Source organism: Panthera tigris, chromosome X, assembly GCF_018350195.1.
Source record: "Panthera tigris isolate Pti1 chromosome X, P.tigris_Pti1_mat1.1, whole genome shotgun sequence".
Taxonomy (NCBI): Eukaryota; Metazoa; Chordata; class Mammalia; order Carnivora; family Felidae; genus Panthera; species Panthera tigris.
Window position 1 is genome coordinate 82,207,161 of NC_056677.1, and position 72,089 is coordinate 82,279,249.

At 38.2% G+C, this 72,089-nt stretch overlaps 1 pseudogene; it reads right to left on the reverse strand.

The window, feature by feature from the left end:
• Nucleotides 1-35,051: 35,051 nt before the first annotated feature.
• On the reverse strand, nt 35,052-35,581 carry LOC102964647 (annotated as a pseudogene).
• Nucleotides 35,582-72,089: the final 36,508 nt, after the last annotated feature.

The following is a 72,089-nucleotide window of genomic DNA, read 5'->3' on the forward strand; positions in this document are numbered from 1 at the left end:
ATTATAAAATTTAAAAATTAAATATTGAAAATATTTGCACTCTTATCAAATTGTCAAGTAGTTCTCAACCTTGTTTACACATAAGAGTCACTTAAGGAGACCAAAAAAAGTCACTCGCACCAGGCTCTACCCACAATAATTAAAGCAGAATTGGGGTCAGAACCAGGCAGCTACAGGTTTTAAACTCTTCATGTGATTGCAGTGTGCAACCAAGGTTGAAAACCACTATGTTAAAAAGCATCAGCTTTTATGCCTGCCAGAACCATACGAATGGCTGCCACCTCATTCTGCTGACTTTCTGCTCAGTGTTATTTTGGGTAACTAGTGATTCCATTAGCTTAGAGCAGGGATTGGCCATCGGCCTGTTTTTGTATGGCTTGCAAGCTAAGAACGGTATTTATGTATTTGGTTTTCAACCAATCAAAAGAAGAATAATATTTCCTGCCACATGAAAATTATTGGAAATTCACGTGCCTGTGTCCATACATAAAGTTTTATTGGAACACAGCCATGCTGTGTCTATGGCAGCTTTTGGTTAACAACAGCATATTTGAGTAGTTCTGTTAGAGGCTAAAAGACCTGCAAAGCCTCAAATATTTGTGAGCTGGCCCTTTCCAGGAAAAGTTTGTTGAGCTCTGGCTTAGAGCAAATGTCCTTAAAGCAAGTGCACAGTTACTCTGGTAAATGGCTGGAGGTCCCTTTGACTAAGCCCAGGAAGAATACTTACTGTAGTTACTTGTGACTTCATTGTAGGGTCTTTTTCCTCGGTAATCCATTTGCTCATGGTGTTCTGGCTCAGGTGTGGGAATTGATTAAGGGACCAGCATTTGCCATGAAGATGGCTCAAGTCACCAGATCTAGAGTTTTATTTATATTTTATGTTCTTATATTTTATTATAAATGTATATTTATTTATATTTCATTTACTTTTACATGGATCAAATGCAACTTTAGAGGATGCTCAGATATTTCAATATCCAAAGGATCTGTTGATCCATGAGCTACCTTCAAAGGTTGCTGTAGGTAAAACAACCATTTGTGTCAAATTGACGTGCACCTTGACCCAGGAGGCTGTTTCTCCTTGGCCTGTGACTCCAGGATCCCATCATCCCCACTGAAATGAGGGTAACCATGCTAAGGGTAGGACCTTCCCACTCACCTGTGGCCTGCACAAATCAGCACCTCAGAACGATTCAAAGATGAAGACGCCCTCCTCACCAATATGTTTCTCAATGCTGTGGGGGAGAGGCATGTCCTCCAAGTCCCTAAAAGCTGCTGCTAGGTCCGCCCTCATATTGATGTCAAAGGCATTTCATTTCAAGTGACCACAGGTGATAACTTTGGCAGCTGTTTCACCATCATGTGCCATGGAATACCAATATTTCATCTTCTAATGTCACTTGGATCCTTACTATCTTCAGACCCATCTAGATCAGATAATCTATCCCAGATCCGCATTTCTTTCAGGGCCCTTTGCTTGCAACCAATTTTGGTGTCAAGTACCCTATTAATCAAGGTTCTCATTTGTCCGTGCCAGAATTCATTCTAGTTATTTTATAAAAATGAGACATCTTTAATAAAATATATTACATAGCTTACAAAAACTCTGTGAGGGCCAGAAAAGCAGGCTTGGATGCTGCCCAGTCAGGGGAAACCCACTCATGCTACGGGACTGTTATAGCTGAAATACCACTGCTGCCCGTCTGCTAATTGACATGCATAGTAGAGACTGAATTCTAGGCACTCTTCTTTGGTTGCTTCACAAAAAACAGAGACCTCTCCCATTATACATAGCTGACCACGCCATTGAGCCATACATAGCTCCCGTGTCATTCACTTACACCTCCAAGTCTCAGAATGGTGCATATGCATGATACAGCTGATACCCCATTTAGAACCCTAGCTGTAATGGGCTCTTGTTAATGTGTATGTGTTGTCACACACACACACACACACACACACACACACACACATTTCCTTTCATGATTTTATCTTTCTAGTCTCTATAGAACAGGAAAGTGTATAAGAGTGTTTACAAGTGTTGGAATAGTTGCCAAGGGAGCCGATTCAGAATTTTTCAGAATGTTATAAATTTTGCTATTGCAAATGGTGTATTCAAAATGAAGATGGTATTTTCCATTTGTTACAGTTATTTTGTGTATATTAGTCTTACACCAACTAACTTATTAATCTCTATGATTTTAATTTTCTATAGCTTCTCTTGAATTTACATGAAGATAACCTCATTGTATTGGCAGCTTTATTTTCATTTGTACACATTTACTAATTTATGTATGTATGCATACACTTATGTATTTTGGCTTGCTGTACTACCTAAGAGATGCAGTGTGATGCTGAAGATAAGTGGTTGTATGAGTTATCTTTGTCTCCTGATTTTAAAGGGAGCACTTTTGGAGCGCCTGGGTGGTTCAGTCGGTTGAGCGTCCGACTTCAGCTCAGGTCACGATCTCATGGTCCGTGAGTTCGAGCCCCGCATCGGGCTCTGGGCTGATGGCTCAGAGCCTGGAGCCTGCTTCCGATTCTGTGTCTCCCTCTCTCTCTGCCCCTCCCCCATTCATGCTCTGTCTCTCTCTGTCTCAAAAATAAATAAAAACGTTAAAAAAAATTAAAGGGAGCGCTTTTAATGTTTCACTCTTATGATGTTTGTTTCTTCTTTAATACTTGTCAGTTTAAAGAACTGTCTTTCTATTTATGAATGGCTGAGAATTATTGTTACTGTTGTTGTTTAGTCTTGACCGGCTGCCTAGTTTTTTTGTATGCCTGTTTTACTGGATATTTTGTGATAATCACCCTTTCCTCCTTCCTTTATTCCACTAATATGCTAAATTAGATTATGGATCTCCTAATGCTAAACCACTGCTGCATGCTTGGCATTAGAGACAACTTTGTCATGCTGTATTACCTGTTTTAGCCATTGATGGAGTTAGTTTACTATTAATCTATTTATTCTCTTTGTGTTTATGTAACTGATTAAGATCGGCTAATAATTTTACCTTCTCATGTGTTCCTGGTCAAGAATACTTTTAATAATATTAAGATTTCCTATTTCTCCAGAATGGAAAGTGACAGTTTTTTCTGGGATTTGTCTAGTTAATCTAAATTTTAAATTTATCAGCATATCTTTTTTCATAATATTATCTTACCTTTTGAATCTTTGCTGTAACCGTAAGCATGACAACCTTTTCATTCCAAAAGTGGCATATCTGTGCTTTCTCTCTAATTTTCTTGGCCCATGTTGCCAGAAGTTTCTTTGTTATGTTATCTCTCTAAAGTGCTGACATCTAGCATTTTTGTTGATCTCTGTCATACCTGTTGTTATTTTCATTAATGTCTACTCTTATTTTTATTATTTTCCTTGACAATATGGGAAGATTATTTTTTATCAAGTAAGTGATCAGAGAACAGCCCTTTCATCGACCATCAGGTTTTATTTTTTAATTTTTATCCTTGAATATCATGGACATTCAAATATCCGATACATTCTTTTGTTTGAAAGAGACCTGTGGTTTATCAATGCTGGTCTTTTCAGGCACGGCTGTCATGTCTATTCAATCTTTCTGTTGGAGCATCAGACGAATGAGGAAGAGAGAATTGCAGCATTGAAGTAATGGCATCTCTGTTATAAGCATATATGAATTTCATTTAAAAGAATAGCATGCAATGTAGAAAAGAGTATGGAAAGAACGTCGACTTTGAAAACATACCTCTCTGAATTCAAATCCTGGCTCTGTCACTTATTGCCTATGTGATTTTATGCAAGTACTCAATCTCTCTGAGTTTCAGTTCCATCATGCAGTAGTCAGTGGTGTTGTTTGCCAAGTGTTTCCCTTTCTGCCCTGTTCCAGGAACCTGGTAGAACTGCACTTCTTGTTTGACCCCCTTCGTTTGGGCGAGGCTGTGTATGTGATTAGCTCTGGCTAATGGGCTGGGAATAACATGCGTTATTTCTGAGCCAGAATGTATGGTTGTTGGTTTGAAACCATCCAGGGCCAACTTCCCCTCAGGCACAGTGACTGACAACTTTCTAGATGGTGGTTGCTCTGTCAGTTTTCATGTCCAAGTCATTCCAATAAGAATCGCTCAGACTCCCAACGTCCACCAGCCTGTGGTGGATGTGCACCTGCCGTGGACATCTAGCAGGAGTGAGGAATAAGCCATTGATATGGGAATTGTCTATTACCATGGCATACCCCCAGCCTCTCCTGACTCACATATCTCATGTGTAAATTAAAATTACACCCACTCAGGATTTTTCCAAGGGATAAATGAGCTAACTTATATGACAAGGTTATTACAGTGCGTGACATATAATAGGGACTCAAAACATGGCAGCTAATAATTATTACTAATTACAAAACTATCCTTTGAAAAATGTGGCATGTTAGTATAAAATTAGAGATATTTGTGTCTGCTGATCCTAACAGCTAAGTTGTATATGGCTTTCTGGAGTGGGGGTTGGGGGCACTATATTTGTTGCTATAGATAAGACTTCCTAATGATTTGTACTTATGTACTTACTTATTTTTTTTCTTTTGCCACCACCCTGTCAGCAACATGCTTAGAAATGGGTTATTTCTGAAGAATGAAAAAGTTAAAAGATTTAAGCAGGAGAGAGACTGGCCATTGAGATAAGATAAAATGAATTAAAAAACAATAAGTAATTTCTTAGTGGGAAGAAGAATAGGTTACAATTATTATGAATGTATATTGCAATGCTCTTAGTAAACAAAGGCACAAGGTTTCCAAGTGGTATAAGATTTGGCTTGGAAAGGGTAATATTTTATGAAGAGCACAAGTACCTCAGATGCTCTGTGGAAAAATGTTCCATCCCCATATAAGTTGGGGAAACTATCCCCCCCTTTGAGATTCCTATTTTATATCAACATATTATCTACAAAAATGTCCTACAGAATGGAAATTCACTTACCATACAGTCCCACACTGTATGGCCCACACTTCTCTAAAGTAGGGTGCATTTTTGTTGTTGTTGCTGTTTCGTGGCCATAGTGTTTTGCAGAACAAACTTGGAGGTGTTGAAATGGGAGGAAAATAAAGTAGATTATTTAAGCTATGTGTAAACTATCACGAGTGACAATATCCTTGAACCAGGTGTCAAAAAGTATTCAAATTCTCCATAAATGTAAGCACAATCTTGCTATTTGCTCCACTTTACTCATTCAATATCACTTTCACGATATACCAGATATTAGTAACACCTATTATTTCACCAGATGTTTTCTTAAATCAACTCACTATTATTTTCCAAGGGAGGGGAAGAAGGGAGTTTTCAACAAGGATTCTCAGAAGCAATGGTTAGAAAGTTGGGAGGAGGGGGCGAGGACCAGAAATGAATTGTCTCTGCCATGAATTGAACTACTTTAAGCCACTTACAGATCCTACACACGAAAATTGTCACCCCTCTCCCAGATATACTTTGTAAAGCTACTGAACTTCAAACTAAATATAAGAAGTAAAGTCTGAATCTTTACATTGTGGCTACTTTGACACTTTTCTGAAATAACACATTCTTGGAAATAAATTCTCTCTCTCTCCTTCTTTCTCTCTCTTTCCCATCTTATCTTCTTCCCTCTTTCTCCTCCTTCCCCCTCCTCCCCTCCCCATCTCACTCTAGTTCTGCTTTGCTACTACCCTGAGCACATGATTAGAATGTTTGCTGGGAAAATATATCAAAGGAATAATGAGGATCTTACAAAATCAGAGGCAGAAATCAAGGTGAGACTTGGAGTCGTCTAGACATATTGACATCTAGGAGGTCTCTGTTGTCTTCAAGAACAACGTGGTCAGAGGAGGGCAGAAGAGGCCATCACACTGCACAGACAGTGAACATGGCAGGCTGATAAGTAGGGGTAGGGCTTTAGTGTGAGGGTGGGGAAGGGGAGGTCCCACACGGCTTCCAGAGCCCTGCTGCTGAGAAATGACAGACAAGTCCATGAACCTTTGCCGCCCCCTCCCCACCACCCCACTCTTCCATTCTCCTCCTCCACTTCACTCTCTACAGGCAACAGCTCCCATGAGTCCAGGATCAGGTCTCACACACCCACAGGCTTCTCTGCCAGGAGCACAAAAGTTAAGCCACATTCAGAAGTTCTCCCCCAACCTACACCCAACCCTCTGTCATTTGGCCAGACCTTGATTTGAGAGTGCTTGGCTGCCCCCTCTCCCACCAGTTCTTTGAATAAGTTTCTAGTACCCACTGGCACTCCTCCTGCCCAAGTACCACCCACTGTGGCAGGTTATAAAAGTTAATGGAAAGGCTGGGATATGAGCCAGAGTCTCATCTGAGCCAGGGTGCAGACCACAGTTTTGAAGGTCTTCTGAACCTATCAGGCTGACTCTTCACAAGGCTAAGCCAAGCAACAGTTCAGGAGACTCTGCACACACTTAAAGAGCAGACCTTTGTACATGACCTTAGGGGGGGGCACATGACCCCAGAGACCTCCTGATCCACCACAGAGTTCAAGAGCCCTCAATTTTCACATGACCAAGAGAACTGGGCCTCACATGATCATATCCTGGAGCATGACCATAGGATCCACATAGCCAGCAGTGATAAGGTAGCTGCACTGCTCACATGACTACAAGAGCTTTGTCTGCCACATGTGGTAGGAGCCACACTGTTGCCTATACATGGATCTATAGAGTTTAATAACCCACAATCTTCACATGACAGAGACGGCTGAGCTGGGCATGTACCGTGGGGGGCGGGGGAGGGAGGGGTATATGACCATAGCATCCACATGACCCAAAGCAACTGGTCACCTATATGACATCAAGGGCTGAAGCTTTCACATGCTGGTAACCAGTAAGGGTTACATGAGAGAAGGGTGACAGGCAGGGTTTAGGAGTCTATGATGCTCTAGTGACTTGAAGAACTGGATCTACCACACGGCCATAGTGGCAACAAAGACCACATGACCTTTGGGTTTAAAAGCCCATGGTGCTGACATGACAGGTATGGCTGGGCCTGCCACATAACTATTGTCCACACGATGGCAGCATCCACATGACTGGCAGCTTTAGGAACCCACAGTGCTCCAGTGCCTGGGAGGGCCTCAATAGGGTTCACCTGACAGTAACGTTCATCTGATCTGCATGTTTCAGGAGAATATTGTCTTCAGGAGACCTGGAGATCTGAGATTGTCCACATTGCTGGTCTTCTCTGTGATGCGGGTGCCTCCAGGTGACCTCCCACAGCACAGAAGCTTGGGCTTTACCTACTCCCATCCTTCTTTAATGTGTTAATTTTATGTGCTTTTTCCCAATACCACATGAAATTTAATACATAGCAAATTAATACTTAACAATAAAATAAAGCCTCCCCCAAACCATAATTGTGGGCATAATGTAGAAACTACTGTAAGAACCCAAGCAGTAGGTACATGTAAGCATTTGTGACTTTAATTTCATGCAGGTCTAAAGGAAGTTAATTATAAGGATTCTAATGAGTTTTAGTCGTTCATTTGGGGAGTGGAGGAAAGGTGTATAGCGATTACTATGGGCCATGCACTTTAAAGGGATAACTCATTTAAGAGAGGTAACTCTACAGAGTAGGTACTATTATAGAACTTTACAGATGAGGAAGGTGAAGTTCAGAGGTATATAAATCACTTGTCTAAGAGGTCACAGATACTGTAGGTGGCAAACCAAGTGTTACCCACAGGAAGTCTGGCTCCAGATTCTGTGTTCTGGTCACCCACCAGGTTCCTCAACAGAAAGTAATATTAGTTCAGCCTTACTAATTGCAAAATATGGAAAACCAGTGGCAGCTACTGAAAAGTTGAGATCATGGGAGATCTCTTTGAAATGCCATTTAAATAACTTCAAGTACTATCAGTAATTAAACCCAGCCAAAGTTGAGTCTACGTAATGACCTCTAATTAAGGTTTATGTATAGATACAAACCTATCTCTAATGTGTGTGTGTGTAAGAGTACTATATAAAATGCTTGATGTTAGTTAAAAACGTTTCCTTCATTTATTTTCTTTTTAATTTCTTTTAACGTTTATTTATTTTTGAGACAGAGAGAGACAGAGCATGAACGGGGGAGGGTCAGAGAGAGGGAGACACAGAATCCGAAACAGGCTCCAGGCTCCAAGCTGTCAGCACAGAGCCCGACGTGGGGCTGGAACTCACGGGCTGCGAAATCATGACCTGAGCCAAAGTCGGCCGCCTAACCGACTGAGCCACCCAGACACCCCTTTTTCATTTATTTATTTTTTTGTTTTTTTTTCCTTCATTTAAATAAGCACTGAAAAGGGAACTATCGCAAAGTTTTAAACATCATACCTGTCCCCTGACCTGAATTACAGCAGTTACACATGAGGGGAATCTGAATTCATTAGATTTCATTGTACTTATATTCTGTCTGTGCTTCCCCAGGAAAGATAAAGAAGGAAAATATATACTATTGGGGTTTTTTTGTTTGTTTTTTCACTGCAATTCCACAAATACCTCTTTGTTGATTTGTGTGGGAAACCGCAGCTTTGTCTGTATGTCCCAAATAAATTTGATGTGATCTTTCTTGTTTCCGGCTTAGGCAAACAATGCTATCCATGTGTTGGGATTATTTTGCTAGGCCCCTGCAATGTGGCATGGCTACATAAATATATTAAAGAAAAGGCAACGGACCAAATTGTCCACAGTGGTTAAAGTTGAGGAATTTAGTAAAGACAAGACAGTGTGTTTGTGGTTCTCCCTTCTCCCTAGGTTGTCATAATGTTGGGAGGAAAACTAGTAAGAGAAGGTAGTGTTTGTGAACTCATAAACATGTAACTTGAAAATATCTAATCAGAAGAGAAAAAAAAGAAAGAAAAAAGAATGAAAAAGAGTGAAGAAAGCCTATGGGGAATTTTTTTGAACCATTAAATGGACCCACATATGCCTGATGGGAGACCAAGAAGAAGAGAGAAAAGGGGGAAAAATGGAAAATCTTACCTATAGAAATAATGTTTGAAAGCTTTCCAAATCCTTGAGGGATATGAACATACAAGTTTGCAAAGCTCAAGAGTCTCTAAACAGTATCATCCCGTGGAAGAGTACACCAAGACACGTTATAATAAAAATATCAAAAGGCAAGATGAGGAGAAAATTTTGAAAACAGAAAAGCCACTGATGACATACAAGGGAACAGCATAAGGCAACAGCAGATTTCTCAGAAGAAATCTTGCAGGCCAGGAGAGAGCAGGATAATATATTCAAAGTGCTGGGGAAAATACCTGACAACAAGAATACTCAATTCAGAAAAGCTGTCCTTCATAAATGAAAGATATATAAAGACCTTCTCAGACAAAGAAAAGTTGCGAGAGTTATTCACCACTAGACCTTCCTTAAAAGAAATGCTAATGGCGGTTCTTCAAGTTGAAACAAAAAGACACTAGGTAAGAACATGAAAACATACCAAAGTATAAAACTTACATGTGAAAGTAAGAATAGAGTCAGACTTGGAACACTCAACACTATAATGATGGAGGGAAAGCACTTTTACCTTTAGTATACAAGACAAAAGTATTAAATATAGGTACAGTTGTAATAATTTGTTAATGGACACACACTATAAAGAGATGTAAACTGTGACATCAATAAGGTAAGTAGGAAGTAAGCTTAGTGTTTTTGTATACAATCAAGGATAAGTTATCAGCTTAAAATAGATGTTATATCTATAAGATATTTTATATAAGCATTTTGGTAACCACAAAACAAAAATCTATAGGAGATATGCAAAAGATAAAGAGAAAGGAATCAAAGCATAGCACTATAAAAAATCATCAAATCACAAAAGAAGATGACAAGAAAAGAAGAAAGAAACGAACTACAAAACAAAAAAAATGGGAATAGTAATTCTTTACCTATCAAGAATAATTTTACATATAAATGGATTATTTCTCCACCAAAAGACATAGAGTGGCTGAAAGGATTTTAAAAGGAACTAAATATATGCTGCCCACAAAAACTCACTTTAGCTCAAAGGACACATACAGGCTGAAAATCAAGGCACAGAAAAAGATATTTCATGCAAATGGTAACCAAAAGAAAGTCAGGGTGGCTGTTCTTATATCGTACAAAGGAGACTTTCATTCAAAAAGTGTTACAAGCCTCAAAGAAGTTATTAGATAATGATAAACAGGCCAATTCACCAAGAGGATATAGCAATTATGTTTTTGTATATGTATATGTTGTGAAAGGGTTAATGATTACCACAATCAAGCTAATTAGCATGTTTAGCACCTCACACAGTTACCTTTCTTTTTGTGATAGGACATTTAGATCTGCTCTTTTAACAAATTTCAAAAAACAGTAGAGCATTATGAACTATAGTTACTATGTTGTACATTAGATCTCCAGAGCTTATTCATCCTGGGTAACTGAAACTTTGTATCCTTTGACCAACATATTCCAATTTTCCCCCATCCCCCAGCCCTCTGTAAACACCGTTCTACCCATGCTTCTATGAGTTCAACTTTACCTAAATTGTTTTAGATTTCACATGTAGATGATATCATATAGTATTCATCTTTGTGTGTCTGGGTTATTTCACTTAGCATAGTGTCCTCCATGTTCATTCCTGTTGTCACAAATGATAACATTTCCTACTTTTTAAAGGTTGAGCAATATTCCAGTGTGTGTGTGTGTGTGTGTGTGTGTGTGTGTGATTCCGTGCATGTATGTTTATGTATCGATGTCACCATTTGGGGCATATACCTAGATATAAGATTGCTGGATCACATAGTAGTTCTATTTTTAATTTTTGAAAAACTTCCATACTGTTTTTAGTAATGGCTTTACCAATTCGTATTTCCACCAATAGTGTACAAAGGTTCTCTTTTCTCCACATTCTCACCAGCACTTGCTATCTCTTGTTTTGTTGTTGTTGTTGTTGTTGCTGCTGTTGTTGTTGTTAATAGCCATCCTAGCTTATGTGAGGTGATACTTCATTACCGTTTTGTATCCCTGATGATTAGTGATGTTGGGCACCTTTTCGTGTACAGGTTAACCATTTGCGTATCTTCTTTTCAGAAATGTCTATTCCAGTCCTTTTCCCGTTTTTAACATCTTTTTGTTTGTCTGTCTGTTTTTATGCTATTGTGTTGTTTGAATTCGTTGTATATTTTGTATATTAACCCCTTACCAGATACATGGTTTGTAAATATTTCCTCTTATTCCATAGGTTGTCTCTTCATTATGTTGATTGTTTCCTTTGCTGTACTGTGCAGATTTTTAGTTTCACGCAATCCCACTTTATTTTTGCCTTTGTTGCTGTGCTTTTGTGTTCATATCCAAGAAATCGTCACTCAGCCCGATGTCAAGAAAATGTTTCTATATATTTATTAAAGGCACTATTCTTTTCCAGTTGTGTGTTCTTAACACTTATTGATGATCAGTTGACTTCAGATGCAATTCCTGGGATATCTCTTCTGTTCCATAGTTCAATATGTCTGTTCTTATGACAGTACCATGCTTTATTGATAGCTTTATAATATATTTTTGTTTTTCTTTTCCCATAAGGTGGCAAAGGTTTATTTTATTTTCCAGCCTTATTGGGTTATAATAAAAACTAAACTGTGTATATTTATTTGGTTTTTTTAATGTTTTTTTTTTCTTATAGAGAGAGAGAGAGAGCAGGGGAAGGGTCAAGAGAGAGGGAGAGAGAGAATCCCAAGTAGGATCCATGCTGTCAACACGGAGCCCAACACAGGACTCCCTCTCATGACCAAGAGTTCATTACCTGAGCTGAAATTAAGAGTCAGGTACTCAACCGGCTGAGCCACCTAGGCACCCCAAAACTATGTATATTTAAAGTGTACAACATGATTATTTGATGTATGTATACATTGTAAAATGATTATTTTATATATGTATACTTTGTAAAGTAAATTAATTGACACATGTATCATCTCACAGAGTCATCATCTTTTTGTATGTCTTGAGAACACTTGATATTTACTCTTGGCAAATTTCATGTATATAATAATACACTATTATGTGTACATTGCATGTACATATATAATGTACACTCGATTCTCTAGGACTTATTTATCTTATTACTGAAATTTTCACCAGGTCATGGGACAACTTCAATGGCTGCAATTGAGTCTGAGTTTAGTGAGGATGTTATCCAGGGTATGTATGGTTGTTACTTCTGCTGAGTCCCTCTGGGTCCCTGGTCTTGTCTCTCCTAACTGATCATGTCTTCATCTGGACCATGGCAGAGCAAGATTGCTCAGTCAGTTCTCAGGTCTGCAGGACTGTTACAGGGGATGTCTATGGGTTTTGACCCTTGGCTGGGTCTTTTGGGCAGGTGAGACTACCTTGGGCCATGGTAAAACAGCACTGGAACTGAGTCATAGAACAACTTCAAGGACAGAAGTCAGGTCCAAGTTTGACGGGCCTGTAACTGAGGGCTTGGATGAGTGTGGCTCCTCCCAAGACCTTTGGTGGAAAAGGATGATAATGATAGGATTACAGACAGGCAGGATTTGAGCCAAGTCCACAGCAAGATGGTGCTTCTTCTGGTCTATTTTCAGGACCTTGGTCAGGGGTCCTACCACCACTGAGCAGGCCCACCTTCTCAAAACAGCCCTTCTCGGCTAGTATCCAAAATCTATAAAGAGCTCACCAAAGTCCACATCTGAAAAACAAATAATCCAGTGAAGAAATGGACAGAAAACATGAATAGACACTTTTCTAAAGAAGACATCCGGATGGCCAACAGGCACATGAAAAGATGCTTGACGTCACTCCTCATCAGGGAAATACAAATCAAAACCACACTCAGATACTACCTCACACCAGTCAGAGTGCCTAAAATGGTCAAATCAAGAGACTCTAGATGCTGGAGAGGATGTGGAGAAACGGGAACCCTCTTGCACTGTTGGTGCGAATGCAAACTGGTGCAGCCGCTCTGGGAAACAGTGTGGAGGTTCCTTAAAAAATTAAAAATAGATCTCCCCTCTGACCCAGCCATAACACTGCTAGGAATTTACCCAAGGGATACAGGAGTGCTGATGCATAGGGACACTTGTACCCCAATGTTTATAGCAGCCACTTTCAACAATAGCCAAATTATGGAAAGAGCCTAAATGTCCATCAACTGATGAATGGATAAAGAAATTGTCATTTATATACACAATGGAATAATACGTGGCAATGAGAAAGAATGAAATATGGCCTTTTGTAGCAATGTGGATGGAACTGGAGAGTGTTATGCTAAGTGAAATAAGTCATAGAGAGAAAGACAGATACCATATGTTTTCACTCTTATGTGGATCCTGAGAAACTTAACAGAAGACCATGGGAGAAGGGAAGGAAAAATAAAACAGTTAAGGAGAGAGACAAACCAGAAGAGACTCTTAAAAACTGAGAATAAACTGAGGGTTGATGGGAGGTGGGAGGGAGGGGAGGGTGAGTGATGGGCATTGAGGAGGGTACCTGTTGGGAGGAGCACTGAGTGTTGTATGGAAACCAGTTTGACCATAAATTTCATAGTATAAATAAATAAATAAGAAACCCAAAACAAAAAATACCCCCAAAAAACAAAAATCCAAAACCAGACAGCTTCCTTCTAAATTCTTCCAAATATTCAAAGAATTTATACCAGGGAGGAGAAGAGAAGATGGCGGTGAAATAGGAGGTTGCCAGGCTCATATCATCCCATGAACACAACTAGATAACTATCAAATTATTGTAAGTACCCCAGAAATCAACCTGAAACATGACAGGGCAAACTCCACAGCTAAAGGGAGAGAAGAAGCCACATCAAAGAAGATAAGAAGTGTGGAGATGTGGCTCAGGGGAGAAATGGATCACAGGTCCTACCGAAGGGAGGGAGCTGTGTTCATAAAAGAAGGGCAAGAGACAGTAGAGCACATAGGGGAACACACAAGAAGAACATGTCCCCAAAGTCATTGGTAGGAAAATGAGAGGGGCTGATTGTTGTGAGTTCTTACAACCAGCAAGGCTTAAAGCATGGAGTTTTAAAGGTCAGTGGGCTTGGCTGGGATAGAGCCCTGAGGGCACCGCCCTGCTCCTGGGAGAAGGCATGTAGACAATTCAGGGGCAGATAGCCTGGAAACAGCGATTTGAAGGATGAATAGGGCACACATGGGGCTTATTCACTCTTGTTGGACTGTATTTCTGAGAAGCCGCATTCGCAGACATGCCTCTCCCGGGCCAAAAGAGCTGGCCAGAGCTATTTCCTTTCCCTGACCCTCAGTATAAACACAGAGCCACCTGCAGGAAGCAGCACAGCACCCACACTGGCTGCCTAACTTGCTTACACCAAGCCCCACACCCCTCCACTCTGGCGAATGCCCTTCTTGGTCAAGCCTGCCTCAGTCCCAGTGTGGTGGGCTCCTCCCCCAGAAGACTGGCATAAGGCCCTGCCCACACCACATCTCTAAAGCCTGGAGTGTTAAAGGTCAGCAGTCTTGGTTGGGATACAGTGTGGAGGGTAATGCGTTATTCCTGAAGAGAAGGCAGGCAAATAACCTGGAGGCAGACAGGATGGAAGCAGTGATCTGATAAATGCCTGGGACACACAGGGGAGAGATCATTTGCACTTCTCAGAGTGCTTCCCTGAGAGGCAGTGTTCACAGAGACGTCTCTCTGAGGACAAAGGAGTTGACTGGTGCCATTTCTCTCCCCCGACCCTCAACGTAAACACAGAGCCACATGCAGGAAGCAGTGCAGTGCCAACACAGGCTGCCTACTTAGCTTTCACCAAGCCCCACATCCCTGTGTCCTGATGGGACTGCCCTTCTCAGTCAAGCTTGCCTCAGTCTTGGTGTGGCAGGCCCCTTCCCCAGAAGATGAGAAGAAACTCCTGCCCACACTATGTCTTCTGACCAGAGAGTTCTGCAGGGCTTCAGTTCCAGTGGAAGTACTATCAGGTCTCATTTAACACCTAGTTAAAACTTGCCATATTCTGGCCATGAACCAAACACTGCCCACAGCAGGCAAGGAGAGCCTCTGCAGATGATTGGCCTGAAGGATAGAGCAGCCAAAACACAGTAGCAGTGTGCACCTAGCCCACACCAGAGACACTTCCTGGAGCTCCAGGCCCTGAACACTACATGACCTCTTCTTCATAAAGCCATTACTCTCAGGAGTGGGAAACATAACTGACTTTTACAGGACAGAAGAAGGCAGAGACTTAGACAAAAATGCAAAGACAGAAGAATTAATTAATCCCAAAGGAAATAACAAGATAAGGCCATGGCTAGGGATCTAAGTGAAACAGATATAACATGCCTGATGGAGAATTTAAAGCAATGATCATAAGGATACTCACTGGGCTTGAGAAAAGAACAGAAGACATCAGCGAGACCCTTACCACAGAGTTAAAAAAAAAAGCATCAATCAGAGATAAAGAGTGCAATAGGCAAGACCAGAAACACATTTGATGTAATGAACAGCAGTCTGGAAGAAGCAGAGGAACGAATTACTGACCTAGAAGACAAAGCGATGGAAAGCAATGAAGCTGAACAAAAGAGAGAAGGAGACTTACACAACACAAGAAGAGGCTTGGGGAACTCAGTGACTCCATCAAATGTAATAACATTCATATTACAGGAGTCTCAGAAGAAGAAGAGAGAGAAAGGGGGGCAGAAAATTTATTTGAGGAAATAATAGTGGAAAACTTCCCTAATCTGGGGAAGGAAACAGATATCCAGATCCAGGAGGCACAGAGAACTCCCACCTAAATCACCAAAAACAGACTCATGTGAAGACATATTATAATTACACTGGCAAAATATAGTGATAAAGAAAAAAAATCTTAAAAGCAGCAGGACAAAAGAAGTCCTTAACTTGCAAAGGAACCCCATAAGGCTTGCTTGGGAGTTCTCAACAGAAATTTGGCAAGCCAGAAGAGAGTAGCATGGTATACTCATAGTACTGAATGGAAAAAAAAATCTGCAGCCAAAACTATTCTATCCAGCAAGTCTATGATTCAGAATAGGAGACATAAGGAGTTTCCCAGACAAAAGCTAAAGGAGTTTATGACCACTAAACCAGTCCTGTAGGAAATACTAAAGGGGATTCATTGAGTGGAAAGAAAGGAAAGACCACAACTGACAAAGAGAAGAAAGCATCAGAGTAAACCTCCAGAAGAAAATCAAACAAACAAGCAAACACAAAACAAGCAATAAAATGGCACTAAATACATACCTATCAATAATTACATTGTATGTAAATGGACTAAAGGCTCTAATCAACAGACACAGGGTGTGAGAATGGATAAAATCCATACCCATATACATGCTACCTACAAGAAACTCATCTCAGACCTAAAGACAAAGGCAAATTGGAAGTGAGAAGATGGAGAAATATTTGCCATGCAAGTGGACGTCAAAAGAAAGCTGCAGTAGCAATACTTATATCAGACAAACTAGACATTAAAACAAAGACTGTAACATGAGATGAAGAAGAACACTATATCATAATAAATGGGACAATTCCACAAGAAAATATAACAATTGTACATTTTTATGTACCCATCATGAAAGCACCCAAATACATAAAACAATAACAAATATAAAGGAACTAATTGAGAATAATACAATAATAGTAGGGGACTTTCACACCCCACTTACAGCGACGGACAGGTCATCTAAACAGAAAATCAGCAAGGAAACAATGGCTTTGAATGACACACTGGACCAGATGGGCTTGACAAATATATTCAGAACATGCCATCCTAAAACAGCAGAATACACATTCTTTTCAAGTGCACATGGGACATTCTCCACAACAAGTCACATGTTATGTCACAAATCAGGCTTCAACAAATAAAGATTAGGATCATACCATGCATCTTTTCTGACCACAATGTTATGAAACTTGAAGTCAACCAGGAGAGGAAAATTGGAAAGGCCACAAATACATGGAGATTAAACAACATGCTACTAAACAATGAATGGTTCAACTTGGTAATCAAAGAAGAAATTTTAAAAAAATACATGGAAACAAGTGAAATAAAAACACAAGGTCCAAAACCTTTGGTATGCAGCAAAAGTGGTCGAAAGAGGGAAGTATATAGCAATACAGGCCTACCTTAAGAAGCAAAAAAAATCTAAAAGAAAACAAAAACAAAAACAAAAACAAAAAAAACAACCTAACCTTATACCTAATGGAGCTAGAAAAAGAACAATTAAAGTCTAAAGCTAGCAAGATGAAGGAAATAATAAAGATCAGAGCAGAATTAAATGTTATAGAAACTAACACGCACGCACACGCTCACACACACACACACACACACACACACAATAGAACAGATCATGAAACCAGGAGCTGGTTCTTTGAAAAAAATTAATAAAATTGATAAACCTCTAGACAGGCTGAGCAAAAAGAAGAGAGAAAGGACCCAGCTAAATAAAATCATACATGAGAGGGGAGAAATAACAATCAACACCACAGAAATACAAATCAGAGAACATTAGGAAAAAAATATATGCCAACAAATCGGACAACCTAGAAGTATATAAACCACCAAAACTGAAACAGGAAGAAAGAGAACCTGAATAGACCAATAACCAGAAAAGAAATTGCATCAATAATCAAAAATTTCCCAACAAACAGAAGTCCAGGGCCAGATGACTTCACAGACGAATTCTACCAAACAATTAAAGAGATCATACCTACTATTTTCAAACTATTCCAAAGAAAGGAAGGAAAACTCCCAAATAAATTCTATGAGTCCAGGATTACTCTGATACAAAAACCAGATAGACACCACTAAGGAAGAGAGAGAGAGAGAGAGAGAGAGAGAATATGACAGGCCAATATCCATGATGAACACGGAAGCAAAAATCCTCAATAAAATACCAGCAAAATGAACCCATTCATTAGGTTCACCACGATCAAGTGGAATTTATTTCTGGTTTGCAAGAGTGGTGCAAGATTCCCAAATCAATGAATGCGATACACCACATTAATATAAGAAAGGATAAAAGCCATTGGATCAGGTCAATAGATGCAGAAAAAGCATTTGACAAAGTACAACATCCAATCATGATAAAAACCCCCAACAAAGTAGGTTCAGAGGGAACGTACCTCAACATAATAAAGGCCATATATGGAAAACTCACAGTATCATCCTCAATGGTGAACAACAGAGTTTTTCCTCTATGTTCAGGAACAGCACAGGGATGTCTGCTTTCACCACTGTTATTTAACATAGCACTACAAGTCTTAGCCACACCAATCAGACAACAGAAGGAATAAAAAGGCATCCAAATCAGCAAGGAAGAAATAAAACTTTCACTATTTGCAGATGACATGATATGCTATATAGAAAACCCAAAAGCCTCCACCAAAAAATTGCAAAAACTGATACACAAATTCAGTAAAGTTGCAGGATACAAAAATCAGCATACAGAAATCTTTTTCAATTCTATACACCAATAATGAAGCAGCAGAAAGAGAAATTAAGGAATGGATCCCATTTACAATTGCACCAAAACCATAAAATACGTAGGAATAAACCTAACCAAACAGGTGAAAGACCTCTTGAAAACTATAAAACACTGATAAAAGAAATTGAAGAGGACACAAAGGAATGGGAAGACATTCCATGCTCATGGACCAGAAGAATAAATATTGTTAAAATGTCTACACTACCCAGAACAATCTCCACATTTAATGCAATCTTTATCAAAATACCAACAGCATTTTTCACAGAGCTAGAACAAATAATACTAAAATCTGTACAGAACCACCAAGGACCCCAAAGAGCCAAAGCAACCTTGAAAAAGGAAAGCAAAGCTGGAGGCATCACATTTCCAGATTTTAAGTTATATTAGAAAGCTGTAGTGATCAAAACAGTATGGTACTAACACTAAAATAGACACATAGATCAATAGAACAGAATAGAAAACCCAGAAATGAAGACACAACTATACGGTCAATTAATCTTTGACAAAACAGGAAAGAATATCCAATGGGAAAAAGACAGTCACTGCAACAGATGGTATTGGGAAAACTGGACCACAACATGCCAAAGAATGAAACTGGACCACTATCTTACACCATACACAAAAGTGAACTCAAAATTGATTAAAAACTTAAGTGTGAGGCCTGAATCCATGAAAATCATAGAAGGAGCACAGGCAGTAACCCCTTTGACATCGACCATAGCGACTTCTTACTAGATATGCCTCCTGAAGCAAGGGAAACAAAAGCAAAAATATACCATTGGGACTTGATCAAAATAACAAGCTTCTGCACAGCAAAGGAATCAATGAACAAAACTAAAATGCAACCTCTGGGGGGCGCCTGGGTGGCTCAGTCGGTTAAGCAGCTGACTTCGGCTCAGGTCATGATCTCGCGGTCCATGGGTTCGAGCCCCACGTCGGGCTCTGTGCTGACAGCTCAGAGCCTGGAGCCTGTTTCAGATTCTGTGTCTCCCTCTCTCTGACCCTCCCATGTTCATGCTGTCTCTCCCTGTCTCAAAAATAAATAAAACGTTAAAAAATTTAAAAAAATAAAAATAAAATACAACCTCTGGAATGGGAGAAGCTATTTGCAAATGACATAGGTGATAAACAGTTAGTATCCAAAATATATAAATAACTTTTATACAACTCAATACCCAAAAACCCCCACAAATAATGCAATTCAAAAATGGGCAGGAGGCATGAACAGACATTTTGCCAAAGAAGACATCCATATGGCCAACAGGCACATAAAAAGATGCTCCACATCACTGATCATAAGGGAAATGTAAATCAACACTACAGTGAGATATTTCATACCTGTCAGAAGGGCTAAAATCAACAATACAAGAAACAACAGGTTTTGGTGAGGATCTGGAGACAGAGGAACCCTCTTACACTGTTGGTGGGAATGCCAACTGATGCAGCCAGTGTAGAAGACAGTATGGAGGTCCCTCCAATAGTTAAAAATAGAAGGACGGTATGATACAGCAATTGCACTACCCAAAGAATACAGAAATATTAATTCAAAGGATACACACACCCCGATGTTTATGGCAGCATTATCTACAGTAACCAAATTATGCAAACAGTCCAAGTGCCCAACGACTGGTGAATGGATAAAGAACAATGGAATATTGCTCAGCCATAAAAAAGAATGAATTCTTGCCATTTGCAATGACATGGATGGAGCTGGAGAATATTACCCTAAGTGAAATAAGTCAGTCAGAGAAAGACAAATACCATATGATTTCACTTATATGTGGAATTAAGAAACAAAACAGACACTATCATAGGGACAAAAAGAGAGAGAGGCAAACCAAGAAACAGACTCTTAACTATAGAGAACAAACTGATGGGTACCAGAGGGGAGGTGGGTGGGGGATGGTTCAAATAGGCGATGAGGATTAAGGAGTGCACTTGTTGTGATGAGCACTGGGTATTGTATGTGTAAGTGTTGAATCACTAAATTCTACACCCGAAAATAATAATACACTGTCTGTGAACTAACTGGAATTTAAATTAAAACTTTAAAAAAAGAATTAATACCAATATTTCTGAAATTCTACCAAAATATTAATATTAATATTAATATTAATATTAGCAATAATTAAAAAGGAGACAACACTTCCAGTTCATTTTACTAGGCAAGCATTATTTTGATAACAAAACCAGAGAAAGACTTTACAAAACAAACAAACAAACAAACTATAGGCCAGTATCTCTGGTGAACATAGGTGCAAAAATTGTCAACAAAATATTAGCAAACCGAATCTATTACAATGATCATACACCATCATCAAATGGGATTTATTCCAGTGATGCAAGGATGACTCAATGTCCACAAATCACACAATATGATACACGACATTAACATAATGAAAGATAAAAGTCATAGAAGTATCAAAATAGATACAGGAAAACAATGGACAAAATCCATCATCCACCTATCTAAACTCTCAACAAAGTGGTTATACACGGGGTGTACCTTAACATAATAAAGGCCATATTTGACAAGTCCACCGCTCACATTATAGTCAATGGTGAAAATTAGGAAGCTTTTCCTCTAAGATCAGGAATAAGACAAAAATGCCCACTCGTGCCACTTTTATTCAACATAGTATTGGAGGTCCTGGCCAGAACAATTAGACAAGGAGAAGAAATGAAAAGCAACCAAACTGGAAAGGAATAAACAAGAATGTCACTATTTGCAGATTCCGTGATATTTTATGTAAAAAAAAAAAAACAAAAAAAAACGAGAGATTTCACTAAAAAAACTGTTAGAATTTATAAACAAATTCAGTATAGTTGCAGGACACTAAATCAGTATGCAAATACTATTTATATACACTCATAACAAACCATGAGAAAGAGAAATTAAGAAGACAATCCTATTTACAATTGCATCCAAAAGACTACAGCACTTACAAGTAAATTTAACCAAGGAGGAGAAAGATCTGTACACCAAAAACTATAACATACTGATGAAAGAAATTGTCAAAGTCACAAATAAATGAAAAGATATTCCATGCTCATGGATTGGGAGAATTCATACTGTTTTAATGTCCATACTATCCAAAGCAACATACAGATACTATGCAATCCTTGTCAAAATTCCAATGACGTTTTCTTTTTTCATGGAAATAAAACAAATCATCCTAAAGTTTGTATGGAACCATGAAAGACCCGTAATAGCCAAAGTAATCTTGAGAAAGAAGAACAAAATTGGAGGCAGCATCTGTCCTGATTTCAAAGCTACAATACTCCAAAGCTCTAATAACCAGAACAGTATGGTGTTGGCATGAAAACTGACGCATAGATCAGTGCAACAGAATAGAGCCCCAGAAATAAACCCATGCATATATGGTTAATTCATGACAAAGGAGACAAGAACATACAGCGGGAAAAGGAAAGGCTCTTTGATAAATGATGTTGGGAAAACTGGCTAGTCATATACAAAAGCATGACACTGGACCACCCTATTCTACCATACAAAAACATGGACTGATAATGGTATACAGACTGGAATATGAAGCCTAAAGCCATAAAACCCTAGAAGAAAACATAGGCAGTAAGCTCTTTGATATCAATCTTGGTCATGATTTTTTTTTTTTTTTGGATTTGACACCAGAAGCAAAGGCAACAAAAGTAAAAAATAAACAAGCCATCTACATCAAACTAAAAAGCTTCTGCACAGCGAAAGAAACACTCAACAAAGTGAAAACACTTGCATTTCTCGCTGAGGGAATGCCAGAAAACATTTGCAAATTATATATAAGTGGCTAACATCCAAACTATAGAAACAACTCACACAACTCAATAGCAACAATAAAAACAACAAACAAACAAACAAACAAAAACAATTTAAAAATGAGCAGAAGATCTGAATAAACAATTTTCCAAAGAAGACATACAGATGGCTACTAGGCATATGAATGGATGCTCGACACCACTAATTATCAGGGAAATGCAAAGCAAAACCACAGTGAGATATCACCTCACACCTGTTAGAATGGTTATTAGCAGAAAGAGAAGAAATAACAAGAGTTTGAGAGGATGTGGAGAAAAGGGAACCCTTATGCAATGCTGGTGGAAATGGAAATAGGTGCAACCAATTATTATGGAAAACATTATGGAGGTTTCTGAGAAAATTTAAACTAGAACTACCATATAATCCAGCATTTGCATTTCTGGGTATTTGTCCAAAGAAAATGAAAATGAAAAACACTAATTCAAGAAAAGATATGCACCCATATATTTATTTTAGCATTATTTCCAGTAGCCAAGACACGGAAACAACCTAAGTGTCCACTGATGGATGAATGGATAAAGGAATTGTGATTATAGATATAGATATAGATACAGATATTATATGTATATGGGATTTATACATATATTTATATATTTAAAAGTATACTATATATGTATATATGAATGCACATTTGTAAATGTATATTTTATATGTATGTGATTATACACACACACATATACCCAATGGAATATTATTCAGCCATAAAAAGAATAAAAACTTGCCATCATCTGGGAAAAAATAGATGGACTGTGTAGGCATAATGGTAAGTGAAATAAAACACAAAGAGAAAGACAAGTACTATATGATCACACTTATATATGAATTCTAGAAAAAAATCTGAGCTTATAGATACAGAGAACAAATTGGGGATTGCCAGAGGCCAGTGGTTGGGGGATGGGTAATATGGATGATGAGAATCAAAAGTGACAAATTTCCAGTTATAAAATAAGTCATGGGGATGAAATGTACAGCATAGTGACTATAGTTAATAATGCTGCATTGCATACTTGAAAATTGTTAAGAGAATAAGTTTTAAAAGTTCTCAACAACAACAACAAAAACATTGTAACTATGTTTGGTGATGGATTTTACCTAGGCTTATTGTCATAATCATTTCACAATATATACAAATATTAAATCATTATATTATACAGCTGAAACTAATATAATGTGATATCTCAATTATACCTCAAATAAAGAGAGAGAAAGGGAAGGAAGGGAGGAAGTAAGGAAGGAGGGAGGGAGGGAAGAAAAAGGAAAGGAAATAAAACCAACATATTCATCTTTGTCAGATATTTTACATGTTACTCAGAGTTTCTTTTTTTTTTCCAGCTTACACATCTTTATTTTTTTAATGAAATTTATTGTCAAATTGGTTTCCATACAACATCCAGTGCTCATCCCAACAGGTGCCCTCCTCAATACCCACCACCCACCCTCTCCTCCCTCCCACACCCCATCAACCCTCAGTTTGTTCTAGGTTTTTAAGAGTCTTTTATGTTTTGGCTCTCTCCCTCTCTAACCTCTTTTTTTTTCTTCCCCTCCCCCATGGGCTTCTGCTAACTTTCTCAGGATCCACATAAGAGTGAAAACATATGGTCTCTGTCTTTCTCTCTATGACTTATTTCACTTAGCTTAACACTCTCCAATTCCATCCACGTTGCTACAAAAGGCCATATTTCATTCTTTCTTATTGCCACGTAGTATTCCATTGTGTATATAAACCACAATTTCTGTATCCATTCGTCAGTTGATGGACATTTAGGCTCTTTCCATAATTTGGCTATTGTTGAAAGTGGCTGCTATAAACATTGGGGTACAAGTGCCCCTATGCATCAGCACTCCTGTATCCCTTGGGTAAATTCCTAGCAGTGCTATTGCTGGGTCATAGGGTAGATCTATTTTGAATTTTTTGAGGAACCTCCACACTGTTTTCAAGAGTGGCTGCACCAGTTTGCATTCACACCAACAGTGCAAGAGTGTTCCCATTTCTCCACATCCTCACCAGTATCTATAGTCTCCTGATTTGTTCATTTTAGCCACTCTGGCGTGAGGTGATATCTGAGTGTGGTTTTTATTTGTATTTCCCTGATGAGGAGTGACGTGGAGCATCTTCTCATGTGCCTGTTGGCCATCTGGATGTCTTCTTTAGAGAAGTGTCTATTGATGTCTTCTGCCCATTTCTGCACTTGATTATTTGCTTTTCAGGTGTGGAGTTTGGTGAGTTTTTTATAGATTTTGGATACTAGCCCTTTGTCTGATATGTCATTTGCAAATATCTTTTCCCATTCCGTTGGTTGCCTTTTAGTGTTGTTGATTGTTTCCTTTGCCATACAGAAGCTTTTTATCTTCATGAGGTCCCAATAGTTCATTTCTGCTTTTAATTCCCTTGCCTTTGGGGATGTGTCAAGTAAGAAATTGCTTCTGCTGAGGTCAGAGAGGTTTATTCCTGCTTTCTCCTTTAGGGTTTTTATGGTTTCCTGTCTCACATTCAGGTCCTTTATCTGAATTTGTTTGAGTTTGTTTTTGTAAATGCTGTATGAAAATGGTCTAGTTTCAACCTTCTGCATGTTGCTGCCCAGTTCTTCCAGCACCATTTGTTAAACAGACTGTCTTTTTTCCACTGGATATTCTTTCCTGCTTTGTCAAATGTTAGCTGGCCATACTTTTGTGGGTCTAGTTCTGGGGTTCCTATTCTATTCCATTGGTCTATGTGACTGTTTTTGTGCCAATACCATGCTGTCTTGATGATTACAGCATTGTTGAAGAGGCTAAAGTCTGGGATTGTGATGCCTCCTGCTTTGGTCTTCTTCTTTGAAATTACTTTGGCTATTCGGGGCCTTTTGTGGTTCCATAAAAATGTTAGGATTGCTTGTTCTAGCTTCGAGAAGAATTCTGGTGCAATTTTGATTGGGATTGCATTGAATGTGTAGATAGCTTTGGGTAGTATTGACATGTTAACAATATTTATTCTTCCAATCCACGGGCACAGAATGTTTTTCCATTTCTTCATATATTCTTCAATTTCCTTCGTAAGCTTTCTATAGTTTTCAGCATACAGATCTTTTACATCTTCGGTTAGGTTTATTCCTAGGTATTTTATGCTTCTTGGTGCAATTGTGAATGGGATCAGTTTCTTTATTTGTCTTTCTGTTGTTTCATTGTTAGTGTATAAGAATGCAACTGATTTCTGTACATTGATTTTGTATCCTGCGACTTTGCTGAATTCATGTATCAGTTCTAGCAGACTCCTGGTGGAGTCTACCGGGTTTTCCATGTATAATATCATGTCATCTGCAAAAAGTGAAAGCTTGACTTCATTTTTGCCAATTTTGATGCCTTTGATTTCCTTTTGTTGTCTGAGTGCTGATGCTATAATTTCCAACACTATGTTAAACAACGGCGGTGAGAGTGGATATCCCTGTCGTGTTCCTGACCTCAGGGAAAAGGCTCTCAGAGAAAAAGCTCTCAGTTTTTCCCCATTGAGGATGATATTAGCTGTGGGCTTTTCATAAACGGCCTTCATGATGTTTATGTATGTTCTTTCTATGACGATTTTCTCGAGGGTTTTTATTAAGAAAGGATGCTGAATTTTGTCAAATGCTTTTTCTGCATCGATTGTCAGGGTCATATGGTTCTTTTATTTTCATTTATTAATGTGATGTATCGCATGGATTGATTTGTGAATGTTGAACCAGCCCTGCAGCACAAAAATGAATCCCACTTGATCATGGTGAATAATTCTTTTTATATGCTGTTGAATTCGATTTGCTAGTATCTTATTGAGAATTTTTGCATCCATATTCATCAGGGATATTGGCCTGTAGTTCTCTTTTTTACTGGATCTCTGTCTGGTTTAGGAATAAAAGGAATGCTGGCTTCATAGAATGAGTCTGGAAGTTTTCCTTCCCTTTCTATTTTTTGGAATGACTTGAGAAGAATAGGTATTCTCTCTGCTTTAAATGTCTGGTAGAATTCCCCAGGGAAGCCATCTGGTCTTGTACTCTTATTTGTTGGGAGTTTTTTGATAACTGATTCAATTTCTTCACTGGTTACGGGTCTGTTCAAGCTTTATGTTTCTTCCTGTTTGAGTTTTGGAAGTGTGTGGGTGTTTAGGAATTTGTCCATTTCTTTCAGGTTGTCCAGTTTGTTAGCACTTAATTTTTCATAGTATTCCCTTATAATTGCATATATTTCTTAGGGATTGGTTGTAATAATTCTATTATCATTCATGATTTTATCTATTTGGGTCATCTCTCTTTTCTTTTTGAGAAGCCTGGATAGACGTTTATCAATTTTGTTTATTTTTTCCTAAAACCAACTCTTGGTTTCATTGATCTGCTCTACAGGTGTTTGAGATTCTATATTGTTTATTTCTGCTCTGATCTTTATTGTTTCTCTTCTTCTGCTGGGTTTCGGCTGTCTTTGCTGTCTGCTTCTAGTTCCTTTACGTGTGCTGTTAGATTTTTGTATTTGGGATTTTTCTTGTTTCTTGAGATAGGCTTGGATTGCAATGTAGTTTCCTCTCAGGACTGCCTTTGCTGCATCCCAAAGCGTTTGGATTGTTGTATTTTCATTGTCATTTCTTTCCATGTATTTTTTAATTTCTTCTCTGATTTCCTGGTTGGCCCATTCATTGTTTAGTATGGTGCTGTTTAACCTCCATGGTTTTGGAGCTTTTCCAGACTTTTTCCTGTGGTTGATTTCAAGCTTCATACCATTGTAGTTTGGAAGTGTGCATGGTACGATCTCACTTCTTGTATACTTATGAAGGGCTGTTTTGTGACCCAGTATGTGATCTCTCTTAGAGAATGTTCCTTGTGCACTTGAGAAGAAAGTATATTAGGTTGCTTTGGGATGCAGAGTTCTAAATATATCTGTCAAGTCCATCTGATCCAATGTATATCATTCAGGGCCCTTGTTTCTTTATTGATCCTGTGTCTAGATGATCTATCCATTGTTGTAAGTGAAGTATTAAAGTCCCCTGCAATTACCACATTCTTATCAATAAGGTTGCTTATGCTTGTGATTAATTATTTTATATACTTGGGGGCTCCTGTATTCGGCGCATAGACATTTATAATTGTTAGCTTTTCCTGATGGATAGACCCTGTAATTATTATATAATGCCCTTCTTCATCTCTTGTTACAACCTTTAATTTAAAGTCTAGTTTGTCTGACATAAGTATGGTGACTCCAGCTTTCTTTTGACTTCCAGTAGCATGTTAGATAGTTCTCCATCCCTTCACTTTCAATCTTAAAGTGTCCTCAGGTCTAAAATGAGTCTCTTGTAGACAGCAAATAGATGGGTGTTGTTGTTGTTGTTGTTTTTTTATCCATTCTGATGCCCTATGTCTTTTGGTTGGAGCATTTAGCCCCTTTACATTCAGTGTTATTAAAGAAAGGTGTGGGTTTAAAGCCATTGTGATGTCTGTAGGTTTCATGCTTGTAGTGATGTCTCTGGTACTTTGTGATCCTTGCAACATTTCTCCCACAGGATTCCCCTTAGGATCTCTTGTAGGGCTGGTTTAGTAGTGATGAATTCCTTCAGTTTTTGTTTGTTTGGGAAGACCTTTATCTCTCCTTCTATTCTAAATAACAGACTTGCTGGATAAAGGATTCTTGGCTGCATATTTTTTTCTGTTCATCACACTGAAGATTTCCTGCTGTTCCTTTCTGGCCTGCCAAGTTTCAGGAGATAGATCCGTCACTAGTCTTATCGGTCTCCCTTTATATGTTAGAGCATGTTTCTCCCTAGCTGCTTTCAGAATTTTCTCTTTATCCTTGTATTTTGCCAGTTTCACTATGATATGTTGTGCAGAGGATCGATTCAAGTTACTTCTGAAGGAGTTCTCTGTGCCTCTTGGATTTCAATGCCTGTTTCTTTCCCCAGATCAGGGAAGTTCTCAGCTATGATTTCTTCAAGTACACCTTCAGCACCTTTCTCTCTCTCTTCCTCCTCTGGAATCCCAATTACGCATATATTATTGGGTTTTATCGCATCACTTAGTTCTCTAATTCTCCCTTCATACTCCTGGATTTTTTTAATCTCTCTTTTTCTCAACTTCCTCTTTGTCCATAATTTTATCCTCTAATTCACCTATTCTCTCCTTTGCCTCTTCAATCTGAGCTGTGGTAGCCTCCATTTTATTTTGCAGCTCATTTGTAGCATTTTTAGCTCCTCCTGACTGTTTCTTAGTCCCTTGATCTCTGTAGCAATAGATTCTCTGCTGTCCTGTATACTGTTTTCAAGCCCAGCAATTAGTTTTATGTCTATTATTTTAAATTCATTTTCTGTTATATTGCTCAAATCATTTTTGATCAGTTCGTTAGCTGTCACTACTTCCTGGAGTTTCTTTTGAGTAGAATTCTTCCATTTCATCATTTTGGATAGTGCCCGGAGTGGCGCAGAACTGCAGGGCTCTTCCTCTGTGCTGTCTGGAGTAAATTGCGTTGGTGAATGGGGCCACAGCCAGACCTGATGTCTTCCCCCAGCCCACCATTGGGGCCACAGTCAGACTAGTGTGTACCTTATCTTCCCCTCTCCCAGGGGCAGGACTCACTGTGGAGTTGTATGGCCCCTGTCTGGGCTACTTGCACAGTGCCAGGCTTGTGGTGCTGCTTCTGTTGGATCTGGGTTATTAGCTGGGGTGGTTCTGCAAGGTGCACAGGGGCAGGAGGGACAGACTCAGCTCGCTTTGCCTTCAGTGGTCCACTTCAGGAGGGGCCCTGTGGCACCAGGAGGGAAGCAGACCCGTCCGAGGGATGGATCCACAGAAGCACAGCGTTCGGTGTTTGTGTGGTGCAAGCAAGTTCCCTGATGGGGACTGGTTCCCTTTGGGATTTTGGCTGGGGTTGGGAGAGAGATGGTGCTGGCCAGAGCCTGGGTTCCCCGCCAAGCTGAGCTCTGTCCTCAGGGGCTCAGCCACTCTCTTTCCCATTGTCCTCTAGCCTTCCCGCTCTCTGAGCAGAGCTGTTGACTTATAACATTCCAGATGTTAAGTGCTGCTGGCTGTCAGAACATACTACGTCCGGCCCCTCCGCTTTTGCAAGTCAGACTCAGGGGCTCTCCCTTGCCGGGTGGGTTGGCTGCCCCTCCACTGCCCTGGCTCCCTCCCGCCAGTCTATGTAGCGTGCACTGCCTCTCTGCCCTTCCTACCCTCTTCCATGGGCCTCTTGTCTACATTTGGCTCCACAGAGTCCATTCTGCTAGTCTTCTGGTGGTTTTCTGGGTTATTTAGGCAGATGTGGGTGGAATCTAAGTGATCAGGAGGACAAAGTGAGCCCAGCATCCTCCTATGCTGCCATCATCTATGAGCTTCCCTTACTCAGAGTTCCTATATGTAATCTTATCAAAATCCTGAGTGATTTCAATATCTGTATATAAAGTTAATCTGGCTAGTGCAATTAGCATTATGGGGGTGTAAGACTTCCCTCATTTTGTCCTTTCTGTCTTCAAAAAATGGCATCCATCCTTGAACAAGAGTACTTCTGTGAGAGTTTTGGGATCCAACATCACACTCCAAGGGATCTAGGAGGAGTCTTGCCTACCAAGTGCATCAGAAAAGAGGCAGGCAGACCTCTGTACTGGCTGTGTAGCCAAGAGAACTGAGTGAACTGGCCCTAACCACTCTCCGCCATGGTTGGGAAAAATATGAGGAGTTCCGGTTTGTGGTAGACACCTATGAATAAGAGACACTTTATAGAAGCCTTCCCAGTGAGCTATTCCAGTACTCTGATGGATTCACACACACACACACACACACACACACACACACAATATGTAGAGGCAAAGAGGAACTTTGCCAGTGCTGCCTCTCCCTCAAAGTGAGTACAGAGCTGACATAGCTGGTGGCGACCTCTCCCATAGGGGCAATTGAGAGCAGTCAGTGAGTACCTGGCTATTCCAGCTGTATGGGATACAGAGAAACCTGTTTCTCTCTAGCAGCACCTAGTGTATTGAGGCAGGACCTCCTATGAGGGGGTGGGACAAGATGAGAAAAGAGACAGACAAGAGTATCAAAGGGCATTGAAGGGTCATGGTTCTTGCTGTGTTCAGGACTCCAGCAGGAAACCTACCCACCAGCTGCTGGAAAAACCCCATCTAAGGATCCCTCCCCATTTTGGCCATGGGCACCGCCAATAACACAAGTGCTAAATCCACAATACCCCCTACTCTACAACTCATTCCTTGTGCTCCCTCCTGATTTGTCTTGGCAAGAGCAAGCTCCAGTAAAGTGCAAATATGCTAGAAAGCAAGCCAGAGTCTGTGAGCAAGGGAGAAATCACAAACTTGAACTATAGTGCTATTGTCTGGAAAACAAAAGAGAGGTTTCCAGCAGCCAAGCCTGGTGAGTTGTAAGAACCAGGGAAGACACACAAGATTAAGAATTCAGTCACAAGAAGGGTGCCTGTGTAGCTGTCGGTTAAGCGTCCCACTCTTGATCTTGGCTCAGGGTTGTTAGTTCAAGCCCCATGTTGGGCTCTGTGCTGCGTATGAAGCTTAAAAAAAAAGAATTCAGTCAGGAAAAGCAGGAAGTTGTCTGGAGGGGTATATTCACACAGGTTGGAGAAGTCCCAGGTATAATCAGGACTAACTAAAAATATCTCCCACCTGAGGACAATTAGTAACTTCTTGAGGAAGTGTCTGCTACTTCCAATGTGAAAGCAGTAACACAAAACTCCAAGAAATATGTAGAATCAGGAAAACACCTTATCACCAAAATATCACAAGAATCCTCCAGCAACTGAATTCTAAGACACAAAATATTGCAATATAGCTGATGAAAAAAACTCAAAATTGCTGTTTTGGAGAAATGCAATGAGATACAAGAAAACACAGAAGGACAATCCAACCAAGTCAGGAAAATAATACATAAACAGAATGAGATATTTAACAAGTAAATAGAAACAATTAAGAGTACCAAAAAGAAAATCTGGAGCTGAAGAATTCAGTGACTGAAATGCAAAATGCAAGAGAAAATTACCTCTCTACTACAGTAAAATCGACCAACCAGAAATAAAACAATGATAGAAACTTTGAAATAACCCAGGCAGAGGAATGAAAAAGAGCAAAGAAAGCCTATGTGATCAATGGGACACCATCAAATGTACAAATATTGAATGTGGAGGAAGAAGATGGTAGAAAGTTTATTGAAAGAAACAATAGCTTATACTTTCCCAAACCTGGGAAGAAACTTGGATATCAAGGTTCATGAAACTAATAGGTCACCCCATCATCTCAATGCAAAATGACCTTCTCCAACACATATTAGAATAAAACTGTCAAAGATCAAAAACATAGAATCCTCAATGCAGCAAGAAAAAATTATGAAAGAAAGAAGAAAGAAAGAAAGAAAGAAAGAAAGAAAGAAAGAAAGAAAGAAAGAGTTAGGCCATCACCAGACTTCTCAACAGAAGCCCTACAGGCCAGGAGAGAGTGGAATCATGTATTCAAATTGATGAGACAAAAAAACCTGTCAGCCAAGAATGTCCAGTAAAGTTATGAAGAATAAATAATGTCTTTTCCAGATAAACAAAACTTGAGGGAGTTCGTCACCACTAGACATGCCTTGCAATAGTTGCTGAAAGGAGTTCTTTAAGCTCAAATAAAGACACTAATTAGTAACGCTGGCTAAGGGTATATTTACAATCAGACTTAGGAAACTCTAATTCTATAATAGGATGGTGTTAACCACTTAACCATAGTATATAGGTTAAAGGAAAAGAGTATTTAAGATAAACAACTGTAACAACCATAATAAATAAAAAGAGGTAAATTTTGACGTCAAAAACAATGGAGAGAGTAAGAAGTAGAGCTTTTGTATGTGATCAAAGTTAAGTTGCTATTAGCTTAAAGTTGTTTTATCTATAAGATGTTTTATGTAAGACTCATGGTAACCACAAAACAAAAATCTGTAGTAGATTCACTAAAGGTAAAGAAGGGGAAATCAAAGTATATCACCACGGAAAATCGCTAATTCACAAAGGTAGGCAGAAACAGAGGAATAACAAAAAATATAATGACAAAACATCCAGAAAGCAATTAATAAGATGGCATTGGTAAGTGCCTACATATACATATGTACATATCTAAATGTATATAGATTGAATTCACCAATCAAAGGGCACGGAGTGGCTAGATGGATTAAAAAAAAAAAAGCCCAACCATGTGCTCCTTACAAGAGACTGACTACAGCCTTCAGGACATGCAAACTAAAAACAAAGGGATACAAGAAGATGTTCCATGCAGGTGGAAACCAAAGGAAAGCAGGAGTAGCTACACTTATATCAGACAAAATATCATTAAGCCATGAACAATAACAAGAATCAATAAGGTCATAATATAATAATAAAGGGTTAAATTCATCAAGAAGATGCAACAATTATACATATGTACACACCCAACATTGGGGCACCTAAACTAATGGTAATACTAACAGATCCGAAGGGAGAAATAGACAAAAAATAGCTGTAAAAAAGAATTAAATCTTGTCAAATGCAACAACATGGATGGATCTTGAAAGTATGATGCTACGTGAAGTAAGAGAAATGAAATGCCATACGATTTCACTCATGTGGAATCTAAAGAAAACAAATGAATAAACAAAAAGCATACTGAAACCTATAAATACAGAGAACAAACTGATTGTTGTTTGAGGGGTGATGGGTTAGGGGGATGAGCAAAATGTGTGAAGGGGAGTGATAGATACAGGTTTCTAGTTATGTATGGAATAAACAAGTCATGGGAATAAAAGGCCCAGCATAGGAAATACAGTCAATAATATTGTAGTAGTATTGTATGTGATAGATGGTAGCACGGTTGTGGTGAGCAGAGCATAAGGTATAGAGAAGTTGAACCACTCTATTGTACACCTGAAACTGACATACCATTGTGTGAACTATACGCAAAAAATTTTTTAAATGTTGTCATCACTAGGAAGAAACAATAAAGCAGTGGAAGAGATGCTATCAAGTACCACAGTAGTAATCATGTTGCAATAAATAACTGCATCAAATTAACACCTTAAACTTACACAATGTTAGGTGGAAATTATATCTCAATTAAGAAATAAATATAGTTCCATTCTGATGTCAAGCCTCATGGTTGTAAGAACTCCTCTATTTTTTTTCTAAAGAAACATTTATTTAAATGTCGGTCAAAATTTATAAAACAACATTTACTATAATGTGATATTTGATAATCCACTAAATCAATAACTCTTAAAAAAACACCCTTGTCTCATTTCTGCTCAGTGTATGCCACAGTGCTACTTTTTTTTGCCTTCCCCAATTAAATTATTTATGTATGTATTTATTTATTTTTATTGAAGTATGGTTGATATATAATGTTATATTATTTTTAGGTGTATGAATTATGATTTGACAATTCAATACGTTACTCAGTGCTTACCATGATAAGTGTAGTCACTATCTGTCACCATACAATGTCATTACAATATTATTGACTATATTCCCTATGCTGTACTTTTTATATCCATGATTTTTATTTTATTGTTGGAGGTTTGCTTCTCTTAATCCCCTTTACTATTTTGTCCATCCCCTCCACCTCCCCTCTGGCAACCATCAGTTTGTTCTCTGTATTTAATAAAGACTTTTATTTAATTAATTAATTTATTTATTTTTACTTTATTTTTTATTCATTCATTCATTCATTCATTCATGTATTCATTTGTTATTTTAAGTTCCAGTATAGTTAACATACAGTGCTATATTAGCCTCAGGTGTACAATATAGTGATTCAACAATTCCATACAACACCCAGTGCTTATCAGGACAAGTGTACTCCTTAATCCCCATCACCTATTTCACCCCTCCCCCCACCCACCTCCCCTCTGGTAGCTATAAGTTTGTTCTCTATAGAGTCTGTTTCTTGGTTTCTCTCTTCCTGTTTTTTTTTCCCCTTCCACCTCCAGCTTTATTGGATTGTTTAAAATTACATTTCTATTTTCTAGGACTTCAGTTGCTTTTCCCATCTGACTGTTAAAAGCTGATTACAACAAATGTAACACAGTTGTCTAAGTGAATGTAATATATAAAAACAGCATCTTGATTTTTGCAAAAACGCATTTCTCTGCAATTCCTGAATAACTCCAAATTATACTAACCCTGAGCACAGATGTTTACTTTTAGATTTAGTCTTTGAAAAACTGTGTTCTAAACAGCATCAACACTGTGATGAAGTTGTTCCTGTTTAGGCCTTTATCTGGATTTTTCTCACACAGCCATTAACACACGTTTGTCTTTTTATTTTGGTTACTCCCATTCAACTGTATGTTGTATGTAAGGCCTAATACAGATATTACTTGATGTTATTTAATAGCTACTGAGGTCAGACAATCCAAGACCATCATTATGCTAAAATTAAAATTATTTATGGAAGCTCATAGATACCTCCAGAATTGGTTTTACCTCCTACAGGGGATCATATCCAAGAAACCCAGAATGGGCTTACTAGTTTGATTCAACTCTTCCCATTCGTCAATCTTTATTCACCAGTGGTGTGGAAAGGGATTCTTTAATAAATCATTATGCATAATACTTCTACCAAACTAAACACAAGCTTTTTTTTTTTGTAGTTAAATGCAGAAAGTCGATTTTTTCCGACCCATTTCCTCCTTTTACACAGCAACTAAATCTCACTGGCCTGGGAGTAGCCCCTATCTGCCCCCCTTTTGGCCAGTGGAAAGGATTCAGAGAAAACGATACAACCATCAATCAGAAAAAGGAGGGGTGACAAAGGAAAAGAATTAAGCTGTGGTTTCAATTGTGCATTCCTGTGCAAGGTGCCTTGACCCGCCACAGTGGTAACAGTTGACCTCACCTGTCTTACTGCAATTGATGGCTGAGTGACCAGTTTCACCACACCCATAGCACTTCATTTTGGTGCAGTCATTTTGAATGTGTCCAAATTCTCCACAAGAATAGCACTTCTGTTCATCTGCATGGTCACAGTCACGAGCCAGATGGCCTAGTTTGCCACAGTTGTAGCAACATTGTTCTCACTCTTGAGCTCCTTCTACTCCTTAGCAATGTGACCACCTCTATCACAGTTACAGCAGGCATCTTCCTGAAGATGACGATCCTTGGCAAGATGACCAGACTCAACACAGTGATAACAGATGTCTGAATGTGATGGGGAAACAAACTGGAAACCTCTAACCTGGGTAAAACCACCTCTGCCACAGCTTTTCATTCCATGACCATAGTCTCCACTAGTAGGACATTCCTGGGCCCAATGGCCAGATCATCCACACTTGAAACACTCATTGCTGCTCATGGCTGCATTTAGATATTGGGCATCATAGCTGACCCCAAGTGGCAGAGACGCGGACACAGGCCCAGGGAAGGTGGCTCCCAAGGTAGAGGCTGTTTATCTGTTTCTTTAATTTACTGATTTGTTTTATTTCTTAAATGCCACATATGAGTAAAATCATGTGGTATTTGTCTTTCTCTGACTTACTTATTTTGCTTACCATTATACTCTCTAGTTCTCTTCTATGTTAATGATCCTGTAAACTTGACTTCCACTCCAATTTAATTGCCATGTTCATGGTCACTCCCTGGATGTTCCTTCTTGGAGCTGCTCTATCTCTGTTATGGTTTCTTATTACAGCCTCCTTCTGATTCTGTGTATTTTTGCTTCATATGTTTTTGTGGCTATGTTATCAGATAAACGTAAGTTCAGATTTTTTTAATGTTTGATAAATGTTGTTTTATGATGGCATAGTGGTTTTTATTCCAAGTAATGCTTGTTGTCTTAAAATCTATTTTGCCTGATATTAATACAGATATACCAAGGTTTTGTTTGTTTGTTTAACTGGTGACAGGTATTTTACCACTTTATTTCTAACATTTCTGTGACAGCCTACTGTACCCACTTCAACTTCAACAGACCTGCAAAGTACCAGAGTATGTTCATAATGCCTAATGCTGAAATTATGTTTTCATGGGGACAAGTTCAAGTAGCAAAAAGCATGCAGGAGGTTGGCGTGTTGGGTTTCCACAATCCTGCAGGTTTTCAAATTTAGAAGAATCTCTAAGGGCCAACATTTTCAAGTGTGTGGTGGAAATTATCTCAAGTAGGTGACATCACTCTCAACAAGACTATATTTATTGATCAACAGGATTTCCACCGAGGAGAGAAAGGGATGATTATTCCTAAGGGTTTGGGGTTGAAACACAAGATTTATTTGGTAAAATCCCAGGCACTGGACTGGGAAATTTGTATTTCTCCCAGCATCATCTCAGACTTGAATGATGGGAGTCATTCTACCACATTGATTAAGAGCTCAGAACTTTGAGTCCAGCATTTTTCTATTACCAATAGGACTTACATTTTACTTCAAGATACTTGACCTGCTTCAGTTTCAGTTTCCTAATTAGCTATAGAATCAAAATAATGTCATGTCCCTCAACTTGTTGTGAGGATTAAATGAAATTTAAATCCAACTCTGTATAGAATAAGGTCTATGTGATTTTGCATTATGAGAACAGTTGAGTTCCTAATGCTCTTTTTTCCCCTTTCAAACATTATCTGTTCCTGGGACACAGGTTACCATGGATTTGTACCTTGGTACCCTTGAGTGTTAGAAGAATGCATGCAACAGCAAGTACTAACTTTGCCTTAACACCAATGGCTAGTAGCCAACTGAAGTGCTATGCTTAATTCTCCTTAGGGGTGAGGGTATCCTTTTCTGCATAACTTACAAAGGCTCATCTCCAGTCCCATCCCAGGGTGCACAAACAATGTACATATTGCCACCCTAGGCAGCAACTGATGGTCACTAGGCTAGAGACAGTAACCAAAGAGCTCTGAGTCTAATTTTTGTTAAGCAGGACTCAAGTGCTATAACAAATCACCATAAATTGCCAGATTAAAACAACAGAAATATATTCTCTCACAGTTCTCTTGGCCAGAAATTTGACATCAAGATGTCAGAAAAGTTGGTTTCCGTTGGGAGGATCAGAGGTAGAATGTTTCCTATCCATCTTCCTTAGCTTCCAGCGGTCTTTGGTGTTCCTTGACTTGTGGCAGCATAAATCTAATCTCTGCCTCTGCTGTTACATAGCATTCTTCTTGTGTCTTTCTGTGTCCCAACTTTCCTCCTATTATGAAGACACTAGTCATTGGATTAAAACTCACTCTAAACCAGTATAACTATATTTTTATTAAATTGAAGTATAATTAACAGTCTTATATTAGCTTCAGGTATACAATATAATGATCAAATAATTCTATACATTTTGAAAGAGGACCTGAATAGATATTTTTTTTTTCCAAAGAAGACATACAGATGGCCAACACATATGAAAAGATGTTTAAAATCAATAAAATCATCAGGAGAATGCAAATTAAAAATACAATGAGATATCACCTTACACATGCCAGAAAAGCTAAAATAAAAAAGACAAAAAATAACAGTGTGATTCCATCTTAACTTGATTACATCTACAAAGACTCTATATTCAATTAAGGTCACATTCACAGATTCCAGGTAGACGTGAATTTTGGAAGGACACCATTCAACCAAGGACAGTCTGCCTCCTGTCTACCAACTTTTACATTCTTCCATTGAGCAAAATACATTCACCTCATCCTGACATCCCCAAAAGTCTTTACCTATTCCATATTTAATTCTAAATCCCAAATATCATATAAACATTAACTTAAAAAGATTTAAAGTTTCATAATCTAAATGATCCAAATCAGGAATGGGTGAAACTCAAGGTAAGGTTCATCCTGGGGCAAAGTTCCTCTTTATCTAGAGACCTGTAGAACTGAACACCATGTTGTTTACTTACAAAATATGCTAGTGAACAAACAGAGGTTAGATATTCCCTTTCTAAAAGGGAGAAAATGCAAAGCATAAAGAGGTTACCAATCTAGAGCAAATTTGCAACCCAGCATAGAAAATTCCACTAGGTTTTAAGGCTTGAGAGGAAAACTTTGTGGCTTGAAGTTCTGTCCTTTATGTCCTTGAAGTCAGGATACTCAAACTTTGGAATACACCCCCCCCCCACACACACACACACACACACACTTGAGGTGACGCCTCACCCTCTGAGCCTTCTTAGGGCAGGGACTCAGGCCACACAGATGGCAATGCCATTTATGTATCCATAAACTCTGTATCCATAACTTTTCTCTCAGGGACTTTCTTCCTTCATTTTGTCCTGTTTCTGCCTATTTCAGTGCAGGCTGGCAATGTTTTGTTGGTATAAATTTCTCAAAAACCTCATTTTTGTCTTCTCGTGCTTCTCATGCAAAAGAATTCACACTATTAGACATGATAATTCTCCACAGATCCATCATGGATAACCCTATCTCCTCCAGATTTATGCTGAGATGGTTGGTTGTTTCTACATGCCTAACCTCTTTTGTAAATTGGTGTTCAACTACACTTTAGCCTTTTTTTGGATAGGCTGAGTATTTTCCAAATCATCAAGCGCTGGGTCTTTTTTGCTTAACAGTTTATTCTTTTATACATCTCTTTTATATTGCATTTTACTATAAGCAGCAAGAAGAGATGAGGTCATACTTTCCACACTTTGCATGGAAATCTCCTCAGCATTTACAAGTGCTACTTTTTACCCAGTGATAGATCACAATTCATCCAAGTTTTCTGACCGTTTATAAAAAGGATCACCTTCCGTTCTGTGTCCAATAACATGTTTCTAGTTTTCATATGAGACCTCATTATAAGAAAATTTAATATTCACATTTCTAGCAACATTCTGCTCATGATGGTATGTATATTCTCTAAGGTGACTGAAGGTTTTTCTAAAGCTCGCCTTACTTCTTTCTGAGCCCTCACAAAAATCACCTTTAACATTAATATTTCTATTCTTTTCTTTTATTATTTAAACTCAAGTTAGTTAACATACAGTGTAGTCTTGGCTCCAGGAAAAGAACCCAATGATTCAGCTCTCGCATATGACACCCAATGCTCATCCCAACAAGTGCTCTCCTTAGTGCACATCACCCGTTTAACCCATAGCACACCCACCTCCCCTCCAGCAACTCTCAGTTTGTTCTCTGTATTTAAGAGTCTCTTATGGTTTCCCTCCCTCTCTGTTTTTAATCTTATTTTTTCTTCCCTTTCCCTGTGTTCATCTGTTGTGTTTCTCAATTTCCACATGAGTGAAATCATATATCCTTCTTTTTTTATCCACTTTTTGATTCTTTATTAGATATGTGTGTATACTTTGAAGGATGCTTCACACTCTGAAGACTATATTCATTAAGTGGTGACAATTATTTTATTTATTTATTTTTATTTTTTATATTAAATATAATTTTTTTGTCAAATTGATTTGCATACAACACTGAGTGCTCATCCCAACAGGTCCCCTCCTCAATGCCCATCACCAACTTTCCCCTCTCCTCCACCCCCATCAACCCTCAGTTTGTTCTCAGTATTTAAGAGTCTCTTATGGTTTGCCTCCTTCCCTCTTGGAAACTTTTATTTCCCCCTTCTCCTCCCCCATGATTCTCTGTTAAGTTTCCCAGAATCCACATATGAGTGGAAACATATGGTATCAGTCTTTCTCTGCCTGACTTATTTCACTTAGCATAATACCCTCCAGTTCCATCCATATTGCTACATATGGACAGACTTCATTCTTTCTCATGGCCAAGTAGTATTCCATTGCATATATAAACCACATTTTCTTTACCAGTTCATCGGGTGATGGACATTTATGCTCTTTCCATAATTTGGCTATTGTTGAAAGTGCTGCTATAAACATTGGGGTATATGTGCCCCTATGCATCAGCACTCCTGTATCCCTTGGATAAATTCCTAGCAGTGCTATTGCTGGGTCATAGGGGAGATCTATTTTTAATTTTTTGAGGAACCTCCACATTGTTTTCAAGAGCGGCTGCACCAGTTTGCATTCCTACCAACAGTGCAAGAATGTTCCCGTTTCTCCACATCCTCTCCAACATCTATAGTCTCCTGATTTGTTCATTTTAGCCACTCTGACTGGCGTGAGGTGGTATCTCAGTGTGGCTTTGATTTGCATTTCCCTGATGAGGAGTGACATTGATGATCGTTTTATGGGTCTGTTGGCCTTCTAGATGTCTTCTTTAGAAAAGTGCCTATTCATGTCTTCTTCTCATTTCTTCAGTGGATTATGTGTTTTTTTGGGTGTGGAGTTTGGTGATTTCTTTATAGATTTTGGATACTAGCCCTTTATCCAATATGTCATTTGCAAATATCTTTTCCATTCTATCAGTTGCCTTTTAGTTTTGTTGATTGTTTTGCAGTGCAGAAGCTTTTCATCTTGATGAGGTCCCAATAGTTAATTTTTGCTTTGTATTCCCGTACCTTTGGAGATGTATCGAGTAAGAAATTGCTGTGGCTGAGGTCAAAGAGGTTGTTTCCTGCTTTCTCCTCTAGGATTTTGATGGTTCCTGTCTCACATTCAGGTCCTTCATCCATTTTGAATTTATTTTTTGAATGGTGTAAGGAAGTGGTCTAGTTTCATTCTTCTGCATGTTGCTGTCCAGCTCTCCCAGCACCATTTGTTAAAGAGACTGTCTTTTTTCCTTTGGATACTCTTTCTTGTTTGTCAATGATTCGTTGGCCATACATTTTTGGGTCCAATTTTGGGGTCTCTATTCTATTTCATTGGTCTATGTGTCCGTGTTTATTCCAATAACATACTGTCTTGATGATTACAGCTTTGTAGTACAGGATAAAGTCTGGGATTGTGATGCCTCCCGCTTTGGTTTTCTTCTTCAATATTACTTTGGTTATTCAGGGTCTTTTGTGGTTCCACACAAATTTTAGGATTGCTTGCTCTAGCCTTGAGAAGAATGCTGGTGCAATTTTCGTTGGGATTGCATTGAATGTGTAGATAGCTTTGGGTACTATTGATAATTTAACAATATTTATTCTTCCAATTCATGAACATGGAATGTTTTTCCATTTCTTGGTATCTTCTTCAATTTCCTTCATAAGTTTTCTATAGTTTTCGGCATACAGATCTTTGATATCTTTGGTTAGGTTTATTCCTAGGTATTTTATGATTCTTGGCGCAATTGTGAATGGGATCAGATTTGTTATTTCTCTCTCTGTTGCTTCATTATTGGTATATAGCAATGCAACCAATTTCTGTACATTGATTTTTGTACCCTGAGACATTGCTGAATTCATGTATCAGTTCTAGCAGAGTTTTGGTGGAGTCTGTCGGGTTTTCCATGTAGAGTATCATATTGTCTCCAAAAAATGAAAGCTTGACTTCATCTTTGGCAATTTTAATGCCTTTTATTTCATTTTCTTGTCTGATTGCTGATGCTAGCACTTCCAACACTATGTTAAACAACAGCGGTAAGAGTGGACATCCCTGTCATGTTCCTGAGCTCAGGGGGAAAGCTCTCAATTTTTCCCCATTGAGGATGATATTAGCTGTGGGCTTTTCATAAATGGCCTTCATGATGTTTAAGTATGTTCCTTGTATCCTGACTTTACTGAGGGTTTTTATTAAGAAAGGATGCTGAATTTCATCAAATGCTTTTTCTGCAACTATTGACAGGATCATATAGTTCTTTTCTTTTCTTTTATTAATGTGATGTATCACATTGCTTGATTTGTGAATATTGAACCACCTCGCAGCCCTGGAATGAATCCCACTTGATCATATTGAGTATATTTTTTTATATGCTGTTCAATTCGATTTGCTAGTATCTTGTTGAGGATTTTTGCAACCATATTCATCAGGGATATTGGCCTGTAGTTCTCTTTTTTTGCTGGGTCTCTGTATTTTTGGGGAATCAAAGGGATGCTGGCTTCATAGAATGAGTCTGGAAGTTTTCCTTCCCTTTCTATTGTTTGGAACAGCTTGAGAAGGATAGGTATTATCTCTGCTTTAAATGTCTGGTAGAATTGCCCAGGGAAGCCATCCGGTCATGGACTCTTATTTGTTGGGAGATATTTGATAACTGATTCAATTTCTTCACTTATTATGGGTTTGTTCAAATTTTCTGTTTCTTCCCGTTTGAGTTTTGTTGTGTGTGGGTGTTCAGGAATTTGTCCATTTCTTCCAGTTTGTCCAATGTGTTGACATACTATTTTTTATAGTATTCCCTGATAATTGCTCATATTTCTGAGGGATTGGTTGTAATAATTCCATTTTCATTCATGATTTTACCTATTTGGGTCCTCTCCCTTTTCTTTTTCAGAAGCTTGGCAAGAGTTATCAATTTTGTTTATTTTTTCAAAACACAAACTCTTGGTTTCATTGATCTGCTGTACTGTTTTTCATATTCTATATTGTTTATTTCTGCTCTGATCTTTATTATTTCTCTTCTTCTGCTGGGTTTGGGGTGACTTTGCTGTTCTGCTTCTATTTCGTTTAGATGGCCTGTTAGATTTTGTATTTGGGATTTTTCTTGTTTCTTGAGAAGGCCTGGATTGCAATGTATTTTCCTCTCAGGACTGCTTTCGCTGAATCCCAAAGGGTTTTTCATTGTTGTATTTTCATTTTCATTTGTTTCCAATATTTTTAAATTTCTTCTCTAATTGCCTGGTTGACCCATTCATTCTTTAGTACGGTGCTCTTTAACTTCCATGCTTTTGGAGCTTTTCTAGACTTTTCCCTGTGGTTGATTTCAAGCTTCATACCATTGTAGTCTGAAAGTGTGCATGGTACGATTCAATTCTTTTATACTTCTTAAGGGGCGTTTTGTGACCCAGTATGTGACCTATCTTGGAGGATGTTCCACGTGCACTTGAGAAGAAAGTATATTCTGTTGCTTTGGGATGCAGAGTTCTAAATATATCTGTTAAGCCCATTTGCTCCAATGTATCATTCAGGGCCCTTGTTTCTGTATTGATTCTGTGTCTAGATTATCTAACCATGGTTGTAATTGGGGTATTGAAGTCCTCTGCAATTACCACATTCTTATCAGTAAGGTTGTTTATGTTTGTGATGGTTTTATAGATTTGGGGCTCCCATATTTGGCGCATAGACATTTATAATTGTTAGCACTTCCTGGTGACTAGACCCTGTAATCATTATATAATGCCCTTCCTCATCTCTTGTTACAGCCTTTAACTTAAAGTCTAGTTTGTCTGATATAAGTATGGATACTCCAGATTTCTTTTGACTTCCAGGAGCATGATAGATGGTTCTCCATCCCCTCACTTTCAATCTGAAGGTGAACTGTGGTCTAAAATGAGGGTCTTGTGGGCAGAAAATAGATGGGTCTTGTTTTTTATCCATTCTGATACCCTATGTCTTTTGATGGGGCCATTTAGTCCATTTACATTCAGTGTTATTGAAATATACGAGTTTAGCATCATTGTGTTATCTGTAGGTTTCATGCTTGTAGTGATGTCTCTGGTACATTGTGGTCATTGCAAATTTTCACTCACAGAGTCCCCCTTAGGATCTCTTCCTGGGCTGGTTTACTGGTGATGAATTCCCTCAGTTTTTGTTTGGTAAAACCTTTATCTCTCCTTATATTCTGAATGACAGACTTGCTGGATAAAGGATTCTCGGCTGCATATTTTTTTCTGTGCATCACACCTAAGATTTCCTGTCATTCCTTTCTGGCCTGCCAAGTTTCAGTAGATAGATCTGCCACTACTCTTATGGGTCTACCTCTGTAAGTTAGAGCCTGCTTATCCCTAGCTGCTTTCAGAATTTTCTCATTATCCTTGTATTTTGCCAGTTTCACTATGATATGTCCTGCAGAAGATCAATTCAAGTTACCAAAATAGACTTTAAATTAAAGGTTGAAACAGGAGATGAAGAAGGGAATTATATAATAACTACAGGGTCTATCGATCAGGAAGAGCTAACAATGATAAATCTCTATGCACCGAATTCAGAGGCCCCCACACATAAAAAACAATAAATCATAAACATAAGTAACCTTATTGATAAGAATGTGGTAATTTCAGGGGACTTTAATACCCCAGTTACAACAATGGATAGATCATCTAGACAGAGAATCAGTAAAGAAGCCATGGCCCTGAATGATACATTGGACCAGATGGAGTTTACAAATATACTTAGAACACTGCATCCCAAAGCAACAGAATATACTATCTTCTCGAGTGCACATGGAACATTCTTCAAGATAGATCACATATCTTGTCACAAAACAGCACTTAATAAATATAAAAGAATTGAGATCATACCATGCACACTTTCAAATCACATTGCTACAAAACTTGAAATCAACCACAGGGAAAAGTCTGGAAAAGCTCTAAAAGCATGGAGGTTAAAGAGCATCCTACTAAAGTAGGAATGTGTCAACCAGGCAATTAGAGAAGAAATTGCACCACCATTCTTCTTGAAGCTAGAACAAGCAATCCTAAATTTTGTATGGAACCACAAAATACCCCGAATAGCCAAAGTAATATTGAAGAAGAAAACCACAGCAGGAGACATCACAATCCCAGACTTTTGCTTCTGCTACAAAGCTGTAATCAACAAGACAGCATGGAATTGGCACAAAAACAGACACATAGACCAATTGAATAGAATAGAGACTCCAGAATTGGACCCAAAAATGTATGGCCAACTAATCTTTGACAATGCTGGAAAGAGTATCCAATGGAAAAAAAAAAAGTCTCTTTAACAAATGGTGCTGGGAGAACTGGACAGCAACATGCAGAAGAATGAAACTAGACCACTTCCTTACACCATTCACAAAAATAAACTCAAAATCATGAAAGACCTAAATGTGAGACAGGAAACCATCAAACCCTAGAGGAGAAAGCTGGCAACAACCTCTCTGACCTTAGCCACAGCAATTTCTTACTTGACACAACTCCAAAGGCAAGGGAATTAAAAGCAAAAATGAACTATTGGGACCTCATGAAGATAAAAAGCTTCTGCACTGCCAAGAAAACAGTCAACAACACTAAAAGGCAACCAACGGAATGGGAAAAGATACTTGAAAATGACATACCACACAAAGGGCTAGTATCCAAAATCTATAAAGAACTCACCAAACTCCACACCTGAAAAACAATCCAGTGAAGAAATGGGCAGAAGACATGAATACACACTTCTCTAAAGAAGACATCCAGATGGCCAACAGGCACATGAAAAGATGCTCGACATCACTCTTCATCAGGGAAATGCCAATCAAAGCCACACTGAGATATCACCTCACTCCAGTCAGAGTGGCTAAAATGAACAAATCAGGAGACTTTAGATGCTGGAGAGGATGTGGAGAAACGGGAACCCTCTTGCACTGTTGGTGCAAATGCAAACTGGTGCAGCCGCTGTGGAAAACAGTGTGGAGGTTCCTTAAAAAATTAAAACTAGATCTCTCCTATGACCAAGCCATATCACTGCTAGGAATTAACCCAAGGGATACAGGAGTGCTGATGCATAGGGGCGCATGTACCCCAATGTTTATAGCAGCACTTTCAACAATAGCCAAATTATGGGAAGAACCTAAACGTCCATCAAGTGATGAATGGATAAAGAAATTGTGGTTTATATACACAATGGAATACTACGTGGCAATGAGAAAGAATGAAATATGGCCTTTTGCAGCAACGTGGATGGAACTGGAGCGTGTTATGCTAAGTGAAATAAGCCATACAGAGAAAGACAGATACCATATGGTTTCACTCTTATGTGGATCCTGAGAAAGGTAACAGAAGACCATGGGGGAGGGGAAGAAAAAAAATAAAAAAGAGGTTAGAGAGGGAAGGAGCCAAAACATAAGAGACTCTTAAAAACTGAGAACAAACTGAGGGTTGATGGGGGGTGGGTGATGGGCTTTGAGGAGGGCACCTGCTGGGATGAGCACTGGGTGTTGTATGGAAACCAATTTAACAATAAATTTCATGTTAAAAATAAATAAATAAATAAATAAATAAAAAGATAAATTACAACATAAAAGAGGACGGATGATAAAAGTTGAAAGGCCAAGTCACCATAGAGTTCAACATGCCCCAACTCCCATTATAGCTTCTCTGGCCTAAAGTTTCCTTTATCATCTCATTCTTGTCTATTTTTGGCATTTAGCTTGTATTAGTATAAAAAGTAAGTTGTACTGTTTTTTTCTTAGTATCTGAAAAAAATTAATGAGAGGCTAGAATCCCTCTTTCTTGAATGTTTGAAATCCTTTGCTTCTTATTGAAATCCCTTATGCCCAAGCTGCTATGACCCATGTTGGGGTTTATTAAACATGGCAGATCAAATTCATTTTATGTGCTTTCACATTCCCATATATGGTATTCATTCAACTCTACTTCTGTTTATTTTTTATAAAATATACTTTTCTAAGTAGTGGTGAAATACTAGTTGTAAATTGATAAGTTTTGCTTATCTATGTTTTCTTTACAAGTGAGAGTCTAAAAGGTGTAGTCTGGTTTGCTGATGGAATTCGTGAATAAAAATTTCAACTCCAGAGGAGAGACTGGTCAACTTTTCCTCCAGTTCAGAGACTGTCGTCCTGGCTTTCATAACAAGGTTCAAGACTGAAAGCCTATGAAACCCTCAACATGTAAAAAGAATATCGTGTTTCCTTTGTTGAATGAATTCCATAGGTTGAAGAGGTCATAAATTTCCTGAGTGAATGGGAGAAAATGAAAAGACTATTATTTGAATAATACAGAAAGCTCCTATGCTAATGATTAGAGCAACCAAGTATCCATTCTCAATCACCTTTTTGCAATAATATTTTTTTCCTGCAAAGTTTGTTGGAATATGTCAATGTGTCTGAATTTGCATTTGATCCTAGGTCAGGTTGTGGAGTTGAAGCTGCAAGCTCTCTGTGTATCTGTAAATGAAGTATTTCCTCCTAAGTCTGTAAAGGTTTAATATTTTCTATGCCTAGAAGAGTTTAATAAATTTGATTATTTTCTTAAAATTAGTTCATACCCTAGTCTTATTGGATTATTGCATCTGAAAAATGCTTAAATATAATAATTCCCAGAGGAAAAAAAAAACTAAATATCTACTACTTTAAAATATACTGACCCTTTGGGAAGACAGAAAGAAAACAACCTTTCTCAAAGAAACCTTTCCTTGGAATAATTTTTAATAATGATCCATACGTATGTGAATCCCTAAGCAAATAAGACAAGTTTGATAATTGTAGCTTATACACAGATACATTTCTTCATTCTGATTATAGAGTGGACTATAATCAAAGTACATATTTTGTTTTCTGGAAGAGTTGGTTTTGTTTTCTCATGCGAGTTTAGTTGATCTAAACTTCCTAAATACCTATACTGGATTTACTAATTATACAAGTTAATATTACAACGACATAATCCTATATATGGTAAAGCCATCTCTCAAAAAGGAAAGCAACATAAAAGCATTTCCAGATAGGGGTGCCTGGGTGGCTCAGTCGGTTGGGCATCCAACTTCGACTCAGGTCATGATCTTGCAGTCTGTGAGTTTGAGCCCCACGTCAGGCTCTGGGCTGACAGCTCAGAGCCTGGAGCCTGCTTCCAATTCTGTCTCCCTCTCTCTATGCCCCTCGCCTGATCACACTCTCTCTCGCACAAAATTAAATAAGCATTAATAAAAGCATTTCCAGATAAACAAAACTGAGAAAATTTACTCCCAGCAGACCATTCTCCCAAGAAATGCTAAAAGAAGTTCTTTAGGCCGAAAGCCAGTGACACCAAATAGTAATTCAAATACATACAAAAATACCTAGAGTATTATGCTAAGTGAAATAAGTCAATCCGAGAAAGACAGACACCATATTATTTCACTCATATGTGGAATTTAAGAAACAAAACAAATGAGCATTGGGGAAATAAGAGAGAAACAAGCAAACCAAGAAACAGACTCTTAACTATAGAGAACAAACTGAGGTCATCAGAGGGAAGGTAGGTGGGGGGGATGGGTTAAATACGTGATGGGGATTAAGAAGTGTACTTGTTGTGATGAGCACCAGGTGTTGGATGGAAGAGTTGAATGACTAAATTGTATACCTGAAACTAATATTACATGTATGTTAATGAATAGATTTTTTTTCTTTTTTTAATGTTTATTTTTGGGAGAGAGAGCATGAGTGGAGGAGGGGTAGCAAGAGAGGGGGACAGAGAATCAGAAGCAGGCTCTGCACTGACAGCAGCAAGCCCAATGCGAGGCTCCAACTCAAGAACCACAAGATCAGGACCTGAGCCAAAGTCAGACACACAACCGACTGAGCCACCCAGGTGCCCCACAAATGGAAATTTAAAAACGTAAAGGGGCACCTGGGTGGCTCAGTCTGTTAAGTGTCCAACTCTTTATTTCAACTCAGGTCACGATCTCATGGTTCCTGAGATGAAGCCCCACAGTGGGCTCCATGCTGACAGCACAGATGTTTGGGATTCGTCTCCCTCTCCCTCTGCCCCTCCCCTGCTTGCAGTCTCTCTCTCTCTCTCTCTCTCTCTCTCTCGTTAAAAATAAATAAAATAAACTTTAAAATAAATAAGTAAATAGAGAGCAATGGTAAAGATAATTTTGTTACTATGAGACAATACAAATGCATATTTTTCTCCTTTCTCTTTTAACTGACTGAAAAACAATTGTATTAAATAATATGCATATATGGTTGCAACTATAACATATAAAAATGTAGTGTTTACCAATAATAGTACAAGTGCATTGAGTGGGACCAAAACTATAGAAATGACTACAGATGGTGAAGTATTAATTATAATCTATGGATGGATTTGTAACATTACTAGATGTAATATGTACAATAATAATATGACAAAAAGGGTAGGAGAAAGGGAATAGAGCTATGAGTAATTTTTCTATATATCATTGTAATTAAGCTAATATAAACCTGTATCTGATAAGATAAAATGTATGTGATAAGCCCTACAGAAACAGCTAACATATATATATATATAACTATGTATATATAACTATATATATATATATAGTTATATATACATAGTTATATATATAGTAAAAAAAAGAGAGAAATGTAAATGCTTCATTAGAAAACATTCACTTAATGCAAAAGAAAGGAGTAATGAAAGAATACAAGAAAAAGACATGAGACACATAGAAAATAAAAAAAATAGAAGTAATTTCTTATAATTAATATACATGCAATATAAACACATTAAACTCACCAATAAAAAGACAGAGATTGATGGAATGAATCAATTAATTATGATCCAATTAGGAAGAGTTAAGGTGGCAGAGTAGTAAGGGGACCCTATGCTTTTGTCATCCCTCAAACACAGCTAGATAAATATCACATAATTCTTAACACCCAAAAAATTGATCTGAGGACTAAGAGAACAAGCTGCACAGCTAGAGGGAGAAAAGAGGCCACATCATGGAAAGTAGGAGGGGCAGAGAGGTGATTTGTGGGGAGAAAAGAATCACTGGTGCTGCATAGGGGAGGGAGCCCTGATCACAGAGACAGGAGAGAGAGGGAGAAAGAGAGGGAGAGAGACAGAGAGGAAGCAACATGCAGGGGATAACACAAGAAAAACACTTCCCAAAATCATAGACTTCGAAAATAAGAGGGGCTGATTATCCTAAGTTTTTACAAGCAGCAGAGCTAAAAAGTCTGAAGTTTTGGATCTGTGCCATCGCCAGTATTGAGCCTGGCAGGTGTGGTGGTCCTCCTGAGGAGGAGGGCAGAGGTCCAGGAGTGGGCAGCATGGTCTGAGGACCCCCTGGTGTTGCAGGGAGTATGGCCTGAGTCGCAAAAGAAGAGTCTGCAAGCAAAATGCAGAAATGAAGGTCCTCATACTCCAGTTGGAATGATGCCCCCCACCCCCCCACTCCAGAATGAAGCCCCCTTTTATTAGGGAAATTGTTAAAGACCAAATGCATAAAGTCAGCTAAGCAAGTGCATTAATCAACTTAATAGTTTTGTTTTTCAAGGTTGAATTTCTAAATAATTGTTCTTTATGACACCAGGAAGGGTCAGGTGTGAAGGAAGATCCCGCCCTGGACAGTGCTAATGGTTCAAGGCATTCCTTAAGAGCAGCAGCCTGCTTCAGCTGTGGAAACATGTCCTAAGGCCTTTCACCTGCTCCAGCCTTTCCCTTTTGAAGTGTTTTCCTTTGATGTTTTTCTCCTACATCTCCCACACCCTGGGTCACACTGGGAGAGACAGCTCCAATTTTGGAGTGCATTTGGGAAAAGTAACACTACCTCTTGGGACAAAAGACACGGAGGGCAGAGAGCAAGCCATGAGCTGCCTCATTCATCAGCATAGCAGCAGAGGCACCTGCTGAGGGCAGTTAACCCGGAAGCTGGCTTTTGGCTGCACTTTGGCATAAACTCTGAGCCCTCTTTCAGTCATGAGACTGCTTTTCTGGAGCAGACACCAGCCACAGCGTGACAAGACCCTCCAACAGAGGATCAGTGTGGGCCCATGCCACACCAGGTTCCTAAAACTTGGAGTTTTGAAATGCAGCCATGTTCCTGAGATAAAATAAAGGAGCACTGTGCCACCAGGTGGGCAGATGGCCTGGAAAAGAGTGAAGGCAGGGATCTGAGAGAAGCCTGGGGCAAAAGAGGAGAGATTGTTTGCTCTCTGTGAGGGCTTCCTGAACAATGGTTGGCATCAAACCTCCTCTCCAGAGACTAGAGCTGATGGACACCATCAGCATGGACTGACTTCAGAGAGATGCACAATGCCCACGGAGGTGGCTTGAGCCACTTACAACAGGCACCCCCCTGCACTCTGCAGGGTTTTTGTTGTTTGTTTGTTTTATGTTTTACTAAGAGCAAGTATTATTGAGAGCCAGAGCTACAGAGGGACGCCCCTCCAAAAGGCCAGTACAAACCCCTTGCACACACCAAGTCTGCTGACCATAGAGTGGTGCAAAGCTTCAGCTCTAGGAGATACAGGATGTAGCCTTTTTTAACAAGCTGACCAAAACACATCTAGTTAAAACTCACCACACACAGGACAAGGTCCAAACACTCCTCATGCAGGCAAGGAGAAACTCTGCAAAGGACGGATCTGAGGGAAAGACCTGCCAAAACACAAAAGCACAGTTCACACAGCATACAACGAAAACACTTTCTGAAGCGCCAGACCCCGGACAGTGTATGACCTCTTAATAGAGCCATTAGTCTCAGGAGCAGGAAATGTAACAGACTTTCTTAACACACAGAAGATAGAGACCTATACAAAATGCCAAGATGGAGGAATTCATCCCAAAAGAAAGAACAAGAAGAGGTCACAGCCATGGATCTAATCAAAACTGATATAACTAATATGCCTGAACTAGAATTTAAAACAACAAAACAAAACGCTGAGTCTGGGCTTGAGAAAAGCATAGAAAACACTAGGGAGCCCCTTACTGCAGAGATAGGAAAACTAAAAACTAGTCACACCAAAACAAAATACCATAACCAAGATACAAAACCAACTGGATGTAATGATCACAAGGATGGAAGAATTAGAGGAACGAAAAGTGATATAGAATATAAAATTAGAGAAAATAATGAAGCTGAAAAGAAAAGAAAAAGAAAACTATTGGATCACACGAATGTAGACTTAGGGAGTTCAGGAACACCATAAAGCACAATAACATGTGTATCATGGGAGTTCCAGAAGAGGGGGAAAAGGCAGCATAAGGTTTATTTTAGCAAATTATAGCTGAAAACTTCTCTAATCTTGGGAGGGAAACAGACAGTGAAATGCAAGAGGCACAGAGAGAACTTCCATGAAAATCAAGGAAAGCCGACCAATGCCAACACATATCATAGTAAAATTCGCAAAATACAAAGATAGGAAAGAAACCTGGAAGCAGAAACGGGAAAAAAGACCTTGGCCTACAAGGGAAGACAAATAAGGTCCACAACAGATCTCTCCAGAGAAACTTGGCAGGCCAGAAGGAAGTAGAATGATATATACAAAGTGATGAATAGGAAAAATATACAGCTGAGCATACTTTATCCAGTAAGGCTGTAATTCAGAATAGAAGGAGAGAAAGAATTTCCCAGACAAACAAAAACTAAAGAAGTTCATGACCACTAAACCAGCCCTGAAAGAAATTTTAAGGGGGATTCATTGAGTGAAGAAAAAAACAAAACAAAAGACCAAAGGAAAAAAAAAAAAAAACTAGAAAGGACCAAAGAGTGTCACCTGAAACATGAACTCTACAGGCAACACAATGGCACTAAATTCATATCTAACAATAATCACTCCTAATGTAAATGAACTAAATGCTCCAATCAAAAGACATACAGTATCAGAATGGATTAAAAAAAGCAACAAGATCAATCTATATGCTGCCTACAAGAGACTCATTTTAGGCCTAAAGACACCTACAGATTGAAAGTGAGAGGATGGAGAACCATCTATCACGCTAATGGATGTCAAAAGAAAGCCAGAGTAGCCAAACTTATAGCATACAAACTAGATTTTAAACCAAAGACTATAATAAGAGATGCAGAAGGGCACAATATCATAATAAAGGGGTCTATCCAGCAAGATTATCTAATAATTGTAAATATTTACACCCCCAACTTGAAACACCGAAACATATAAATCCATTAATAACAAACATAAAGAAACACATTGATAAGAGTACAGTAATGGTAAGGGACTTTAACACACCACCTACAACAATGGACAGATCATCTAAGCAGAAAATCAACAAGGAAACAATGGCTTCGAATGACACACTGGACAAGATGGATTAACAGATATATTCAGAACACTTCATCCTAAAGCAGCAGAATAGACATTCTTTTCAAGTACACATGGAACAATATCCAGAAAAGTTCACATACTCGGTCACAAACCAGGCTTCAACAAGTAAAAAAAGATTGGGATCATACCATGCATATTTTCAGACCACAACACTATGAAATTTGAAGTCAACCAGAAGAAAAAATTTGGAAAGACCTCAAATACATGGAGGTTAAAGAACATCCTACTAAAGAAAAATGGGCTAACTAGGAAATTAAAGAAAAATTTTAAAAAATGCAGGGAAGCAAATGAAAATGAAAACATGACAGTCCAAAATCTTTGGGATATGGCAAAGGTGGTCATGAGAGGGAAGATTACTGCAACCCACGCCTTCCTCAAAAAGCAAGAAAAGTCTTGGAGCACCTGGGTGACTCAGTCAGTTAAACATCCGACTTCAGCTCATGTCATGATCTCTCTGTTCTTGCCATTGTGAGTTCGAGCTCCCTGTGGGGCTCTGTGCTGACAGCACGGAGCCTGGAGCCTGCTTTGGGTTTTGTGTCTCCCTCTCGTTCTGTCCCTGCCCTGCTCACACTCTGTCTCTCTATCTCTCTCAAAAGTAAATTAAAAAAAAATAAAATAAAATAAAAGACGCAAGAAAGTCTCAAACACACAGCTTAACCTTGAACCTAAAGGAGCTGGAAACAAAACAGCAAATAAAGCCCAAAATCAACAGAAGAAGAGAAATAATAAAGATCAGATCAGAAATAAATGATATTCAAATACAAAAAAAAAAAAACACAGAATAGATCAATGAAACTAGGTGCTGATCCTTTGAAAGAATTAATAAAACTGATAAACCCCTAACAGGAATTATCAAAAAGAAAAGAGAATGGAACCAAATAAAAAAACCATGAATGAAAGAGGAGAGATCACAACCAACCCCATGGAAATACAAACAATCATAAAAGAATACAATGAGCAATTACATGTCAATAAGTTGGGCAATGTGGAAGAAATGGATAAATTCCTAAAAACATGTAAAGTACCAGAACTGAAAGAGGAAGAAATAGAAAATTTGAACAGACCCTTAACCAGCAAAGAAATTGAATCAGTAATCACAAATCTCCCATCAAACAAGAGTCCAGAGCCAGATGACTTCCCAGAAGACTTCTACCAAGCATTTAAAGAACTAATGCCTGGGGCGCCTTGTTGGCACAGTCGGTTACATGTCCGACTTTGGCTCGGGTCATGATCTCACAGTTTGTGGGTTCGAGTCCCATGTCGGGCTCTGTGCTGACAGCTTGGAGCCTGGAGCCTGCTTTGAATTCTGTCTCTCTCTCTCTCTCTCTCTGCCCCTCCCCTGTTCACACTCTGTGTGTGTGTGTGTCTGTCTCTCTTTGAAAAATAAATAAACATTAAAAAAAAAAAAAGAATTAATGCCTATTCTTCTGTAACTGTTCCAAAAAAATATGAAAGGAAAACCTCCAAATTCATTCTTTGAGGCCAGCATTACCTTGATTCCAAAACCAAAGACCCCACTAAAAAGGGGAATTACAGACCAATATGCCTGATGAACATGGATGCAAAAATTCTCAAAAAGATACTAGCAAATCAAATCCAACAGCACATTAAAAGAATTATTCATCACAATCAAGTGGGATTTACTCCTGGGTTTCAGGGCTGGTTCAATATCTGCAAATCAATCAATGTGTTACACCACGTTAATAAAAGAAAGGATACAAACCACATGATCCTGTCAATAGATAAGGAAAAAAGCACATGACAACACACAGCATCCTTTCTTAATAAAAGCTCTCAACAAAGTAGGGATAGAAGTTACCTACATCAACATCATAAAGACCATATATGAAAGACCCACAGCTAATATCATCCTCAATGGTAAAAAAACTGAGAGCTTTTCCCCTAAGGTCAGGAACATGACATGGATGTCCACTCTCACCACAGTCGTTCAACAGAGTACTAAAAGTCTTAGCCTCAGAAATCAGAAAACACAAAAAAATATAAGACATCTAAATCAGCAAGGAAGAAGTCAAACTTTCATTCTTCACAGATGACATGATACTCTATGTGGAAAACCTGAAAGACTCCACACACACAAAAAATTGCTAGAACTGATACATCAATTATGCAAAGTCATAAGATATAAAAGCCATGTACAAAAAATTGGTTGCATTTCTTTTTTTAATGTCTAGTTATTTTTGAAAGAGAGAGACACAGAGTGTGAGTAGGGGAGCAGCAGAGAGAGTGGGAGATATGGAATCAGAAGCAGGCTCCAGGCTTTGAGCTGTCAGTGAAAAGCCTGATTCATGGCTCAAACATGTGAACCACAAGATCATGATCTAAGGAGAAGTAGGATGCCTACCCAACTGAGCCACCCAGGTGCCCCAAGAAATCGGTTGCATTTCTATACACCAATAATGAAGCAGAAGAAAGAGAAATCAAGGAATTGATCCCATTTACGATTCCACCAAAAAACAAAATGCCTAGGAATAAACCTATCCAAAGAAGTAAAAGATCTGTAAACTATAGAATACTGGGTCACCTGAATGGATCACTTGGTTAAGTGTCTGACTCTTGATTTCAGCTCAGGTCATGTTCTCATGGTTCATGAGTTTGAGTCCTACATCAGGGTGTGGGCTAACAGCGCAGAGCCTGCTTGGGATTCTCTCTCTCTCTCTCTCTCAAAATAAATAAAATAAACATTAAAAAAAAACTATAGAACATTTGTGAAAGAAATTGAAAATGACACAAAGAAATGGAAAAACATTCCATGCTTATGCTTTGGAAGAAGAAATATCATTTTTTTATTAAAAAAATTTTTAAATTTATTTATTTTTGAGAGAGAGAGAGAGAGAGAGAGAGAGAGAGAGAGAGAGAGAGAGAATGCGATCAGGGAAAGGGCAGAGAGAGAGAGAGAGGGAGACACAGAATTCAAAGTAGGCTCCAGGCTCTGAGCTGTCAGCACAGAGCCTGAAGCAGGGCTCAAACCCATGAACACTGAGATCATGACCTGAGCCAAAGTCAGATGCTTAACTGACTGGGCCACCCAGGTGCCCCAGAACAAATACTGTTAAAATGTCTACACTAAACAAAACAATCTTCACATTCATTGCAACCCCTATAAAAATAACATCAGCATTTTTCACCGAGCTAGACTGAACAGTTCTAAAATTCGTATGGAACCAGAATAGATCCTGAATAACCAAAGTAATATTGAAAAAGAAAAACAAAGCTGGAGGCATCAAAATTCCTGACTTCATCCTCTATTACAAAGCTGTAATCATCAAGACAGTATGGTACTGGCACAAAAACAACCACATAGATCAATGGAACAGAATAAAGAACCCAGAAATGGACCCACAACTCTATCATCAACTCATCTTTCACAAAGCAGGAAAGAATATCCAATGGAAAAAAGACAGTCTCTTCAGCAAATGGTGTTGGGAAAACTGGACAACAACATGAAGAATAATGAAACTGAAGCACTTTCTTACACCATCCACAAAAATAAATTCAAAATGGATGAAAGGCCTAAATGTGAGACAGGAAACCATCAAAATCCCACAGGAGAAAACAGGCAGCAAGCGACCTCTTTGACCTTGGCCATAGAGACTTCCTACTAAACACATCTCTAGAAGCAAGGAAAACAAGAGGGACTTCATCAAGAAAAAAAGTTTCTGCACAGGGAAGAAAACGATAAAAAACAAAAAAACTAAAAGGCATCCTACGGGATGGGAGGAGATATTTACAAATGACATATCTGTTAAAGGGTTAGTATTCTAAATCTATAATTAACGTAGCAAACTCAATACCCCCAAAGTAAATAATCCAGTGAAGAAATGGGCAGAAGACATGAATAGACACTCCTCTAAAGAAGACATCCGGATGGGCAACAGGCACATGAAAAGATGCTCAACGTCACTCCTCATCAGGGAAATACAAATCAAAACCACACTGAGATATCACCTCACGCCACTCACAGTGGCTAAAATGAACAAATCAGAAGACTATAGATGCTGGCGAGGATGTGTAGAAATGGGAACCCTCTTGCACTGTTCGTGCAAATGCAAACTGGTGCAGCTACTCGGGAAAACAGTGTGGACCCTCAAAAAATTAAAAATAGATCTACCCTGTGACCCAGCAATAGCACTGCAAGGAAGTTACCCAAGGGATACAGGAGTGCTGATGCATAGGGGCAATTGTACCCCAATGTATATGGAAGCACTTTCAACAATAGCCATTATGGAAAGAGCCTAAATGTCCATCAACTGATGAATGGATAAAGAAATTGTCGTTTATATACACAATGGAATACTACGTGGCAATGAGAAAGAATGAAATATGGCCTTTTGTAGCAACGTGGATGGAACTGGAGCGTGTTATGCTAAGTGAGATAAGTCATACATGGAAAGACAGATACCGTATGTTTTCACTCTTATGTAGATCCTGAGAAACTCAACAAAAGACCATGGGGGAGGGGAAGGGAAAAAAAAGTTAGACAGGGAGAGTGCCAAGCCATAAGAGACTCTTAAAAACTGAAAACAAACTGAAGGTTGATGAGGGCTGGGAGGGAGGGGAATGTGGGTGATGGGCATTGAGGAGGGCACCTGTTGGGATGAGCACTGGCTGTTGTATAGAAACCAATTTGACAAAAAAAATTTTATATTTAAAAAAAAAACTAGAAAAAAATAAAGTCTATTTTGCCTGATATAAGTATGGCTACTCCAGCTTTCTTTTGACTTCCAGTAGCATGATAGATAGTTCTCTGTCTCCTCACTTTCAATCTGAAGGTGGCCTCAGGTCTAAAATGAGTCTCTTGTAGACAGCAAATAGATAGGTCTTGTTTTTTATCCATTCTGATACCCTATGTCTTTTGACTGGAACGTTTAGTCCATTTACATTCAGTGTTATTATTGAAAACTATGGGTTTAGAGTCATTGTGTTTTCTCTAGGTTTCATGCTTGCAGTGATGTCTCTGGTACTTTGTGGTCCTTGCAACATTTCGCTCACAGTGTCCCCCTTAGGATCTCTTGTAGGGCTGTTTAGTGGTGATGAATTCCTTCAGTTTTCGTTCGTTTGGGAAAACCTTATCTCTCCTATTCTGAATGATATGCTTGCTGGATAACGGATTGTTGGCTGCATATTTTTCCTCTTCATTCACATTGAAGATGTCCTGCCATTCCTTTCTGGCCTGCCAAGTTTCAGTAGATAGGTCTGCTACTACCCTTGTGTGTCTCCCTTTGTATGTTAAGGCCCATTTATCCCTAGCTGCTTTCAGAATTCTTTCTTTATCCTTGCATTTTGCCAGTTTCACTATGATATGTCGTGCAGAAGATTAATTCAAGTTATGTCTGAAGGGAGTTCTCTGTGCCTCTTGGATTTCAGTGCCTGTTTCCTTCCCCAGATTAGAGAAGTTCTCAGCTATGATTTGTTCAAGTACACCTTCAGCCCCTTTCTCTCTCTCTTCTTCTTCTTCTGGAATTCCTATGATACGGATATTGTTCCATTTGATTGCATCACATAGATCTCTAATTCTACCCTCTAAATCCTGAATTTTTTTATCTCTCTTTTCCTCAGCTTCTTTTTTTTTCCAGAATTTTATCTTCTAATCCACCTCTTCTCCCCTCTGCCTCTTCAATCCACGCTGTGGCTGCCTCCGTTTTATTTTATATGTCATTTATAGTATTTTTTTTCATTTATCATGACTATTTTTTAGTCCCTTGATCTCTGTATCAATAAATTCTCTGCTGTCCTTTATGCCTTTTTCAAGTCCAGCCATTAATTTTATAACTATTATTCTAAATTCTTGTTCAGTTATATTTCTTAAATCAATTTTGATCAATTCACTAGCTAGTGCTACTTCCTAGAATTTCATTTGAGGAAAATTCTTACGTTTCATCATTTTGGCTAGTTTTCTGTCCTTTATGAGTGTTAAAAGCTTGTGTGCTCTGCATCTGCAAGTATTGCTATATTAAAGGGGGGGGGGGTCTTACACTGTCCAGGGCCTGACCCTTCATGAGGTGTTTTGTTGGAGATTGTTACTTGCTCTCTGTTGTTGTGACTTTGGTTATTTTATTACCCTATTCATAGTGATATTTTGGACCCTCCACCAGATGTACTTTTATTTCTTCCTTGGGGTAGCCCTGTAAACGAAAACAAACAAACAGACAAACAGGAGTCAAAAACAGAGAAACACACCAACAAGTAACACAAATAAACAAATAAAAACTAAAAACTGAAAAAAAAAAAAACAAAAACACTGACTACAAGTAAAGGACAGGGTGGAGGCATTGCTAATGGAAGAGCACATACAAAGAGAAAAATGACAGGAGTGGGAACACAGAAGAAATGAACATTGACTAGGCAGAGAGACTAAAAGGCTAATCCAGAGAGAGAGAAAGGAAAATAAAGAAGGAGGTGGGGGAAAAGAAACTAAGATAAAGTTACCCAGACAGAGATACTATATGGCTTGGTTATTCCAGAGACAGAGAAAGGAATGTAAAGAAGGAGGTGAAGAACATGTATCAAGACAATGGATTAAATATGTCTGTTTAGACAAACCAATAACCAGAGTAACCAGCCTAGAGGAGGGAAGAGATAAGGAGGAGAAATGGGGAGTGGAATATATCTGTATATCCAGAATTGACCTAGAGTTAATCCAGGCAATGCTGCAGCACTGGTCTGGGGGAGCTGTCTGCAGGGTCTGTCTAGCTCCAGTAGATACACAGTTACTAGATGCAAAGGGGCATGGTTTGGTGTAGTCTGGACCCACCTCCACTATTGGCCCCAGGACTGATCCCTGAGGCCCTGCCTTGGTGGTGTGGGGGGTGGGAGGAATGGTGACCCCCCAGTCTCTTCTCCATGGACCCAGACCAGTGGACCTGTTTGAGTTGTCCTCACTGTGCCACAGGCACAGATGGGGCAGTACTTCTCGCTCCTCCAACTCCCCTGACCCTGCGCTTGTCTAGGATTCAAAGTCCTACTCCATGTGCTCTGGCACTGGGGAAGTGCCTCTCAGTGCAGCCAGATATGTGGTCTTGGCTGGCTTTGTCTGTGACACCACACTTCAGGGAGGACCACCTTCTCCAAATGCGGGCTGTGCAGGAGACCTTGCCACCAAGCCCTGGGAGTGGTGGATGCAGGTAGGCTTTGTCTTTGCCCACAGCACTCCAGGGAGGGGGCCACTTTTTCCTACTGCAGACTGCGCCCTTGGCCCAGCCACTGAGGCTGGGGGGCGGGGGAGGACACAGGCAGACTTTGTACTATTGCGCAGCCCTCCAGGGTGGGCACCGCTTTCTCCAACTGTGGACTGCACCCCTGACCTACCACCTAACCCAGGGCTGGCTCTCCTCCTCCCCAGGTGTGTGAACAGAGAGCTGGCCCCAGTCCAAAGAAATCCCCACAGTTAGAGATAGGGTCCCTCTCAGTCCCAGTCTGAGGTCTTTCTCCTGTCCACATACAGTCCTACACTTCCCTAGCCACTCTTTCTCTTCCCTTTGTCTCTCTGCAGAAGGGGATCCCTCCCCTCCATGCCTACACAGCCTGTTTTATCTCCCCCAAGTTTGCAATCACCCACCTATCTTTTCTCAAGTTGTCCCATTTTCTTCCTGGCAGATTCAGTCTCTTTTCCTCCCAGACTCTGGAGTTCAAAGTCCTTTGGCTTCAGCACTTCTTTGAGAAATGAGGGAAATATGGATCTCCCTACTTCTCCACCATGTTGGCCCTGGTGACAATTCTCATATATCTTTCTCTGACTGACTTATCTGGCTTAGCATAATACCTTCTAGTTCCATCTACATTATTTTAAATGGCAAACTTTCACTCTTTTTGTTCACTGAGTAATATTCCATTGTGTATATATACTGCATCTTCTTTATCTATTCATCAGTTGATGGACATTTTGGTTCTTTCCATAATTTGGCTATTGTTGATAGTGCTGCTATAAACATTCATATTTCTAATAATATTTTTTTCAAGGGAAACTTCAAATTGTTCTATCATATGCCTCACAAATCTCCCAGGCTCTAGCCATTACCCAATTCCAATGCTGCCTCTATATATTTAGGTATTTGTTACAGCTACAACCTACTTCTTGATATCAAAACTGTATTAGATTCCAAGGACTGCCATAAGACAAGACCAAAAACTAGGTGGTTCAAAATAACAAAAATTTATTTTCTCATTGTTCTAGAGTCCAGAAGTTCAAAATCAAAATTCCAATAGAGCCATGCTCCCTCAGAAAGCTCTAGGGAAGAGTATTTTCTTGACTCTTCTAGTTTCAGTGGATGTTGACAATTTTTATTTTGTTGATGCATCACTCAAGTTTGTCACTGCTTTTGTTTTCACATAGCTTCCCTATGTGTCTGTGTCCTCTTATCCAAATTTACCTTTACTTATAAGGGCACCAGTCATTGGGTATAGTCAGGTCCTAGATCCAATATGATCTCATCTTAATTTCATTATATCTGCAAAGACACTATTTCCAAATAAGGTCATATTTATGGCTTCCATATAGACAGGAATTTTAGGGAAATGTATACAGCTCAGTACATACTTGAGTAAAAATATATTATTAAAATTTCCTTCCTTTCCATTAACTCATATGATCCATGTCTATTGATTTGTTCAGGGTCTAGATCTATTATATTTCATACATAATAAGATATTTATCAATAAACTTAAAGATATTTTTTTAAAAACCTCTATTATGAAGCTAGTAAAATTGGACATTAAAAGTTAAAAAATAACTATGGGCAATTAAAAGTATAGTATATATAACTATAGATGCAAAAATTATGAATTAATTATTACTAAACTAGAACATGTCTATTAAAGAAGGATGCTTCTATGGTCTGAATGTTTCTGTCCTTCCAAAATTCATTTATTGAAATCCTAACCCCCAATGGTGATGGTATTAGTAGGTGAGGACTTTGAAAGATGAAAAAGTCATGAGGGGGAATCCCTCATGAGCGGGGTTCATGCTTTTATAAAAGAGATCCCCAGAACTCCCTAGCCACTTCCACCATATGAAGATACAAGGAGAAGTCTGGGACCTGGAAGAGAGTCCTCACCCAACCATGCTGTCACCTTGATCTAGGACTTCCAGCCTCTAAAACTGTGCAAAATAAATTTCTGTTGCTTATAAGTCACCCAGTCTGTGGCATATTGTCATAGTAGCCCAAAATGACTAAGACACATGATAAGAAATGTGTTTTTTTTCCAGAAAAAAAAAGCATAGTGGAATATTAGAAAATCTATCAATTAACTTCTGATTGTTTCTGGAAAATTGAGTACATTTTGCTCCTAAGAGCAAACCCTGAATAAAAAATTGCAGGGGTAAACAGAAAACAATATTCTAAGAAAGACATATAAATTGCCAAGAGGTACATAAAAATGTGTTCAACATCAGTGTGCTCATTATCAAGAAAGTGCAAGTTAAAGCCACAATAAGATATAGCCTCACACCTGTTAGAATGGATACTATAAAAAACAAGGGACAAAAAATACTGGTGAGGGTGTGGAGAAAAGAAAATTCTTGTGCACCATTGCTGGAAATGTAAATTGGCAAAAGGAATTGATGTCCATTATGGAAAACAGCATGGAGGTTCCTCAAAAAATTAAAAATAACACTTACATACAGCAATTCTAGTTCTGAGTATATATATCTAAAGGAATTGAAAACAAGATATGAGAAACATGTTTGAACTTCCATATTAATTGCAGCATTATTCATAATAGCTTACATATGGAAAAAAACTAAGTGTCCATCAAAAAATGATGAAGAAGATGTGTGATGAAGATGTGTGTGTGTGTGTGTGTGTGTGTGTGTGTGTGTGTGTGTATTCAATAGAATGTGTGTGTCTGTGTAGGGTGTGTGTGTTTCTGTGTGTATCCCATGGGAATAATATTCAATGAAATATTTTTCAGCCATGAGAAAAAAGTAAATTTTGCTATTTATGACACTATGGACAGTGAGGGGAAAAGAGCTTTTTTGAAGATTATTTATTTATTTTGAAAGAAAGAGTGAACAGGGGAGGGGCAGACAGAGATGGAGGGAGAATCCAAAGCAGGCCCCAAGCTGACAGCATGGAGCCCGATGGGGGGCTTGAGCTCACGAATTGTGAGATAACAACCTAAGCTGAAATCAAGAGTTGGACGCTCAACCAACTGAGCCACACAGGCGCCCCGAGGGAAAAAGAGCTTTTAATCACTACTATATTTTCGACCACACTGAACAAGTAGAATTTTCACCTCAGGCTCAACATCAATGCTAGTTTTCTTCACACACTCATTCTTTTCTTTTTTATTTAAATTCCAGTTAGTTAACACAGTGCTATATTAGTTTCAGGTGTACAATATACTGATTCAACACTTCCATACAACACTCAGTGCTCAACACCACAAGTGCACTCCTTAATCCCCAGCACCTATTTAACTCATCCCCCTACCCACTTCTCTGTTGACCATCAGTTTGTTTCCTACAGTAAAGAGTCTGTATATTGATTTGCCTCTCTCTCTTTTCTTCCTGTTGTTCATTTCTTTAATTCCAAATATGAGTGAAATTATATGTTATTTGCCTTTCTTGACTGATTTTGCTCATCATAATACTCTCTAGCTCCGTCCATATGGTGGCAAATGGCAAGATATCATTCTTTTTACAGCTGAGTAATATTTCATTGTGTATGTATACACATCTTCTTTATCCATTCATCAGTTGATGGGCATTTGGGTTGTTTCCATAATTTGGCTATATTTGATAACACTGCTATAAAAATTGCGGTGCATGTATCCCTTGTAATTGGTATTTTTGTATCCTTTGGGTAATACCCAGTGGTGCAATTACTGGTTCCTAAGGTAGTTATATTTTTAACTTTCTGAGGAACCTCCAACATTGCAAGAAGGTTCCTTTTTCTCCACATCCTCACCAACACCGGTTGTTTCTTTTGTTGTAGATTTTAGCCATTCTCACAGGTGTGAGGTGATATCTCATTGCAGTTTTGGTTTGCATTCCCCTGAGGATCAGGGATGTTGAGCGTCTTTTCATGTGTCTATTGGCAATCTGGATGTCTTCTTTGGAAAATGCCTATTCATGTCTTCTGACCATTTTTAATTGGACTATTCATTTGGGGAGGAGTTGAGTTGTATGATTTCTTTATATATTTTGGATACTAACCATTTATCAGATACATAATTTGCAAATATCTTTTATCATTACAAGAGTTGCCTTTTAGTTGTGTTGATTGTTTCCTTCACTGTACAGAAGATTTTATTTTGATGAAGTCCCAATGGTTTATTTTTGCTTTTGTTTCCCTTGCCTCAAGAGGCATATCTAAGTAAAAAGTTGCTACAGCTCATATCAAAGATCTTCCTGCCTGTGCTCTCCTCTGCAGTTTTTATGGTTTCAGGCCTCACATTTAGGTCTTTCATTTATTTTGGGTTTACTTTTGTGTGTGGTGTAAGAAAGTGGTCCAGTTTCATTCTTTTGCATGTTGCTGCCCAGTTTTCTCAACACCATTTGTTCAAGAAACTGTCTTTTTCCCATTGCATATTCCTTTTTTAATGAAATATTTTATTTTTAATTTATTTTATTTTTAAGTTTATTTATTTTTGAGAGAGAGAGAGAGAGAGAGGGAGAGAGAGAGAATGTACACATGAGCAGGGTTGGGGCAGAGAGAGAGAATCCCAAGATCTCATGAACCGTGAGGTCATGACCTGAGCCAAAACTAAGAGTCGGATGCTTAACTGACTGAGCCACCCAGGCACTCCCTCCATTGCATATTGTTTCCTGCTTTGTCAAAGATAAATTGACCATATAGTGTATCTTCATTTCTGGTTTTTCTATTCTGTTCTATTGATCTACGTGTCTATTTTAGTGTTAGTACCATACTGTTTTGATCACTACAGCTTTCTAATATAACTTGAAGTCTGGAATTGTGACGTCTCCAGCTTTACTTTTACTTTTCTTTTTCAAGGTTGCTTTGGATATTCAGGTTGTCTTGTGGTTACACACAAATTTTAGGATTGTTTCTTCTAGCTCTGTGAGAAATGTTGTTGGTGTTTTTTTACATGTTTATTTATTTTGAAAGAGAGCATACAAGCGGGGGGGGGGGGCAGAGAGAGGGAGAGAGAGAGAATTCCAAGCAGGCCCACTTTGTCTGGAAACAGCCAGATGTGGGGCTTGATCCCACAAGACCGAGAGATCATTATCTGAGCCAAAATCAAGAATTGGATGCTTAACTGACTGAGTCAGTTAAGGTATCAAAATACCCTGTTGGTATTTTGATAAGGATTGCATTAAATGTGTAGATTGCTCTGGATAGTGTAGACACTTTAACAATATTTGTTCTTCTGATCCATGAACATGGAATGTCTTTCCATTTCTTTGTGTCTTATTCAATTTCTTTCATCAGTGCTTTGTGGTTTTCAAGAGGTCTTTCACTTCTTTGGTTAGGTTAATTCCTTCATATCTTGTTTTTGGTACAATTGTAAACAGGATCAATTCTTTAACTTCTCTTTCTGCCACTTCATTACTGATGTATAGAAATCCAAGAGATTTCTGTATGTTGATTTTGTATCCTGCATCTTTACTGAATTTGTGTATCAGTTCTCACATTGTTTGGTGGAGTCGTTTGGGTTTTCTATATAGATTATCGTGTCATCTGCAAATAGTGAAAATTTGACTTCTTCCTTGCCAACTTGGATGTGTTTCTTTTTGTAGTCTGATTGTTGTGGCTAGGACTTCCAGTACTATGTTAAATAAGAGTGGTGAGAGTGGACCTCCCTGTCTTGTTCCTGACCATAGAGAAAAGCTCTCAGTTTTTCCCTATTGAGGATGATATTAGCCATGGGTTTTTCATATATGACTTTTATTATGTTGAGGAATGTTCCCTCTAAACCTACTTTGTTGAGGGTTTTTTATCATGAATGGATGTTATACTTTGTCAAATGCTTTTTCTGCATCTGTTGAGATTATCATATGGTTCTTATCCTACCTTTTATTAAAGTGGTGTATCATGTTGTTTGAGTTGTGAATATTGAACCAAACTTGCACTTCAGGAATAAATCCCACTTGATTGTGATGAATGATACTTCTAATATTATATCAATGGATGAGTTTTGCTAGTATATCATTGAGAATTTTTGCATATCTGTTCATCAGGGATAATGGCTTGTAGTTCTGTTTTTTAGTGGAGACTTTATCTGGTTTTAGTATCAGGGTAATGCTGGCCTCATAGAATGAATTTGGAAGTTTTCCTTCTTTTCTAGTTTTTTTTTTTAATAGTTTAAGAAGAATAGGTATTAACACTTCTTTAAATGATTGGTAGAATTTGCCCCTGAAGGCATCTGGCCCTGGACATTAGTTTGTTGGAAGAGTTTTAATTACTGATTCAGTTCCTTTGCTGGTTATTGGTATGCCCAAGTTTTCTATTTATTTCTATTTTAGTTTTTATAGGTTATATCCTTCTAGGAATTTATTCATTTCTTCTAGGTTGCCCAAATTATTGGCAAATAGTTTTTCATAATATTCTGTCATAATTATTTGTGTTTCTGTGATGTTGATTATTTCTGTCTTTCATTTGTAATTGATTTGAGTACTTTTTCTTTTTTTCTTGATAAGTTTGGCTAGAGGTTTATTAATTTTTTCAAACAACCAACTCCTGGTTTCATTGATCTCTTCTATTGTATTTTTAATGTCTATATAGTTCTTTTGTACTGTAATATTTATTATTTCCTTCCTTCTGTTGCTTTAGGCATCATTTACTTTACTTTTCTAGCTCCTACAGGTATAAGGTTAGGTTATTTGAGATTTTTCTTGCTTCTTAAGGTAGACCTGTACCACTATAAACTTCCCTGTTAGAACTGCTTTTGCTGCATCCCAAAGGTTTTGAACCATTATGTTTTCATTTTCATTTGTTTCCGTGTACTTTTTATTTCTTCTTTTAATTCATGTTTGACCTATTCAGTTTTTTAGTAGCACGTTATTTAAGCTCCATGTATTCTTTCCATGTGTTCTTTCCAGATTTTTTCTTGTGGTTGATTTCAAGTTTCATAGTGTTGTGGTCAGGAACGATGCATGGTATTATCTCAGTCTTTTTTTGTATTTGTTAAGGCCTGATCTGTGACCTAATATGTAATCTATTCTGGAGAATGTCCCATGTCCACTTAAAAAGAATGTGTATTCTGCTGCTTTAGAATGGAATATTCTGAATTTATCTGTTAAATCTACCTGTCCCAGTGTATCATTCAAAGCCATTGCTTCATTATTAATTTTCTGTTTAGATGATCTGTCCATTGATGTAACAGTGGTGTTAAAGTCCTCTACTATTATTGTATGATTAAATGATTAGTTCCTTTATGCTTGTTATTAACTGATTTATGTATTTGTGGCCTTCATGTTGGGTGCATAAATATTTACAATTGTTATATATTCTTGTTGGATTATACCCTTTATTATTATTTAGTGTCCTTCTTTGTGTCTTGTTCAGTCTTTGTTTTAAAGTCTATTTGTGTCCAAAATAAGTATTGCTACCCTAGTTTTCTTTTGTCATACATTTGCATGAGAAGTGTTTCTCAGTCCCCTCACTTCCTATCTGCAGGTGTCTTTATGTCTAAAACGAGACTGATGTAGGCAGTGGAGAGATGGGTCTTTTTTTATATATAAATTCTGTCACCCTGTCTTTTGATTGGAGTCTTTAGTCCATTTACATTCAAAGTAATTATTGATAGATATGTATTTATTCTCATTTTATTATTTGTTTTGTAATTGTTTCTGAAGCTTGTCTCTCATCCTTTTCTTGTTTTTCTCTCATGTTTGCTGATTTTTAGTGATGTTTTTGGATTTCTTTTCATTATTCTGTACATATTTATTAGTGTTTTTTGATCTATGGTCGCCATTAGGTTCGTATATAACCTCTTCTGCATATGCAAGTCTATATTAAGTTGATGGCTGTTTAAGTTTGAACTTATTCTTTTTTCAATGTTTATTTTATTTTTGAGAGAGAGAGAGAGAGAGAGACAGACCATGAGCAGGGGAGGGGCAGAGAGAGAGGGGGACACAGAATCTGAAGCAGGCTCCAGGCTCTGAGCTGTCAGCACAGAGCCCGATGCGGGGCTCGAACTCATGAGCCATGAGATCATGACTTGAGGCAAAGTCAGATGCTTAAACGACTGAGCCACCAGGTGCCCCTGAACATATTCTTTACTCCTCTCCACATTTTAGATATATTTAGACATATATTTTATATCCTTTTATTTTTTGAGTTCATTGACTGATTTTTTTTCAGAAATATTCATCTCTATATTTAGTTATGGATTGTTCTCCAGTTTATTTACTTGGTGTGAATGATATCTAGTTGTAAACATGGAACAGATGAGCTCAATGTCCTTTTAACCTGTCATCTTTTCAAGCTAGCTCTTCTCAACATTTTTAATTCAAATTGGCTTTTTCCACTTATGATATATTCCAATTTTCTTCTTTTTAGTTTTTGCTTTGGGATCTGTACAGAGGTTTACTGGAGAAGGATTTCGCGTTTTAGGTGAATTGTTTGTCAATATCTTTTGTTCCCTTTTCTACTGATTAGTAAATGTTCTCTTTGGTCAAGTATATTAACATAAAGTCTATAATATTTGTATAATTATTATAATATTATAGTCTATAATATTGTATACAAATGTTTTCTTTTCACGTTTTTATTTTATTCCTTTCAGTATTACAGAAATTATTTGTTTATTCATTGATTCTTTTTATGAAAAAAATTATACAACTCATGGCAGAAAAAAAATTGAGCAATTAACAGTGTTACATCAACTACCAGGACTACTGGGGATTCCTATATTCAAAGACTAAAGGGCTACAGGACACAAAGGAAAAACTTTAGACATAATTATGCATTTTTGAATAAAGTAGATGATAACTGAAGACTTGTTTGGCTTAAAGGAGATACCATCAAAAGTGCTTCTGGCTTAAAATAATTCTGTTAATAATTTCTTTCTCTCCTTAGAGTTCACCTCTTCTGGGTCCCACACACCACCATTCCATACGGCCCTATATCTAAGCCTCTAGGCCTGGGACAGTATTTCATCTCAACCATCTTCTTCACCACCAAGTGGGTAGGTTGTTTGTTTATATTGTGCATATGATATAGATACCAAAAGAATTTAAAATCAGCTGTGTGACTCTGAAAAGGTTTTTAACTATGATACAAACTTATTTAGAAAATTAAGGTGAAGTTAAAAACACTTTGTATATCCACCCAAGAAAACCATATATAAAGAAAGGTAAATCATTGTAATTTTTTTCTAATAATATTTATAAAATTTGGAATATGTTTTATAAGCAAATTCTTGTCATATAAATATATCTTATTGCTGAAAATAGTGTTATTCAAAGCATACGGTGAAATAATTCAGGGGAGAACTATGCATCATGATCAAAAATATAAAGATTAAAGTATAAAAAACCATGAGATACTTAATGAAAAAGCGAACTGAAGAACAATCTATATTTAGATAGATAGACTCAAATTTTGAGGAAGAGTGTAAATATATATATATATATATATTCATGTTAACCTACCTATACATTATTATATACATGGAAATATATCCAGAGAATAAAATCTGAATTATCAAAAGTAGGCATTTACTGTGCAACAGGATGAAAGAAAAATACAAGACAACTTGTGATAATAAGTACATATTTCTCCAATGCATGCATTTTTATAACAAATTTATTAATTTTGAAATAATCAAAAATAACTGACATAAAATTTTGGTAATTTATTGACATATTCTTGGTTGAGAATTTCATTACAAAAATCACATTGTGGAAACATATTTATGGATATGAAAAGATTATAAACATACACAAAGTACTTATGTATGTCTCATATGGGATGTATGTGTACATGCACACATATATTTATTTATATTAAAATTTTCTCTCTGTGTGTGTCTCCCTCTGTCTCTCTCTCATACACATATACATTCATCAGTGGTCAGTGACCTCCAACTTCTAAATCTTCTTTAATAAAAAGTATTTGAGAAAATGAAACAATTTGCTAAATGCTTACTTTTTCAGGTGCTGAAAGAATATGTAAAATGAAATTATGATGTAATCTTCTTAATCAACAATTATCTTCTCTATCTTGTCAAAAATGAATATAATGAAAATGGTGTCACAATCTTGTGAGAAGTCTATTGACTATTACAAGCTTGGGATCAGAGCAAAGATGACAAAAACATGATTTTTATTAAGACAGTAAAATATTTTCTGTAGCCTGACTATATAAAGCATAAATAAGAAAATAGAAATCATGATCAACCCCCTTCTCAACAATAATCATGTGGCAAGTTCCTGAGAGGCTGTGGTATGCAGGGACAAGCCCAGATATGGACATGAGGAAACCTGAGGGATAAATGTGAAGTCATGAATCTGCTTTTTTTAATTGTAGTTGACACAAAATGTTATATTAGTTTCATGGGTACAACAAAGCAATTTTATAAGTGGATACTGGATACAGTTATGCTATGCTCACCACAAGTGTAGTTTCTATCTGTCACCATACAACACTATGACAACACCATTGACTGTATTTCCTATGGTGTAACTTTTACCCCATGACTTATTCATTTCACAACTAGAAGCCTGTATTTTGCACTCCATTTCACCCATTTTGCCCTTCCCTCCACCCTTCTCTTCTCCTCTATCACAGCCATCAGTTTGCTCTTTGTATTTATGAGTCTATTTTTGCTCTTTGATTGTTTCGGTTTTTTGGACTCCACATACAAGTGAAATCATATGGTATTTGTCTTTCTCTGACTTTTTTCACTTAGCAGAATACACACTGTGTCCATCCATGTTGTCTCAAATAGCAAGATCTCATTATTTTTATGGCTGAGTAATAATCCATTGTGTGTATGTGTGTGTGTGTGTGTGTGTATATACACATATATAACTTATTTATCCATTCATCTATTGATGGATATTTGGGTTGCTTCCATATCTTGGCTATTCTAAATAATGTTGCAGTAAATGCTGGGATGCATAAATCATTTCAAATTAGCATTTTTAGTAAATACCCAGTAGCGGATTTACTGTATCATATGGTATTTATGTTTAATTTTTTGAGGAACCTCCATACTTTTTCCATAGTGGCTACACAAGTTTACATTCTCACCAAGGGAACACAAGAATGTCCTTTTCTCCACATTCTTGCCAACACTTGTTATATCTTGTCTTTTTGGTTCTAGCTATTCTGATGGGTATAAAAATAATATTGTGATTTTCATTTGCATTTCCCTAATGATTAGTGATGTTGAGCATCTTTTCATGTACCAGCAATCTGTATGTCTTCTTTGGGAAAAAAAAAAGTCTATTCAGGTCCTGTATCCATTTTCTCTGGTGTGGAGTTGTAAATGTCCTAGTTTACTAATTTTGTTGAGGGTTTTTACATCTGTGTTCATCAAGAAACTAATCTGCTTCTTTGTGGATGGAACTTGGCACTTGATTTCCTTCAATACTTATCATATCTTTCACAGTATGTATTATTTTCATTATCCTCCCTACAAAGAAGTTAAAAGTTAGAGCAGGTTAGTCACTTGCCACAGAGCACAGTACTAAAAATATTCAGAGCCAGAACTTGAAATCTGCACTTATCCTGTAGCCCAAGTTGTGTTTCACTGGCTTCTGGAGCCTTTACTGCTTAAGGATGGTCTACAATACTGATCCACAGGCTGGAGTTCTATGACATATTCTTCATTAACTTTTTTTTTAATTTTTAAGCTTATTTATTTATTTTCAGAAAGAGAGAAAGCACAAGCAAGGGAGGAGCAGAACGAGAGGGAGACAGAGAGAATCCCAAGCAGGCTCCACACTATCAATGTGGAGCCCTATGTGGTGCTTGAACCCACTGAACCGTGAGATCATGACCTGAGCCAAAACCAAGATTCAAATGCTTAACTGACTGGGCCACCCAGGTGCCCTTCTTCATTAACTTTTAAAATATTGAACCATATTGTTTCCTTAATCACAAAAATCTATTAAATTTTTTAAACCACTTTGCTTGCAAAAATTTTAAAAAATATATAAAAATCTAGGAAGAAAAACAAGCATATATATTACTCACAAAGATTAATATCCTTCATATAAAAAGACAAA